We start from the raw sequence: 71,731 nt of genomic DNA, 5'->3' as shown, positions 1-71,731 counted from the left end.
TCAGTTAAGGACTCGTTTCCATTAATTCTGACTCTTCGTTGCACCAGAATGTGATTGTATGGCACCAGTAGTGAGTTTAGGACCTCCCAATACCTCCCCACAACCTCATCTCCGCATCCTCCCATCATCTCATGGAACAACAACAACTACAACCACAGCGGGGGCGGCGCGGCCGCGGTGCGGGGAGTGGGCGTCCTCACTCCGGCTCGGTTAGCCGCCATTGCCCATGTGCTCCAGGTTACCTCCAGGTTACCACGAAGGGGCTGGCTGTCAGCTCCTCGTCAAGGGCGGAGCCCGGTAACCCCCCCCCCCCCCCCCCCCGCACCCAATAAGAAGCAACGGGCCGATTCCATCTGGGGCGGAGCTAACGAGCCGAGGGCGTGTCACTCCCCGCCGGATATACGCAGCGACTTACGGGACGTGACGTCAGATGCGCCTCAGCCACGAAGGAGAAACAGACGCCACCTCCAGCGCGACGAGACCTCCCGCATCTCTGGACCGGACCGGGTCGATTCTGCCCCTGCGCCAAGGTGCACCTTGAGCCTCGACTACCTGCCCTTCCTTGCCATCAATCCCCGTGTGAGTCAGCCTTGTCCCGTTTATCTGTCGTCTGTCGGGGTTACTATAAGACCGTGATTAAGTGCCTACCTTCCTATGCTGTCTCTCTTGTCCTTGTAATCTAACGTTCCGAACTATTATAACCTCCTCCGGAGGTCTTGAGAACTGTACCCCTGGTGTCGTGCCATTTTAACCCAGCCGCTGTGTCCTTTCCTCAATTGATTTAGCGTAGCGCGACTCGGCCAACGTTCGAGTATAATCGGGTAAACTGTGCAGACGCGGTCATACCAAACCGCTCGGTAAACCAACATCCACTACCGCGTCTGTAACATTTGGTGTCGAGGAGTTGGATTCGGACCTGGGACTAAATTTGTTAGGCCCAAATTTTGGAACACCAATTGTACCATTAGGGTAACAATTGGTGTTGGGAAGTGGAATTCGATCCGGAGCGCGTTTCACGCGCTCGAAATTATAACGGCGAAATTTGATTTTGTTTGACGAAAATAAAAACCCGAATTTTGAAAGTCGCGCTATGGCAGACCAAGACGGCTGGGTTCCGGTAGTAGAGAGTGAGGCAGGGTCGATCCAGGACCAAAATGAGGGACACGAGGAGAGCGAAGCAGTGAGGGTAGCAGACGCACAGAATGGCGCCTCGCACATGGCCACGGCGACCGCGCCCGCGACCGTGGTAGCGCCGCTGGTGGATTCGAACCTTTTCCTCCTGCAAATGAGGGCCCTTATGGAACAAATGGGGAACCGGATGGATGCTCAGAGTGAGCGATTGGAGGGCCAAATGGGGGTAATGGGAAACCAAATGGGGGTAATGGGGAACCGGATGGTAGCTCAGGGTGAGCGATTGGAGGGCCAAATGGGGGTAATGAGGGACGAAGCGAGGGGTACCGGTGAGGGGTTAGACAAGAAATTTGGGAAGTTAGACAATAATTTTGAGGAGTTAGACAAGAAATTTGGGAAGTTAGACAATAATTTTGAGGGGTTAGACAACGGGATAAAAGAGGTGAGAAATGGGTTAATGGGGGTAGAAAACAGAATGGCCGCTCAAGAGAATCAAATGGAAGGGATGCAAAAGGGGTTAGAGGGGTTAGAAAACAGTATGGAAGGCAAATTGAGGGACATGAGGGACCAAGCGGAAAGGGAAGTTAAACAAATGGAGCAGCGGATAGAGGGGGTCAGAATGGGGGTAGAAACCAAACTGGATGCTCACAGGGAGGAAATGGAGCAGATGAGGGTGGCATCTGGGCAGGAGATGCAAGTGATGGGAGAGGAGATCAGAAGAGGTGTGAGTGAGGAGGTCGGAGGAGTGCGCGAGGAGGTGAGGCACTGTAAGGAGCACATGGAGAAGGAGGTGAGAAAGGGGACTATAAAATTGCAAGGGGGTATAGAGGACCTGACGCAGGAGGTGGAACAGCTGACGGAGGGACAAAAAGGACTAACGGAGCAGGTTCAAAGGAACACTGCGGTATTAGGAGGGTTAAAGGCGACACAGAAAGAACTAAAAGATGACTTGATAGCGACGAAGAGGGAATGTCAGATGGTACGTGAGGGATTGACAACGAGGTTGGACGAGGTGATAGAGGTAATGGAGACGAAGGACCGGCAGGTGAGGACGCACATGGAAACGGTCAAGGTAGCCTTGGAGGACGAGCTTGAGGAGACGTACCGGGGAATAAAAGAGGTGAAGCAGAAATTAGAAGAAGTGGAAGAAGGGATGAGCGAAATTAAGAAGCGATGGAGAGGGGATAAGAAAGAGATAAAAGAGGAGATAAAAGAATTGGTCCGAAGTCTGTGTTTGGATCGTGATGATGTGCTCATTAACCGGATGAGGGATTCGCAGGTGATGGAGGAGAAGCGAAGAGGAAGAGGACCCGGTGTAAGTGGTGACCAATATGGTCGTGCGTATGATGCGCCAGGTGATTTAAGAAGCTTGGGGGTCGAGATGGACCCGGGTGTTCGTGAGAGGCCGTTGGTGAAGTGTGCGACAGGTCTGGTGTGCGAAAGAGGAGGTGTGCGAGAAAGTCCGACTCTGGGGTGTGTGAGGAAAAAGTGCGTGCCAAGGAGTGAGGGTGCTGGCGAGAGTGAGTCGGTCGTAGCGCGTGTGCGAGGGAGCACATGGAAGCGTGGTGTGGTAAGTGTTACAGAGGGTGTGACAGGAGAGTGTGCGCAAGAGTGTGCGCGAGAAAGGTGTGTGACGGACAGGTGCATGGGGAAAGAGTGCGCTGTCAAAGGCAAGGAAGAATGCACGCCTGTGGTGAGTGTTACAGAGGGTGTGACGGGAGAGTGTGCGCGAGAGAGGTGTGTAACGGACGGGTGCATGAGGAAAGAGTGCGCTGTCAAAGGCAAGGAAGAATGCACGCCTGTGGTGAGTGTTACAGAGGGTGTGACGGGAGAGTGTGCGCAAGAGTGTGCGCGAGAGAGGTGTGTAACGGACGGGTGCATGAGGAAAGAGTGCGCTGTCAAGAGTAAGGGTGAGTGCGCTGTCAAGAATGGAGGTGAGAGTAGTGAGAGTGACAAGGAGCGTGAGTTGGTTGTGACAGGTGAGAAAGGAAGCACACCTGGAATGGTAGAGCGTGAGTGGGAATGCACGCTGGAATTGGTAGTGAGGCACGTGGTTGGGTGTGCGAATGAGAGCACACCTGTGATTGTCACAGAGGAGGTGACCGAGGAGGGGGCGCGAAGAGGTGTGTTGGTGAGGTGTGCGACCGACGAATGTGTGCCAAGGTGCTCGGTGGTCAGGTGTGTGACCAAGGCTGTGAGTGGAATGAGCGTACCGAGGTGTGTAAGGAAAGGTACGAGGAGCATGGAAACGGCTGGATGTGTGAGCAAGGAACGGGCTGCGGGGTGTAAGCATGCAGGTGAAGCATCGACGTTAAACGGGTTAGCGGTTAGAGCGACTTTTAGCCGAATCGGGCCCTCGGTGCGTGCTGGGCCTCGCTTTGAACGGCCGCGTCCGTGCTCCACTAGGCGGAGCGGGCGGCTGGATAGGAAGGGTCGTCATGGCGACCACATTTTGTTGAGGCATTCCGGCAGGTCGAGATCGAGCCATGGGATGGCTCCGTGCCGAGGTGCGTGGGATCTCGGGCCGGGTAAACCTCCTTCCCTGCACCGAGTGCCGGACGTATCCAGCCGCTGGCACCAAACAACCCGCATTCATTGCTCGGCTTTACGAAGCCGGGCTTTGGACAGAAATTGGCGCACCGAGAGGCATTAGTAAGTAGACGGGTGACGAGGATAGTGTTTTGGCCCCGAAATTAGAGAAAAACAAAATTTGATGATTGGCGAAGGATTGGCAGTAGTGATTGGCAGATGATGAGTAGTGATTGGCAAATTTTTGATTTGTTGAAATTTGATGTGCAAAATTGGTGATGAGCGATGGGCCCAGTGGGTAAGGGGGGCATCCCTGCCACCCTTCCCATAGTGGGGCAAATGCGCACTAGCTTATGGGGTGTATGGCAGTGAAAACTAGCCCGGGTGGGTTAGGTTATATTGATAGGGCCCTAGAAGATGACATTAGGTAACGTTAAGTTTAGTTAGTGACTGATACCTGAAGTGGGGACGCAGGTAGATTAGTATGGATGATAATGACGAGGGAGCGCAATAGTTTAAAGGGACGACTGGGAAGCGCAAGTTTCAGATGGGAGTAGTTAGATGAGATGATGCCGTGTGTGTGAGGATTGAACAGGTGTGATTGCACAGGTGTGCAACTGGACAGGTGTGTGGAGCAGTGTATGAGTAGTAAGTGTTGTGGATCAGCGCGAATGCGCTTGGGGAGAGAAGGGTGCAGGCGGCACCAAGAGTGAGAGCACAGGTGTGCAAGTAAAGGTGTGTGGGGAGAGTTGGAGTAAGTGGTACGGAGTGGTGTGCATGGTGCGAAGGTGTGGATGGGGGAAGAGTGGACCCCTTTCACGAGTACCCGGGGCGGGTAGTGTAAGTGTTAGGTAGAGGGTATAGGTAAATTGTGGTTGGATATTGGCATTTGTGGTGCGGTTGCAGAATGGTATTGCGGATGGGTGCATTAGTGTTGTGGAAATGGCTGGGCGTGTAGCCTGTTAGTGTGTGTAGTTGGTTTGGGCACTCCACCACTGTGAGGATGTCGGCCAGGTGAGGCCGCAGGTGGGCTCTGGGAGCCGGTAGTTGTGGATGGGGCCCGAGGATCCGGAGGACGGACCCGGGTAGCCCAGTGCCAGAGAGGGCACCGAGTGGGGAGAGCGCCAGAGGGCCTTCCCCAGGTAGAGAGGTTAGGGTAAGGAGCAGGTAAGCTCGGAGGCAACTGCAGTGGTGGAGGTGTGCAGGTGGGTAGACCCGCTGGGAGAGGTACACGCCACAGCCCAGAAATTGTGCGAGGGCACCGGGAGATGAATCGGGGGAGTGAGACCCCAAATTGAAAAGCACCACAGTTTGGTCAATGGGAATTGGTTTTTAGAACCCATAGTGTAAGAGGGCCAATGGTTTGGCAGGAGAAAGACCCCGGGTAATGTAAAGTTGTTAAAGTCATTTAGGAAATAGTTAGGATTGATGAACCTGTCGCACCATACGCAGCCACTTACCTGTGGTGATGATGATGAATCCACACCTGTGTTTTCTTTGTTCTGTGTGCAGGAAGTAAGGATTGCTGTTGGATTTGTGAGACGCATCACGACGTGGATGAGACATTGGGGTGATTCCATCTCTCCCTCCTTAGGAGGGACTGATGATGAATTGGTAATGGCAAATTTTGATGTTCAGTTGGAGATGGCAAATTTTGATGAGAGTTGAAAATGGCAAATTTGATTGGTTAGGAGGGAGAGAAGACGAATTTGGTATATGGGAGGAACGGGGAAGACAGTAGGGACGTTTGTTGATTTGTAAAGTAGATGTTTATGGGTAGTGTTGTGTTTTGTGGATACAGTAAGGGGTAAGGGAGGGGCAATGTAGGTTACCTGGTGGGGGGGGGGGCGTACGGTAGGAACGTACCTGTCTCACCTGGTTCCCATGTGCCCCCAGTGTGCATTACCTTACATTGCGTGCACTTTTGCGCCCTTACCACCTTACTCACTTGTCTGCTTCTTTTGTCTCCCACCTCCGAGGATCTGGCTTTGGGGCAGAGAGAGAGGAGAGAGAGGTGCTGGCTCCGCAGTTGTGGGCCTGCACTTTCGCTGCTTGCTGCCTGGATCGATACACCATATGGACCGCAATGTTTGTGGCCGCCCACCATGGACCGCAGTTCTTTTGCGGCCAAGCACCACCCGTGGATGGACCTCTGGGTCAACGTGGCACCGATGCCATACAGGTGAACCACTAATAGTTGGCACCCTGACGGCCACAATAAGGAAATGGACGCGGTTGGCGCCTTTCTTTATTTTCTAAGGAAGCAAGAAGGCCAAGTGCACCACATGAAGGCAAGACCAGCGGCAGAACATCGGCCGGCTGCGACACCACACCATGATTATTAAACATTTTATTGGTGCACCGGATGGTGCTGACTGTGTGATGGGGTGGTGCTTTTGGTGCTTGGAAGGGGTGCTCTGCACATTATTAAAGGCCGTAAGGCCACAGAGCACTCGTGGGTTGGTGTATCGATGCTGGCATGCGTGCTCTCTCTATGCATAACATCTGCATGTGTTCCTCCAAAAACAGGTCCTGGATCGTAGTGTAAATATCAGCGTAGTCTGGTGTAAATAATGCTCCCTACCGGCTGTATGTTTAGTTTGCGAATTCTTTCCGTGATTCGGTTATCCTGTGGGTGTGTTTCTGTGAGGAGAAGGGTGCAACGTCGCAGGGGGACATATTTACTCATTTGTGAATATCTGTAAAACTGTCGCACTCAGGGTAGAGTTAATAGTAGAGGGAACTACATCTGAGTGCCACACTAAAATAGGTAAAAATTTATCGGGTCGGGACGCCCCGAGGGTAGAGAAGGGTGCAATGTTGCGGATATGGGATTTGGCCTCCATATCCGCTTGTAAATATTCCCCTATTTCCCCAATACTCCCCAACTATCCCCAATCCCCCATTCCCTAGTCCCATTGTCTGTAAACAACACTCTGTAGAACCGACCTTCCCCTTCTTCCCCCATTAAATGTCGTGCCCAGGTCCACCGCATCTCACGTAGACAACTTTCGGACATCTTGCTAGTTATTCTTAGTCTATGTCAGTTAAGGACTCGTTTCCATTAATTCTGACTCTTCGTTGCACCAGAATGTGATTGTATGGCACCAGTAGTGAGTTTAGGACCTCCCAATACCTCCCCACAACCTCATCTCCGCATCCTCCCATCATCTCATGGAACAACAACAACTACAACCACAGCGGGGGCGGCGCGGCCGCGGTGCGCGGAGTGGGCGTCCTCACTCCGGCTCGGTTAGCCGCCATTGCCCATGTGCTCCAGGTTACCTCCAGGTTACGGGGTTACCACGAAGGGGCTGGCTGTCAGCTCCTCGTCAAGGGCGGAGCCCGGTAACCCCCCCCCCCCGCACCCAATAAGAAGCAACGGGCCGATTCCATCTGGGGCGGAGCTAACGAGCCGAGGGCGTGTCACTCCCCGCCGGATATACGCAGCGACTTACCGGACGTGACGTCAGATGCGCCTCAGCCACGAAGGAGAAACAGACGCCACCTCCAGCGCGACGAGACCTCCCGCATCTCTGGACCGGACCGGGTCCATTCTGCCCCTGCGCCAAGGTGCACCTTGAGCCTCGACTACCTGCCCTTTCTTGCCATCAATCCCCGTGTGAGTCAGCCTTGTCCCGTTTATCTGTCGTCTGTCGGGGTTACTATAAGACCGTGATTAAGTGCCTACCTTCCTATGCTGTCTCTCTTGTCCTTGTAATCTAACGTCCCGAACTATTATAACCTCCTCCGGAGGTCTTGAGAACTGTACCCCTGGTGTCGTGTCATTTTAACCCAGCCGCTGTGTCCTTTCCTCAATTAATTTAGCGTAGCGCGACTCGGCCAACGTTCGAGTATAATCGGGTAAACTGTGTAGACGCGGTCATACCAAACCGCTCGGTAAACCAACATCCACTACCGCGTCTGTAACAATATATAACCCATTTGGAAGATTGGAATATCCCGCGATGACGCTATCTCCGAGGGCCTTTCACTTACTCACCGCAGGCAGGTTGGTGGTCTTTCCATCTTCTACCGACTCCTCTCCGGCCTTGCTCCCCCAGCTCTCTCTGGGCTCTGTCCCCCAAATATTCCTACAGGTCGCACAAGATCTGCCTGCAACCCTCTTATGGTTAAACTGCCAAAATCAAGACTCTCTGCTCACCTTCACTCCTTCATTCCTCTTTTCTCCCGCCTCTGGAACAAACTCCCTCACTCTCTTCAATCCCACTCCTCCCTCCAGGTCTGTAAAACGGCTGTTCACCACCATCTCTTATCTTCCCCAATCCAAAACCTTGATCTTTTCTACCCCCGCTAATTTCACCCCAAATCCACTTTTTTGAGGTGCCGACTTCCTTCCTGGAAGTCCTTGGTGTCCTTGCGTTTTATACCTATCCTGCCTCCCCCCAGGCCCTCTCCCTCCCACACATCTCCCGATGTCCCTGCTCTCAAATGTTGTGTTTGTGTGCTTCCTCCCCTTCTTGTCGACCGCTCCCCTTTTTATATACTTTGTTTGTTTGATTTGTTTGTGTAGTGAAATCGTATTCGTACTGAACCCGGGGGTGATGCTCGCTGCTCGTTGACACCGCTAGGGGCGTGACTATAAGACCCGCTGCTGCGGACGGTGCTCCGAGACTTCTCCTGTGACACGTTACATCTGGTAGACTCGCTAACGGTACGCCAGCATAGAATATCCAGCTTGCTTGCATTGAATGTTACTAGGGCATTGCCCGTACGTGGGTGCCCGTTCCGTGGCCAAAAAAAAAAAAAAACGCTACCCGTACGCTCTACCCCGCCCGTACGCCCGTAAACAAAAAAAACAACGCTCTTCGCTTCCGCCCTTCGCTCTGACTGAATTGGGAGAAATAATGCGCATAAGAAATCGAATTACGTACCGTAATGGCGGTCAGCTCGTAACGCGCTCAGCTCCGCTCGTCTCACATCGGCCACGCCTACGCAACAGAGCGTTCTGTGATTGGCTGCCGGAAGATAAGTCGTCACTGTCCGGAAGTTCGCAAATCGCAGTTAGGATGAATCGTTTTAATTTAATCGCAGTTTGAATTCGTTTTAAAACATAGTTTAACGGCAACATAGTTTTCCAACGTGAAATAAATGAATACGCTGTCAAATGTGCCGTCCGAGGCAGAGTCTGATCGCCACGTTCGGCACACGTGATAGCTCGCTGCTCTCTGATTGGTTGCAGCGTTTTTTGGACATAGCTCGGTAAGTAATTGTCCGATTAATATGAAACCTTGAAAAGGCACATCCTCGGGTCCCCAGCAATATACCTGGCAAGTTTCAAGTATATCGGACCCGTGGTTGTCGAGAAACAGCGGTCACAGACACACAGACACACAGACACACAGACACACAGACACACAGACACACAGACACACAGACACACAGACACACAGAGATTGCTGGAATTATAGATAGATGAATGGTCCCATGTGATGTCACATCGTATACTTATTGTATTTCCTTCATTACAGGATGATGTTATGATCTAAATGGAATTAAACCACCAGTTGGACTAAAGTTGTGTGGACCTGATTGGTTTTCCACAACACTTAATTCCATTTATATCTACCGACATGGCTGGCAACAAGACGCTGGCGGTTGCCGTATTCTGCGCTGACCCGCAAGCCCCGGATGGTGGCTTGCAACTGAAGCACTGGCTCAGAACATTGGAGAATCATTTCGACGAGCCTGAGACCGCGCCGACGGCTGCTGCGAAGCTAGCAACACTTCATTCAAAAATCGACTACAAGGTGTACAATTCCATCGCTCAATTCGCGACGTATGACCTCTCGATCGCGGAGCTCTAACGGCTGTACATAAAGGAAAAAAGCCCGGTGTATGCACGATATTTGCTGCAAACGCGACGTCAGCAACCCAACGAGGCGATGGACCACTACGCCCAGGAGCTCCGGCAGCTCTTGCTGGACAGCACCAGGGAGCCACGGACTCCCGCGCAGTCTCAGGATGATCTTCTTTTAGATGCCTTCATTGCAGGGGTCTCCTCCCAGGAACTAAGGCTCAAGCTCTTAGAGAAGACCGACCTGACCTTCGCTACGGCACTCGAGCAAGGGAAAGTATACACCGAAGCGCGGATGCAATCGAACACCTATGATCGCACGCGCCTCTTGGCGGGCACTACACTACACGCCCGGCCGGAGAGTGCTACCGCCGAGGACGCGGACCTGCTCGCGGAACTCCGGGATGCTCCGGAGGAAGACCCAGTCCTGACGGCTGCCGTTACGACCAGACCCAAGGCCTTACGCGGGGCCGCATGCTTTTTCTGTGGGGGGCCACGCCATGCCCGGCCCGTGTGTCCGGCACGAGACGCTATATGCCATTTGTGCTCGCAAAAGGGACATTACGCGAAAGTGTGCAGGAAAACGGCACGCGGCCCGCGGCTCATTGAATCGCGCGGTCGCGATCGCGCGGGCGCGGCGACCTTTAATGGGCTCATTGCGGAGCCTGCGAGCCGAGCCCGAAACCCGGCGCCTTACCCGACTTCGAAGGGGAGGGCCCCTCTCTGCGGGCCCCTGGGCGCTCAGACGTCCTTGGCGGGCGTCACCGGACAGCCACCACCGTCTCATCCTCAATCGGGCACGAAGTACGTGTCCTTGACCAAACTCCGGGCCACGCAAGGGGCTTTGAAGCCTCGCCAAGCCCCAGCGGAACGTTCTCCTCGTGTCGTCCACGAGCTAACAGTGGCCCTCACCCCGGAAAAGGCGATTTCGAATACTACGGAGGCCTTTTTCTGCCAAAAGTGTCCAAAGGCGTTTTCAAATACTACGGAGGCCTTTTCCCGTCAGAATTGTCAGATTTTGAATCGCGAAACACCGGAATGCTTGGGAAAGCCCTCTGATGGCGTTAATGGATTCCCCATGGACAACGCAGACTCCGGCCACGACCGCAAAACTGCTGCTGGCATAGGATCCACCCGCGAGGCTTGTCCGACCCATTCGGGGGGCTCAGTCCCACTCCCAGCAGCCTCGTCTGGCCTGGCTCAAGCCCTTATTCCCCTCATGGTCGAAGGCCATTGTGTTCGGGCCTTGGTGGATACAGGGTCTACGGATAGTTTTATCGACCAGCGACTTGTGCTCAGGCATGGATGGCGGATCTGGAGGTCTACGAGATGGATCTTCATGGCTTCCCAGGGGCTTCGACTCAGCACGAAGGGGGAATGCCGATTGAAACTCGTGCTAAAGGGACGGGTTTTCCCTGATGTACACCTTATGGTTTTACCCGCATTATGTGCTGATATTCTGTTAGGACACGATTTTCTTAAGCTGCATGGACGTCTGGTAATGGAGTTTGGTGGGCCTGACACGCTTGTTGTGGGGGCGGACGACGCGCTTGCGGTGTGCGCCCTAGCGCAAATGGACATCCAGCCGCTTTCGCTGTTCCCCAATCTAACCTCCGACTGCACCCCTGTCGCGGTGAAATCACGGCGCTACTCTCGCGCAGACATGCAATTCATTGCGGACGAAACGGCTCAGCTCTTGAAAGACGGCATCATAGAACCTAGCAGGTCGCCGTGACGCGCCCAGGTCTTGGTGGTGCGCAGCGAGGCCCACCGCAGACGCATGGTAATCGACTATTCCCAAACGATTAACCGCTTTACACAGCTGGATGCCTACCCCCTTCCGGGGATGGACGCGCTGGTGCAACAGGTGTCCCAGTATTCGGTCTATAGCACTCTCGATCTCCGTAGCGCGTACCACCAGATCCCTATCTCTAGGGCGGATCGTATCTATACCGCATTTGAGTCGGGGCAGCGGTTGTACCAATTTACGTGATTGCCTTTTGGGGTAACGAACGGGGTCCCTTGTTTCCAGAGGGCCATGGATGACCTCATTGCGCGGGAGCACTTAACCGATGTTTTCGTCTACCTCGATAATCTTACGGTTTGTGGATATGACCAAGGGCACCATGATGCTAATCTGAAGCGCTTCCTTGAGGTCGCGCAGAGGTATCACTTAACTATGAACGAGGATAAGTGCCAATACTCCCTACGCACGATAGATCTTCTGGGGTACACCGTGACCCATGGCTCTGTCGCTCCGGATAAGGAGCGGCTGCGACCTTTGCTCGACATGGCCCCTCCCTGTGATCGGGCGTCCCTGAAGCGCGCCCTCGGGCTATTCGCCCATTACTCCAAATGGGTGCAAAGTTTCTCCGCGAAACTTCGCCCCCTCGTGGCCTGCGACACCTTCCCACTGAGTCCGGCCGCATTGGCGGCCTTTGAAGGCCTTAAGGCCGACATCGCCCGAGCCGCCGTGGCGACAATCGACGAGAGCGGCTCTTTCGTCCTCGAAAGTGACGCCTCGGATCAGGCCATCGCGGCGACCCTCTCCCAAGGGGGGCGTCCCGTGGCTTTCTTTTCACGAACTCTTACCACCGCTGAGCGGAGACACTCGTCCGTCGAAAAGGAAGCGTATGCGATCGTCGAGTCTATTCGGCGATGGCGCCCGTACTTACTCGGGCGGAGCTTCCAAATCATCACGGACCAGCAAAGCGTTGCGTTCATGTACGACACCTTACACGCCCAGCGCATTAAGAATGAGAAAATCACTCGCTGGCGTATCGAACTCGCCGACTTCTGTTACACCATCAAATATCGCCCGGGGAAGGATAACCGGGCCGCCGATGCCTTATCACGACCGGCTACATGCGCGGGTATCACCTCTTTGGAGGGCCTACGGGTGCTGCATGCCACTGCGGGCCATCCCGGCGTAACGCGTTTCGCTCATTTTGTGCGGTGTGGCAATCTCCCATACTCGATTGACGATATCCGCCGTATCTGTCGCGACTGCGCTATCTGCGCGGAAATCAAACCGCGTTTCTATAACCCTCCCATGGGGACTCTGGTTAAGGCTACGCGACCGTGGGAACGCTTGGCGATGGATTTCAAGGGCCCATTGCCGGTGTCGAGCGGCTCTCGCTATCTGCTCACTATCGTCGATGAGTACTCGCGATTCCCCTTTGCTTATACGTGCGCGGACATGACTGCTGCCACGGTGATGCGATGCTTACAGAACTTGTTCTCAATGTTCGGTTACCCGGCCTATGTCCATACTGACCGGGGTGCGGTCTTCTTGTCTCAGGAGGTGCGCGGCTATCTGCTCCAAAATAACATTGCTTCTAGTTACACCACGCCGTACAGACCCCAGGCTAATGGGCAGATCGAACGCTTCAACGGGATTATCTGGCGGGCCGTCATGCTCAACCTCCGGACCCTCGGCCGGGGCCTCGATAAATGGGCTTGGTCGCTACCTGCGGCGTTGAACTCGATCAGGGCTCTCCCGAGTACGGCAACCAACCAAACTCCCCACGAGCGACTTTTCCACCACCCCAGGAGCACGGGGTGTATACGGTCTTTGCCCAGTTGGCTCGCTGGGCCCGGGCCGGCCTACCTTAAACGGGCGGTTCGCACGAGCAAGTACGACCCCCTAGTGGACAAAGTGCAGATTCTCCAGGCTAATCCTGAGCATGCTCGTGTGATGACGACTGATGGCCGTGAGACTACTGTCTCCGTCCGTCACCTTGCCCCTTTCGGGGTCGCCGACCTGAGTAGGGAATCGGACGGACCGACCGAACCCATCTATGAGACTATGGCCTCTCCCGACGCTCCCATCGCCGAAAGTCTACCGACTCTCCCCTCGCCGGGTCTACCTGGGCCCGACGACTTGGAGTTACCCCCTTCGTCACCCGACCCTGATGGCGCCTCCGACGCCGGGGACACAGGGATGCGTGATGCCGTACCCGGGGAATTTCGGACGCGTGCTGGCAGAGAAATTCGCCGCCCGGCCCGATACGGTTGGGTCGACTGACGTTCCGTACCCTGTTCGTGCTGACGCTCGCTCGCTTCTAGCCGCACCGCCGTATAATTCTGACGGGGGGGGGGGGGGGGAGAATGTAGTGAAATCGTATTCGTACTGAACCCGGGGGTGATGCTCGCTGCTCGTTGACACCGCTAGGGGCGTGACTATAAGACCCACTGCTGCGGACGGTGCTCCGAGACTTCTCCTGTGACACGTTACATCTGGTAGACTCGGTAACGGTACGCCAGCATAGAATATCCAGCTTGCTTGCATTGAATGTTACTAGGGCATGCCCGTACTATATATATATCTAAAATTATATCCCCCCCCTCTATTTACATGAAATGGTTTGGTCCATTCGCAAAGCCAAAGCGAACGGCTTGCGAGTACGGTGACAATCCCCCCCCCCCCCCCTCTATTTACATGAAATGGTTTGGTCCAAAGCGAACGGCTTGCGAGTACGGTGACAATCCCCCCCCCCCCCCCCCCCCCTCTATTTACATGAAATGGTTTGGTCCAAAGCGAACGGCTTGCGGAGTTTGGTAAAGAAATCGCCATAGCGTGCACAAACGCGCAGGAAAGCGAAAGAATCGCAAATTAGTTTTAATTAGTTTTAAAACATAGTTTAACGCCAACATAGCGGCAACATAGTTTGCCAACGTGAAATAAATGAATACGCTCTCAAATGTGCCGTCCGAGGCAGAGTCTGTTCGCCACGTTCGGCACACGTGATAACTCGCTGCTCTCTGATTGGTTGAATCGTTTTTTGGACATAGCTCGCTAACTACTTGTCCGATTAATATGAAACCTTGAAAAGGCACATCCTCGGGTCCCCAGCAATATACCTGGCAAGTTTAAAGTATATCGGACCCGTGGTTGTCGAGAAACAGTGGTCACAGACATACAGACATACATACATACATACACAGAGATTACTGGAATTATAGATAGACTAGGGCATGCCCGTACTATATATATATCTAAAATTATATCCCCCCCCTCTATTTACATGAAATGGTTTGGTCCATTCGCAAAGCCAAAGCGAACGGCTTGCGAGTACGGTGACAATCCCCCCCCTCTATTTACATGAAATGGTTTGGTCCATTCGCAAAGCCAAAGCGAACGGCTTGCGAGTACGGTGACAATCCCCCCCCTCTATTTACATGAAATGGTTTGGTCCAAAGCGAACGGCTTGCGGAGTTTGGTAAAGAAATCGCCATAGCTCGGTAACTACTTCTCCGATTAATATGAAACCTTGAAAAGGCACATCCTCAGGTCCCCAGCAATATACCTGGCAAGTTTCAAGTATATCGGACCCGTGGTTGTCGAGAAACAGCGGTCACAGACAAACACACACACACACACACACACACACACACACAGACACACACACAGAGATTACTGGAATTATAGATAGATGAATGGTCCCATGTGATGTCACATCGTATACTTATTGTATTTCCTTCATTACAGGATGATGTTATCTATCTATAATTCCATTAATCTCTGTGTGTATGTGTGTATGTGTGTATGTTTGTCTGTGACCGCTGTTTCTCAACAACTACCGGTCCGATATACTTTAAACTTGCCAGGTATATTGCTGGGGACCCGAGGATGTGCCTTTTCAAGGTTTCATATTAATCGGACAATTACTTACCGAGCTATGGCGATTTCTTTACCAAACACTGCAAGCCGTTCGCTTTGGACCAAACCATTGCATGTAAATAGAGGGGGGGGGTTCTGTGGTCGTTGCGAATGGACCAAACCATTCATGTAAATAGAGGGGGGGGGGGGTTCTGTGGTCGTTACTGCCACGTGGTTTCAAAGTTTTTTTTTGTTGTTGTTGTTTGCACGCATGTTTTTTTGCACCCACGTACGGGCACGCCCTAGGATGTTTACACACACACACCCCTACACAAATTTTTTTTTTTTTTTTTTTTTGGCAAGGAACGGGCACCCACGTACGGGCACGTCCTAGCTTATATATAGTACGGGCATGCCCTAGTGATCTAAATGGAATTAAACCACCAGTTGGACTAAAGTTGTGTGGACCTGATTGGTTTTCCACAACAGTTTGTTTGATAAATGTTAGCTCTTTGACGAGCCTCGACTCTGTATACAAAAACAAACAAACAAAAAATTAGAATAAAAAGTAACATCATTACTGGATTCTTCACATCTTACAGGCCAAATGTAAGTGGTGTTCCAGTCCTGAAACCAACTCGTTTCAGAAACTTAGAAAACATCCGTGTGAATGATGACTGCAACTGGATTAGAATCCACAAACTTTGGTATACATTTGAATGGCCATACCACATTGCGCCACCATAATTGGTGTTAAGAGTAATGCCCATTCCCAAACATCAACATGCCACTGCATAAGCAAACAGCCATAGATCATGCAAGTTCCAAGCATCATTTACACATGAAATGAAACATTTGTCCTGAGAATTACATCAGTGGTTAATTGGTCCTGTTGTTAACTTGGAGGTCAACAATACTAACCTTACAAAAAAGAATAATAACAGCATGATGTGATGGGAATAAAAATAAAGTATGGAGACTTTTAGCTCAGAGATCCCATATTTTAAGTATCAAGTCTTGACGACTGTTCTTGGCTTGTAATAAGTGAACAGAATCTAATAAGAAATGAGTTTTACCCAGATGCTCGTTTGCTCTCTGTGAATAAAAGGGAGGTATCGAGACGATCAAAAAATCCCTGTAATTAAAGTACGAAGGGGTATGCAGACTGGAGGACTGATATTCCTGGTAATGGCAATGCAGCCAGACCCCAGGAAGGAGTGGATGCATGATCCCAGCCTGTACATGGTGGTGGAAGTAATGATGGTGGAAGTTCAGCCAATGGGGGGAGACCTTCAGGTAGAGTAACTGCATCTCTAGTGAAACTCCTGAGGACAAAGGGAAAGTCAAAAGGAATTGTACACCAATTAGGTTTTTTTCTATCTTAAACAGCATGCGCACACACACGATTTTTTTCACTTAGAAAAGTAAAAGCAACACCTAAAATAAATGGCCCCAGTGATAAAACTCATTTGTTCCTCTTGTTTTCCTTCAATATCAACTTCAATATGGTATCAACTTCCACATTCTGTTCAATCTCATTCTTCCTTACAGGTCTTCAAGACAGCTGTTCACCACAATCTCAGATCATTCTCCATCCAAAACCATGATCTTTTCTACCCTCACTAACCCCCAAACCCCCCCCCTCCCCCCCAACTCATTCCAAATTTCCAGTTCTTCCTTCCTGAATGTTTCCTTCTGTATCCACCTTGTCCACCCCATACATCCTACCCTACCCCTCATTCCTCCCCCACACCTATTGCTTGTCCATCAACCAGCTGTTGGTGTTTTCCCCTTTCTCTGGTGTTGCATTTGTACTGTTGTGTCCTGATCCCTTCAGTGTTCTAGCTCTTCTATGAGGCTCAACCTTGTAAACAAAACAAAAAAAGTTTACAAAAGATGAATGGGGGGAGGGGTAGGGTGGAGGGGGAAGGGGAGGGGGAGGGGGAGGGGGAGGGGGAGGGGGAGGGGGAGGGGGAAAGGGAGGGGGAGGGGGAAAAGGAGGGGGAGTGGGAGGGGGAGGGGGAGGGGAGGGGGAGGGGAGGGGGAGGGGAGGGGGTAGGGTGGAGGAGGAAGGGAGGGGGAAAGGGAGGGGGGAAGGGGAGGGGGAAGGGGAGGGGGGAAGGGGAGGGGGAGGGGGGAGGGGAAGGGGAGGGGAAGGGGAGGGGGGAGGGGAAGGGGAGGACAGAGGGGAAGGGGAGGACAGAGGGGGGAGGTGGAGGGGAGGGAAGGGGAGGTGGAGGGAAGGGGAGGGAGAGGAGGGCGGGGGAAGGGGAGGGGAGGAAGGGGAGGGCCAGTCAACAATGACGTTGCAGTTCTCATGGGAGGAGAGCAGCACAACAATCGCGACAACAGCACGAAGCGGCTTTTGGAGACTCACCGATCCTGTGACGCCCTCCAGTACCAGCGTTGCCGGGCGGGGGAAGGGAGACCCGTACATTCCCAACCCGTACATTCGCCCTCTCGACTCAAGCTCACTCGAACAAAAGCCTCGCACAAATTACACCGTGAAGGCCCAATGGCTATGTCTATGCTACAAATCAAGTATGTGAGCGAGTCTGGTGCACTGAATTGAAAATATATAAAACGCTCATACTCCGTGAAAAGTGTAGCCGTCGTGTCGCCATCTTGGTTAACACGACTCAACCAACTCGCTTCGCGGATCTCGTTTGTTTTGAACGTGTCCCAGATTTTAAAAGCCAGACAAATGTTAAAATGCCATTTTGTGCGGCAATAAACTGCTCCAATCGGTTATGGAAGGGTTGTGGAAAGACGTTTCACAGCTGTTTCAAAGACGTTTAATTCATATCGCACAAAATCGACACAAAACACGATCGCACAAAAGGTGAAAAAACGCAATCGCTTTTCGCTCTGAATTACGTGCAAACGCATGACGGAAATCACAATCGCCCAGCATCAAATGCCAACCAAGATGGCGCCCGGTAGCTGCATCTCCACCTATGTGGTGTGAATGGCAATGGTCATTCTATATATTTTCCATTCAGTGGTCTGACAGCGAGGATGGAACATCACGTGATCGCTCTGAGCGAATCAGTGAGCTGCTCTGGCACAGGCTGAGATTCCGTGTATAATGTTCCTCGCTGAAATGCGCTGAGGTAAATATGAATAAAAAATATGGATCTCGTCAAATATTTTGAGGTAGGCCATGTCCTTCCCAGGCTCAATGGCCATGTCTATGCCAAATATCAAGTACGTGAGCCTCTCCGTTTAGGAGTCTATCGGTAACACACACACACACACACACACACACACACACACACACACACACACACACACACACACACACACACACACACACACACACACAAACTGTGTTTTATTTATATAGATAAATATTGTTACGTCTGTGGGGGGTTAGGTAAAAAGATCCCATAGGAAAGGTAGGATTGTATAATTATAGCATGGACCATGGATGCGTGGGAAAAATCTCGATGTACTTAAGTAGGGATTCTGTAGCTTAAGATTGGGTATGTGTCTTCACACGAGGGGTGAAGCAGTGATAATTAGTTAGGGATTAAGGTTAGTTTTCCCCAGTATGTGATTTTCCCTGATGTTTCACATTTACAAGGCCGACCATGATAATCCCCAATAAACAACATTTACAACCAGCGCCGACCCTTGAACACTCACGGCAACTAAGCGCCGACCACATGAACACTTACGGCAAAAGGCCACGCCCCCAGAGTGGTACGATGGGCGAGGAAGAAAGAGCCGGCAGGCCACTGCCCTGAAGGTCGTGATTGGCCGAGAGGGCCGGGGGGTGACGTCAGAGTGAGAAGCTTCTAGAGACGTTGGTGAAGAAGTTGATCTCTCTCTTGGTTTTTGATGAGAAGGCTTGGCCATTTTGTGTGGGTTGAGGAGAGGGTTTCTGCTGCGGTGATTGAAAAGGAGTTTTGATTATTGTTGGCTCGCAAGGAAGCTGAAAGCCGCGTGTGCTTCACCAGACGGTGGAGGAGAAAGGAGGCCGTCTCGTCTGCTCAACTCACCACCCTTGGCGCCTTCGGCACCATCTTGTGAGCTCAGGTGCAAGAGAACTTAACCATCGCCCCACTCTCCACGAAGAGGGGAACTTGAGGCCAAAGCTGAGTGCCGGCCGGCTAAAGCGATTTTATTTTATCATTCCCCTGTTGTGTATTGTGAATCTGAGTGGAGGATCCTCACGTTAGGAAATTAATTTACCTCCTTTTTTATTTCGATATTTTCGTTCTTTGCTTTATTTACATTAAAATCATTATTGTTGAATTGACTGTCCTGCTTACTTGTTTGTGGTTTCGGAATAAACCGGTGTGTTCAGATCAGATAAACACTTCGCATCACTTCATTCCAAGCGTGACAAAAATACCACCATTTTTTGGGCTGCCGCCTTGGGAGTAAAACTGTCTCGGCTATTCGTCCAAGGCTGGTCTTAACTAGCTACGGACAAGACAATATATAATAGAGGAGTGGTCATATTGAGAACTCGTTTAAATATTAAAACCTGGGGATTGAACGAATATCTCACATTAAAAAAAAAATCATATCTGTCACTGGTGTCGAGTTACGAGTTTTTGTTTCATTAACCTTTTTTATGGCCTACCAGCACAAAAACTTAAACTTATTTCACTTACAATATCAAAGCCACCATCTTCAGTAACCAGATCACAACTCGCCCAAGATGAATACGCTTGCTAATAGATAACTCGGTACTTGCCCACCTACCTACATTCTCTCACCGACAACAAACCACCCAAATGTCCAAACCACCCAAATCCTACATTCTCTCACCTACAACAAACCACCCAAATGTCCAAACCACCCAAATCCTACATTCTCTCACCTACAACAAACCACCCAAATGTCATCCTGCACTTTGTCCTTACCTGTTTTCCCTCTTTCTCAGCCAAGCTTCAAGTGTTGGGGGAGGTTGTCCATCTTTATTGAGATCTTCTTTGCCTCCTAAAAACATACAAAACCTTTGCAATTAGTCATTCAAATACAAAATATAACAAAATCGAAAGTTATATCAAAAATTATATATACATTCCTACACCAAATAAAATATTGTTTTTTCCATTTTGTTTGGGGAAGCTGGGGAAGGGAGGTGATGGGGGGTCGGATGAGGGGAGGCGGAGTGGGAGTGTAGCAGCATAATCTTCCTTTGATGAGATAACATGCAAATATGCTTGAGTTCTGGTTGATTGAGGGACTTCCGGTACCAGGATAACCGGAAGAAGGACAAGTGGGTGATACGGTTTCTTTTTGAATAAACAGAATTGACCTGGAATCTGAATGCCTCGGACGTCTTTTCTTCCACGTTAAAGGAGGATTAGGGGATAGGAGAGAGGAGGAGGGGAAGGAGAATGGGAGGGAATGGAAGAGGGATGGAGAGAGGAGGAGGGGAAGGAGAATGGGAGGGAATGGAGGAGGGATGGAGAGAGGAGGAGGGGAAGGAGAATGGGAGGGAATGGAGAGAGGAGGAGGGGAAGGAGAATGGGAGGGAATGGGAGGGAATGGAGGGAGAGAGGGGGAGAGGGAGAGAGGGAGAGAGGGAGAGAGGGAGAGAGGGAGAGAGGAGTGGGTTGTGGTGCAGCTTTTTTTTGTAGGTTGCATTTTAGTGCCATTCCAAGTTGCCATGAAACCATATAGGGCCGAATTTCTGAAAGGCATTGAGCGTGGGACTTGCCAACACATGCCTAACCCTTAAACGCTGACAAAACATTTTTGTACGCACACAGCAAAACACACATCCAAACAGCAATTTAAGAAGGGAGATAAACAGCCGTTTAGTTGTGTGCTTCTAAACAGCTGATTAGCCTGTGAAACATTACTCATATCTCCAACATCCAATTGAAATGATGCACTGGCATCGAATCGCACGCAGCACCATGGATAATTGTTGGAGGCGATTTAGCACATTCTTGGGTAAAATGCCAGCGGCATAGGAAAGGCCCCTTTATATAAGGGTATATGTCATGTAGCAAAGTAGAGAAAAGAAGGGACATTCCATAGCTTGTAGAAATTGCCGAACAATAGAAAAGAAGGGACATTCAAAAAAATCTTGTGCATGCTGTACTACCCTTGTGTTCTTAGGAGAAACCAAGTAATGTTCTAGAAAAGTTCATAAAAAGGGGTGCCAATTTGATTCATACACCTGCATGAAGAAGTAAATGTATTTTATTTGCCAGATGCCCTTTCTTCTTTTTATTTGCCCTTATTTTCTGTAGTTTGCCACATGGCACATCCCATCGCATTTTTCACAAGATACATTTTAAATACAAAAAAATGCATTTGTTCATCGTACAAGACTTTATTCAAGACGATATAAAATACTTGGAAAAAGTAATGGGAAAAAACATTCAACCCAGACAGGATTCGAACCCACAATCCCCAGCTTGGGAGTCTGATAGGACGTCTGACGATCCATTAGGCCATTAAGCCAGCACATTAAATTTGGGTAATAACATTTATACTTTTTTTTATTTATTTTATTTATTTATTTAACAGAGTTATAAAGTACGAGCAGGAGTACCCGACGTTGCCCTGCAGGGGGGGGGGGGGGTAAGTTATCTACTACATATATGTCTTTTGGGGGGTGGGGTGGCTTTGACAGGCCCCTCCGTTTTGGGTGAGGGGAGGAAAGGGAAGGAGGAAAACAAAATTCCCCATGGAAAGAGTGCTTCATAACCTCAGTGTTGCACAGGTAAAAAAGTAAAATATAATACCCTCTGCCACCATCACCAGGTGGCGCTACATGGTACACATTTACATAGAGAATTTACACCCTCTCCCGGTCCTCTCCCGGCCACATAGCCTATGTTACCCCCCCAGACAAAGTTGTATTTGTACCCCGAGTAAAGTATATAGGTATTTATAGCTTGAGTACCCGGCGTTGCTCAAGCGAAAAAAGAAACATTAACATATTTGAAATGAGCAAATATAATGGAAACGCAATTGCATCCAAATCAGAATTCATCGCAAATGTCAAATCATCATTTTACCTTTTCATTCAATATATGCTGGTGAATGTGCCGTTCATCACGTTTCTGAGTTAATTATGATGACGTTCAGGAAGAAGAAGAAGACTTAACATCAACTTTGACCGCTTCTGGAATTATTTCATTATTTGTGTTTGAATGTCTGGTGATTGTTTTGTATTTATTTATGCAATGTGAACTCGTATAAAACTGTCATTAATCAAAAAGGCTTAGGCACGATAGAGCGATTTTTTTTTAAATCAAAAAAAACCTACGGCTTTCTTATATAGTAGATGTATATATTTTTATATATTTATTTATGTATATATATTTAATTTTAAAGCAAAAGCTATAGCACTTAGGTGGAATTTGTTTTGAAAGCCATTAACTAGATGGCTATTGGCTAGACCTATTGGCCGATGTATATTCCAAGTTTCAGCTAGTTTCAATGTATAGCCCTTGAGATATGAGCGCCAACACATTTTTGGTGGACGGACGGACGGACGAACGTGATTTTGAGGGTTTTATCTTACTATAATTCACCAAATGTCTGTCTGTCTGTTCGAAGGTACCATAAAAACTGCTGAACCGATCGCAACGATATTTTGTGTGGGTAATCCTGGGGTCTCCAGGAGTAAAATAGGCTATTTAGTTTTTCCAATTTTTCCAATTCTCAGGTTTGGACTCCCGCATAACATTCACATTCGCATAACATTTGTGTACTTTGTACGACAAAACCTTCGACAAAACATCCCTCCTGCGACTCATCCATCCCTCCTTCGACTCATCCATCCCTCCTTCGACTCATCCATCCCTCCTTCGACTCATCCATCCCTCCTTCGACTCGTACATCCATCCATCCCTCTAACCATTCATCACAGAAAAGACAATCTGTGAATGTGTACAATCTCTGTAGCAGAGCTATGGTTCCCACATATGCCGCTCTGGGTAACCTGGATTGAAGTGATCGATGATAGTTTTTGAAATATTTATCATGTTTTATGTTTGGGTTGTACACTACAGTATAAAATTAATTCGTGGCTATGTATTTATTATGTATGCAGGTCTGGTTTACGTTTTGCCACTCCTTCCATACCCTTATAGTGAGTCTAAAGTTAACTTAAACTGCCAGGAAGTATATGAGAGTATAATATGAGAGTACAACGGTAGTTCTAAGTATAACATTTTTGCCTATTTCTTGCATCAAAGCCTTAAACGCACTCTTAAACATGCCCTTGCTGATGTGTAAAAGTTTATTTGTTATTTAAACAATTGTGATTATGTTATGATCGCATATTAGGTAACCACTCTTCAAGGAATGGCAATTAACTTTCAACAGGTGATCATCACACCAATAGTGATTCTACACGCGTCGCATTTTGTAAATTTGGCCCTTAATCAACCATTACATGTGCACCAGCGTTTTGCACTGAGAACACCAAGGGAGGAATAATATCCCCCCCATTTATTTTATGAATAAAAATTAGTGTCCGTCTAACCATAAACATCCCTGTCTTAAGGAGGAAAAGGTCTTTCCAGAAGGAAAAGGGAAGAAATGGGATCTGAAGCTTAATACAGCGGTTCCAGCTTTCCAATGGTACAATGTATATTATTCTACGACAGCAGGAATCCATTAGAATAAATCATGACGGACGTGGAAGGAGCACACAAAATTATACACAGTAATACTTCTTGAAACAATAGAAAAAATATATAAGAGTAAACAGAAGGAGAACACAACCAACAACCACAGCCACAATGACAACAGCAACAAAGAAAAAGAACGGCACTCAGTAGAGAGCATATGTCTGCCAGGATGAGCAGTTTACGTTTTGTACCTCGTTGAAAGGCCGGATCTGCATCTGGACCTGAACCAAAATATAATTGGCTTGTTCTTGATACTTACAAAACTCATCCAGCTAGTTTTGTTTCAACTCATCCACAACCTTTGTGCTGTATATCACTTTTGTCCCCATCTCTTAAAGGTGAAGAATCACTTTTAAAATCCTCATAACCGGATCTTCATCAAATCAAATCAATTCTTCCCTGTCACACAGCCAACCTATCCACCAAATTTTGTCTGGATCCATCCATAACTTTTTGGGATATCATGCTATGCAGGTATATTCCGCCGACATAATATGTTGGCAATATCGCAGGAGGGATATTGTTTTTGGTCCTATTTCTCAATGTTGAAAAATCACTTTTGAAATTCCAGTATCTGGATCCGGATGTTCACTGAAATCGAATAGCTCCATCCTTGTGACACACCCAACCTCTCCACCAAAGTTTGGCCAAATCCATTCACAACTTATTGAGCTATCCTGCTCACAGACAAACAAACAGACAGGGGAGAAAACATAGCCTCCATCCACATTCCATGACGGAGGTAATAACTTGCGAGTTAATCATGGGATCAATCCAACTCCATGTGTTCATAATACAATCTATTCGGCCTTGGGAGCAAACTGCATATCATGTAATCGAAAGGCCATTTGTTTGGTGAATGGGAGGGGGGGGGGGGGGTGTTTAAGTAAAGGATAATTGAGATAAATAGTGAAAGTACAGGAGTATAACTTGGAAAAATTAAGGAGTGTGGAATTGAGGAGGACGATAGGACAAAGAGGAGGTTTGGTGGAGATAGGAATATGAAAACAAGATAACACTAGAGAGCAGTCGATGACACGCTGTCAAAAATCCCCACGCTTTCCACCTAAAGCAAAGTTGAAAGATGGCAAAAAGTTCTACCAGGAATGACCCAATATCAAATTTGAGTTTTAAAGTCTTTAGTTTTTACCCCGTGACTCCAAGTCCCAATCCCCTGGGGGTGTGAACCCAGGAGTCAAATCCAACAAAAATCGTTACCGATTTAATGCGTCCCCCAATGTTGATTGCATATACAAGGTTTCATGAAAAATGTGCCTGTAATTTCATTTTTGGGTATTTTACCTTTTGACCCCAGGAGTTCAGGGGGCGGGGGCAAAATGATACTGCTCTTGCATGTTCATGCCATGTGGTGATCATAACTACCAAGTTTGATGAATTTCTGCACAACCATTTAGGAGGAGACAGCGTGACGGACAGACAGAGACAGAGATGGAGCAGATTACAATATCACCCTCTTTTTTTTTTTTTACCATGGGGGTAATAGCCAGCGAAGCCGGTGTTGTCAATAAACGCGTACGTATTATGTCGCAAACCTGATTATGCCTTGGCTTGAGAATTCCGAAGCTCAATGGAGGCCGCCATCTTGCGGATGCGGAAGTATGCATAACAAATTAAAAAACGTTCAATAGGAGTTTCTTTCACCCGTCTTTGTTTGATTCACAATCTTATGCACCTCCAATTTATTATTAAAATACTTTAAGACCAACCTTGGGTCGCACGGGCCTGGTTATCTTCAACGAAACGCGTCACCAAACACCGGAACCAATGAGATTCGAGCATTTGAAAAAATATTTCTAAAACCAAATCACTCAATGGAGGCCGCCATCGTCCGGATGCAGAAGTTTGCATAAAACAATTGCGAAAAAGTTCAATAGGAGTTTGTTTCACCCGTCTTTGTTTGATTCACAATCTAATGCACCTCTAATGTGTAATTAAAATACTTTAAGACCAACCTCGTTATCTTCAACGAAAATCGTCACCAAACACCAGAACCAATGAGATTCGAGCATTTCAAATTATTTCAAAAAAGCTTATTACGCGTTTCGGACGCTGAAAACGGCGTCAAATATTCTAAAATTGACGAAGAATTATTTTTTAGAAATCTCGCGGTCGTCGGGGATAGTTTTTCACGGCCGGAAATATCCGAAGTTGAGACGGAATTCACCGAATTAATCAAGAAGGAAATTTTATAAATTTTAATCTCATCCAGAATGCAAATGGTGTCATTTTGAACTAGGTACGGTACCTACTACACCTACCTACTACCAACTACCTAACCTACTGATGCCATAGTGATGGGTAAAATAGTGGCAAGAGGCTTTGGCTTCGCCGGCTCATTGCGGCTTTGCAGTCGGGTACTAGTAAGAAAATATGTGGAGCATTACATAAGAGGAAAGAGAGAGCTCGGATCAAGATGTCTGCCATTTTATATTCCTTAACATATAATGGTAATTTGCACAATAACATCCTGTTCTCTGGTGATGATGAAAACGCCATGTTCTCAAGCAATGTCATACTGCAATGAATTCAATCAAGTGAGCCGATCTGATCCGATATCATTCAAGGGTCGTTGTGAGGCCGTCAAGGTGATAATACATCAGGAACAAGTGGATCTTTACCTTGGGTTTCCTGCCGCAGCATTTCCAGCTGTTCAGGTGCATAGTGGCTGAAGCGGCATGACGAGCCAAACTCACAGCGGCCTGCAGGAAGACGAGTGGGTGAGAGATCGCACAACAAATGGGAGGATGGTATTCGGGTGTAATGGAGACAGCAACAAAGGATATGTGGAGAAAGTGACATTTGAAAATTGAGGGGGTAAAGGATGAGTGATAGGGAGGAAGGAGAATCCCATTGGACAAATGAAATGAAGTGATAACTTCATACAAGATTTAGTGAGGCAATGGTTTGAGTGCTCGCTCTGAGTCTGGGAGATCGGAGGATTGACCAACGTCCGAGGAATACCAAAGACATTAAAAATGGTCCAGGCTACTTCCTTGCTCAGCATTTACAATGGATAGAACCACCTTTAGAGGTCATTTTTCACGGCAGAGCAGGGGTTGGCCTTTTTCGGGCACCGTGGACCCCTTTTTTGAAGCAATGTTTTATGGCCGGATGCCCTTCCTTCCGCCAACCCTGTTGGTCGCCTCTTGCGACACACAGGGAATTATCAGTGAACTGGTACTCAATTTGCCGACCTCGGAAGGATGACAGGCTGAGGGAACCCCCCTGGCGTTAATTCAGCGATCGACCGGGATTCGAACACAGGATCCTAGGATCCCAAGCCGGCACCCTAACCGCTAAGCCAACACCAGGCTTATTTACAATGGATAGTGCATGCCTAAATAATATGTTGGCAACCATAGCATAATCTTGTTGGTCCTGTTGAAGTTCCTTGTAATGCATTTCATATTATTATTAGAAGGAGCTAAAAAGATGGAGGAAGGTTGAGTGGTAGGGCAGAGGAGTTAGAATGAGGGATTTGAGGAAAAATGAAAAATGGGAAGAGGATAGTTCAGAACACGATATTGATCAATTAAGGATGGTGAAGATCCGAAGTTCGATGTACCCGTGATTAAGAACTGACGACAAGCACGTTTCTGCGATTCCTCCGCCAGTAGAGTAGCTGTGTCTGAATTGGAATAAATAAATAAAAATTAAGGGGTAAATCAAGTGGTCAAAGGTTTGATATAGAAAATGGAGGATTGTTAATGGAAGAGCAAGAAGGAACTCAAATTTCGGTAAAATGAGAGTTTGACAAGATTTATAAAATAAAATACATTTAATGTGGTTTGGTATGTGGGTATACAATCCTGGTACCTTACCTCTGTTCGCTTCGTACCAGGCACGGCGGAGCCGCTGGTGCTGGGCACCCCCTATGTGGCGTCGCCGGCTGGGAAGGTTATCCTGGAAAGACCTTCGTGGGACAAAATAAGGGAAAAAAAAGGATTCCAAGAAGGAAAAGGGGAAAAAAATAAATCAAAGGAGTGTATAATTATTCTTGGTTCGTATACAGCCCAAGGGATACTGCTGGGATAGCATGCTGCTGATGCAATACCCTCTGCTGGTTAGGGCAGGAATTTGGAATTAGGCCATGGTGCCGATGATAGCTCGCCTACTCTTCGTAAAAGCCACCGTGGGATCTTTGATGTCCACCAACAAATGCTGACAGACGGGATTCCTGTTTGACGTCCATCCGAGGGACGGCACACATTGATGAATCACCCTGCCTGCGAAACACCAGGATGGCAGTTTATAGCTGGGTCGGGATGTGGACCCAGGCTAAGAGCTTGGAGGCGAGTGTGCGTACCTCGAGTACATCCTGCCAGCCACAGCAGTCCATGTGATTCAACATGAAATAACAACTTCGATAAATGATGAAGATGGATGTGCAAGTGGCAATGATGAAGAAAACAAATGATGAGATGGTTGTGCACAGCCCTGAACATGACTGTCAATGCAAAAACCACAACCCTGGATGTGACCATCAACGCAACAACCACAACCCTGGACGTGACCCTCAACGCAACAACCACGACCCTGGACATGACCATCAACGCAACAACCACAACCCTGCACGTGACCATCAACACAACAACCACAACCCTGGACGTGACCATCAACGCAACAACCACGACCCTGGACGTGACCATCAACACAACAACCACAACCCTGGACGTGACCATCAACACAACCACGACCCTGGATGTGACCATCAACGCAACAACCACAACCCTGCACGTGACCATCAACACAACAACCACGACCCTGGACGTGACCATCAACACAACAACCACAACCCTGGACGTGACCATCAACGCAACAACCACGACCCTGGACGTGACCATCAACGGAACAGCATCTTTCTGAACACCCGTATCTTGGACTATCAGAGAGTTAAATGTATGCTAAATTAAAAAGGCAATGTAGGGATGACAAACTACAGTCTAAAAAAGGTCCTAAACAAGATAGGGATGATGTTGGTTTAGAGAGTAGCTAACAGTATTGCCATCACATAACAATCCCTACCGTGAAATGGGGTGAATAAGGACAGCAAGGTGAATAGGGACAGCAAGGTGAATAGGGACAGTCACTAATACAAAAAAATAATAATCAAGAAACAATCCTGAGTTTCCAACTTATTGCTAAATTGATAGCTCAGATGGATGCACATAATATGCCCCCATAATATAAACCATGGTGCCAGTGAAAAAAAAAACGGGATAAAAAGTTTCTCCAAACTGTCCCTATTGTCCCAAAGTTTCTCCAAACCGTCCGTAAAACGGGGTGAATTGGGACAGCCATAAAAATCCTATTTATTCCTATTTAACCCATATATGGGGTTAATAGGGACTATAAGTTGCTTTAAAAAAAAACAAGAACACTTTCAACCCAAATATCAACAAATCAGTATGGTTATCAATTTTCAGCGAAAAAAGTTCCCGAACTTTTTTCAGTTTGTGTCCCTATTCACCTTGCTGTCCCTATTCACCTTGCTGTCCCTATTCACCTTGCTGTCCCTAATCTCCCCATTTTACAGTACCCTACATTGCCTTTTTAATTCAGCATAATTTTTTTTATTCACTAGTATGTATTTCGTTCATACATCTTTCTGAACACCCATAGTACTCCAGAGAGTACCTGGTAATAAATATTACATAACGTTTTCTTTATGGGAATTTTTTGTTTTCGTAGAAAATATACAATTAATTGGGAGAGGAGTGAACTTACGCAGATATCTTATTATAATAGAGCAAACTGTTGTACTTGTGTGCTTCCCCCTCTCTCCCCATCTTGTCTCCCTCCCCCTTTATTTCGTCTTATGTGTCCGTTTTTTTTGGTTGTTTTTTTTTGTCATTAATGTTAGCTCCTTACACGAGCCTCGATCTTGTATACAAAATAAAGAAAAGAAAAAAAAAACCCAATATGGTTGCTTGTTTGTTTATATGCGACCAAAACGTCTTCTTCTTCAAATGAAATTAAACCCCAAAACACAGTCCGTGAACTCTTAATTACGTTTAGACTGCTGAGACCCCTCAGACCTTTGACGACCCTTTAAATCCCCCAAGATCCTTAAGACCACCAAGACCCCTGAAGACCCAAAATACCCTTAAAGACCAAAAAGACACTGAAGACCCAAGATACCCTGAAGACCCAAAACACCCAAAAGACCCAAGATACCCTGAAGACCCAAAACACCCCAAAGACCCAAATAGCCCCAAAGACCCGGAAGACACAAAAGACCCCGAAGACCCAAAATACCGTTAAAGGCCCAGAGGATCAAAAAGACGCTGAAGACCCAAATGGCCCCAAAGACCCAAAAGACCCAGAAGACCCAAAACAAAGATTCTTAAATACTCAGAGAAACCATAAGACCCTTAAGACCCAAGACACCCCAAAGGCACAGATAATCCCAAACACCCCAAAAACCCAAGACACCCCAAAGACCCAAAAATACCCCGAAGACCCAAAACATCCTGAATACCCAAAACACCCTGAAGACCCAAAAGACCCTTAAATACCCTGAAGAACCAAAATACCACAAAGACCCAGTGGAACCAAAAGACCCTGAAGACCCAAAACACCCCAAAGCCCCCAAATATCCTTAAAGGCCCAGAGGATCCAAAAGACCCTGAAGACCCAAAACACCATAAAGACCCAAAAGACCCTGAAATGGTCATAGATGCCTATCCCTGTCACACTAGTGTTCACAACGAACAAGATCCACACAGATCTACAAGGATTAGAACATGCAAATATCCATAAACACATCCACATCGCACCAAACAGACCCAGCTAAAGATATACAAGTCGAACATCGCTGTACTCTAACGCCCCCACCCCAATAAACACAGTGCGTACATCAACCATTGGCAATTACCTTCCACAAAAATCACAGAAATATCGGCGGCCCATACTCCAACACCTAAAAATATCTGAATATTAATGATATTGTAACGACTGTGAGAAATACGATTACAAAGCCTCTTTCACATCCACTTCCGCCTTTACGTCTTGACAACGGAAACTGAGGAGAAGTTCAGGTTTTCGGAAGCTCGCCAACGCCGTTTTCCGTGATACAAATTCGATTTATTTTTCATCATAACCGTAAAATATTTCCTTTCGAAAACGAATTCACGAATTTTATTTTAAATCTCTTGAGATCCACCGATATCAAGAGAATAGAGGATGGCTCAACGTCATTTCCTCTGGTAATACATGACGTCACGCGTTCAGTTAAGATTTAATTTCTACTTTTATTTCGAATGTTTTAGCTTTATAAACTTTATCTTCCATGACATATTTAATATTTTGTGTGAAGGTGAACGAATAAGGCAATTCACACATATTTGTATGCAACGAGGGCTACTTCCGGCTAAGGTGACCGGAAGTTGATGCCGTGACGAAAAAGCGGTTTGTTTTTTGTGATGAAGGATAAGGATGGATGAGACGCTTAACACACGGGGAGGCTAAATGACAATGAAGAGTCTTGGTTGAGTGTCTTATTTAATGGTCGTGTATCATCCATTCACCGTGTGCAGCTCGAGATGGACGGTGAGTGAACGGAACAGGTTTATTTAGCCTAATACATCTGTACAGTACGTACAGTAAGCCAAGAGTGCTCATGCGGGTGCTTCTGTGCAGAGAGCACGGGGAGACAGCGGGCCGCAGCCTGTGCGTTCGTGGCCGTGGCCCTGCTTGTCGGGTTGCCCGTGTGGTTGAAGACCACGCAGGTGTACCGGGCCACCTTACCACTGTGGGACATAGAGCGGCTGGCAAGCTCCACGGTTGGTAAACATGCATCCATTCAATCAAACGCGTCTTCTTTGTAAATGATTTCACCTTTCTTGTGTGCTCCATGTTTGTTGTTGTTTTGAAAGGTGTGCAAGTGTCCTGCATCGTCACGGTGGACGGAGGTTTAATGTTATGTTTCCATCCATGTCTGTCTGTTTGTGAGAAGGATATCTCAAAAGGTTGTGGACGGATTTGGACGAAACTTGTTGGACAGGTTGGGTGTCTGACAATGACAAAGAGATTCGATTTTGGTGAAGATCTGAATATGGATTCGGATGTGATAATTATTTAATTTTTAAAGTGATTCTTCACCATTGGGAGATCGGGACAAAAACGATACATAGCAGGATATCTCAAAAAGTTATCGACGGATTTGGACAAAACTTTGTGGACAGGTTGGGTGTCTGACAAGGACGATTTGATTTTGGTGAAGATCTGAATATGGATTCGGATATGAGAATTATTTAATGTTTAAGTGATTCTTCACCATTGGGAGATAGGGCCAAAAACGATACATAGCATGATATCTCAAAAAGTTATGGACGGATTGGACGAAACTTGGCGGACAGGTTGTGTGTGTGACAAGGAAGAATCGATTCAATTTTGGTGAAGATCCGGATCCGCATCCAGTTAGTATAACTTTTTAAGTGATTCTTCACCATTGAGTGATATGGCCAACCAGGCAGAGGTTTGCTCTCTACTGAGTGCCGTTCTAGTTAATACTGTACTAAAAATTAATGGATCCTCAAGGAACTGCCACAGTTGTTTTGACCAAAGGCTCCGATGAGATAGTCAACCTGTCTTCTACGACTACCACCAATGGCTCCCACTTCGCACCTTCGTGCGTGATCAGCCAGAAATTTTGGGCCAATTATGATGATTGGTCGGCCAGGCCTGACATTCGCCTGAAGGTGATGTCTCTAGGTGCTGGCGATAATTCGCCGACTCTTCGTGAAAGACAATGCAATCTTTAAGGTCCACCAAGTGATACCAGCAGAAGGGACAAACTTAACGTTCATCCCAGGGACAACGCATTTCCGTGCCTGTGAAGCTGCAATCTGACAGTTTATCGTCTGGTCAGGAATTTGCTCCTGTTGGACTTTATATCCATGATATTCAAATCCACACAGGTGAGGTACAGCACCGGTTGATCAACCTGGTAATCAGGTCACCTGTGCAAAACATTAACGATTTTAAATCGTAAATTTAAATTCGTAATCGTAAATCGTAATCGTAAATCGTAAATTTAAATCTCTTCTGGACTTGGTTATGACTAACTTCTCTGAAAATGTCTGCTGCTCTTCTTCTGCTCCAATTGGCTCTTCTGATCATGTGCTTGTTAAAGTGGACATCTCTCTGACCATTCTCAGAGAGCCTCCTCAGCGTCGACGAGTCTGGCATTTCACTCAGGCCAACTGGCACGGTCTTCAAGCAGCCATCAATCATCTGGACTGGTCTCCCATCTCTACTGCCTCTGACATAAATTCTTCCTGAATTCTTCCAAAGCAAACTGCTCTCTCTCATGCACAGATTTATCCCATCTCGTCTTCTGTTGTCATACCCTTCCTCCCGTCCATGGTACACGGAATCTTGTGGTGAGGCTATTGCCCAGAAACAACTTGCTTTCGTCTCCTGGAAAGCAAATCCAACGGAAGGAAATCTCATTTCCTTTCACAAAGCCCGAAACAAGTGTGTGTCCACCCTCAGGAGAGCCAGGAAACAATATCTCTCCGTTCTCAGGACCGAACTCTCTTATCTGTCTCCCTCTTCCAAATCCTGGTGGCATCTGGTCAAATCTGTTTCTGGTGTTTGTTCCCCCTCCATCCCCTCCCTCACCTCAAATGGCCACACGGCTGACTCCGCACGTGAAAAAGCTGAATGCCTCAACTCTGTGTTTGCCTCTAAATCTTGTGTCCCAAACCCATCCCTCTCTGTACCCAGCTGCTCCTGGACTCTGTGTCCTTTCCTCCTGACAAGGTGGAAAAGTTTCTGTCAACCCTCGACTCGGATTCTGCAACTGGACCTGACGGCATCAGCCCACGGGTCCTAAAATCCTGTTCTTCCGCTCTTTCACTCCCTCTCTCTTCACCCTCTCTTTTGCTCAAGGTCATCTTCCATCTGCTTGGAAATCTGCCAACATCACCGCTTTGCACAAAAAAGGTATAAAAACAGATCCCAGCAACTACAGACCAATCAGCCCGAAATCTCCCAATTATCAGCAAAGTCATGGAATCTATCATTGCTTCAGATATGAAATCTTTCCTCTTCTCCAATGGCTTGATCTCTGATCATCAATTTGGTTTCAGACCTGGACACTCTACTCTGGACATGCTGCTTCTGCTTTTTCAACAATGGATGGACGTCCTCAATGCCAAACAGGAAATTAGAGCAGTCTCCCTTGACATATCACGTGCCTTCGATACGGTCTGGCACCCCGCTCTGCTCACCAAACTCTCCTCTTTTGTTATCCATGGAAATCTCCACGCATGGCTGGCGGACTTCCTCTCTAGTCGTAGTCAAAGTGTGGCCCTGAATGGGTTTCTCTCATCTCCACTTCCTGTTCAGGCTGGAGTTCCACAAGGCAGTGTTCTGGGCCCTGTGCTTTTTCTGGTCTTCATCAATGATCTCTCTGACTCTTGAAAATCCTCTATCTCTTTGCTGATGACTCTACTCTCTGTCGCTCCATTCTTCATCCCTCAGATCGGCAGTCTGCAGCCTCCTAACTCTCTGCAGACCTGGACAAAATCACAGACTGGGCAAACAAGTGGAACATGTCTTTCAATCCTGACAAATCTCACACTCTTACGATGTCTCTCCGAAAAGACCGACTGGACAACCCTCCCATCCACTTTCTGAATAATCCTCTCCAAGAAGTTCTGTCACTCAAGCTTTTGGGTCTCACTATCTGCCATGATCTTTCCTGGGAAAACCACGTTTCAAATCTGGCCTCCAAAGCCAGTCGCCGACTGGGCATCCTCCGTCGTGCGAAGTCCTTCCTTGGCACACCTGAGCTCCTCACCACATACAAGGCTTTCATCCGCAGCTCAATGGAATACTGCGCTCCCCTCTGGGCTGGTGCTCCTGCCTCACACCTAGCTCGTCTTCACGCTGTTGAAACCAAAGCATTCAGAATCATTGGAATCTCCCGCGATGAAGCTAACTCCAAGGGCCTCTCACTCACTCACCGCAGGCAGGTTGGTGGTCTTTCCGTCTTCTACCGACTCCTCTCTGGCCTTGCCCCCCCAGCTCTCTCTGGGCTCTGTCCCGCAAATATTCCTACAGGTCGCACAAGATCTGCCTGCAACCCTCTTATGGTCAAACTGCCAAAATCAAGACTCTCTGCTCACCTTCACTCCTTCATTCCTCTTTTCTCCCGCCTCTGGAACAAACTCCCTCACTCACTTCAATCCCACTCCACCCTCCAGGTCTTTAAAACAGCTGTTCACCACCATCTCTTATCTTCCCCCATCCAAAACCATGATCTTTTCTACCCCCGCTAATTTCACCCCAATTCCACTTTTTTGAAATACCAACTTCTGTCCTCGAAGTCCTTGGTGTCCTTGTGTTTTATACTTCTCCCTCCCCCCCCCCCCCCCTTCCCACGCCTCCTCCCCCCAAGCCCTCTCCCTTCCACACATCTCCCTGCTCTCAAATGATGTGTTTGTGCTTCCCCTTCTCTCCCCATCTTGTTTTCCGCTCCCTCTTTTTATATATTTTGTTTGTCTGGTTGATTTGTTTGTGAAGTAAATGTTAGCTCTTTCACGAGCCTCGATTCAGTATACAAAAAAAATAAAAAATAAAAATAAAGTATTTATTTGACTATTGTATAAGGTTCTGAGGGTTTGAACACCTACTAATCCCATTAACCCCTTTCTTTGTTGGTGTGCGGATGTCGAAGAATCCTCATACCGAACAAATAAACACCATGCAGCATTAATCCGAGCTATCAGGATGACTCAGAGGTGCACACACTCCCCTCTAAGTTTCACACGTAGGGTGATTTTTATTTATCTAAGTTTCACATCAATGTAATGTGCGCACCGTCCCTCAAATGAACATTAAAGTCAAGTGTTCCATTTGCGAGCATTATGAAGAGCATTATAAAGAGCAGAAGATCCCACGATGTCCTTCATGAAGAGTAGGCGAGTTATCACCGGCAACCTCAACAAATTACAAATTCCTCCCCTAACCATTGCTGCGAAGGCAATGGCACACCAGGTATCGAATCAGATAGCATTATTACAATTCTTGATTCGTACATTACATGATTACAATTCTTGATTCGCACATTACATTACAATTCTTGATTCGCACATTACATTACATTATTACAATTCTTGATTCGCACATTACATTACATTATTACAATTCTTGATTCGCACATTACATTACATTATTACAATTCTTGATTCGCACATTACATTACATTATTACAATTCTTGATTCGCACATTACATTACATTATTACAATTCTTGATTCGCACATTACATTACATTATTACAATTCTTGATTCGCACATTACATTACATTATTACAATTCTTGATTCGCACATTACATTACATTATTACAATTCTTGATTCGCATGTTACATTATTACAATTCTTGATTCGTCCATTATATTACATTATTACAATTCTTGATTCGCACATTACATTATTACAATTCTTGATTCGTCCATTATATTACATTATATTATTACAATTCTGGATTCGTCCATTACATTATATTATTACAATTCTTGATTGGTCCATGTCTTACCTGGCACTTCATTATCAGATTGACACCCTCAAGCAACTGATCAAATGGACAGTTCCGGTAGTTCACGATTGTAACGTTACTGTGGTATGTGATATGCAGGTAAAAGTGAAAGTACCTCTTCACGTGGCTGTTTCTTCACAAGTTGGAGATTACAGAGTCAGCACAACCTTACAAGGTAATACATTTCAATCTGGAGGTCATTTATATTCAAAATTGTGCTATTTTATGTAAAAAAAGAAAATATTTTATTTCATATCAAAAAAAAAAAAATTCCTCCTATTTTCTTGCGCTTCTGCCCCTCTCCATCACCCCTCCCCCTCCCCCATCAGAAGTTTAATGTTAAAGTATTTAATTTAATGTATACCTATTCCCTGCATGTTTTTCTGTTTCTTTTTTTGTATAAGTAGTTGAGGCTCATGGAAGGGCTAGGGTGAGAGTTTTGACAAGTACATGTGATAGACTGAAAACTATTCGCAACATTTTTGGTTTGTACAGTGTTGTTGTCTTTGTTAGTTTGTTTATGCAAGTAACATGAACATTTGTTGTAAAAGTGCAGTCGTTGCAATAGGAAAATAAGGGTGTTGTTAACCTGGAAATGTTACTCGCATTTTATTGGTAATCTTGGAGGTGATGCAGATTCTCTTTCCTTAAGGTGATGCTTAACATGTCTTGAACTAGAACGACACTTGGCGCATACCTCCGCCAGGCTGAATAGTTTGTTTTGTATCCACTGATGGGCCAGATCTGGATCCGGATCAGAACCAAAATCGAATCCTTGTTTTTATCACCTAACCAACTCATCCACGTGGTTTTGACAAAACTCGTCTACGTTTTGAAATATCGTGTTAGGCACCATCTGTCAATGATGAAAAATCAATTTAAAATTAACCTATCTGGATCTTCACTATAGTTGAATTGATTTGTCTTTCTTACACACCAAACCTGTCCACGATTTGGATACGAGAATTTTTTTTTTTTGAAGTGTTTCTTCACCATTGATAGGGCCAAAAACGATATATGCACAGTATAGCACAATATCTCAGTTATGGATGGGTTACAACAAAACGTGGTGGATGATTTTGATAGATGACAAAGAACAAGCTGATTAGATTTAGCTGAAGGTCTGGATGCAGATCCGGCCTATTATTGGGATACTAAAGGTAAGCTATTCAGCCTGGTGGAGGTATGTGCTCTACCGAGTGCCGTTTTAGTTGCTTTGAAATATATTGTTGTTTGTAAGAGGTCCATCGAATCTTCTCTGCAACTGTGCATACTCCACATGTGTAAACATGAAATTGAAGCCATTTACCTTGAAGGTTACCCCAAACTTCTGAGCCACTTTTGGATTGAACCAGGGAGTGCTTGAAGGCAGGTATTGCAAACCATTTGCTCTATCTCAACCTGTAATTACCATGCCTCACTATACTGATTGTGCACAGGGCTCACTTTGGAGAACAGGGAAAAATGGGAAGAATGGGAGATAAATGTCAGAGAAATGAGAGAAGAGGAGGAAGAAGTTGTGAAAAAGCATTCCGAGTTAAAAGGTATACGTGCATCGCTTCCGTACCTGAACCCAACCCAGTAGTCAAAATGGCTGGGCTGTTGAATTTCAAATCGTTTTCCCTTCCCTTTTCTGTTCTTCGCTGTAGACTTGACAGCTGCACTTACCATGCTCATTGCATCTCCACCCGGTGAAATTACTGTGTTCGTGTGCCCTCGGCCACACACCGGTTCTCAATCTCAAACCCGCGCTTACTTGGGAACCGGAAGGGGGGCGGTCGTCTGGGTTCAAAGTGCAGAAGGTATCGAGGAGGCTGTGACTGAGGCAGCATTTGCCATGACGAGCGGTGAAGGAGAGCCCCTGCTCGCACCCAGCTTAGGTAAAGTTTGCTTTCATCATCATGCCATCTTGTATTGCATTCATCTTATAAATCTGTTACATTCCCTCTTTATCATCTCGATCTCACGTTCGCTTTCCGTCTTCGCTCCAGGCTATGACCTCAGCCTCACACTGCTGGTTCCAGATCCCCTGGGTTTCAATGTGTCCTGGAATATAGAACAGGGAGTTGAAGCATTTTTGCTTCCCTTCCTCTCGTCTCTCTCTCCTTATATTTTATTCAACGTCACCTCACAGGTACGTTCTTGTCAAATCTCAGAATCGTTCCTTTTCTCCACCTAATTAAATGACAACATGAACAACGAAGTGTTATTGTAATGCAACTCAAAAGTTGCCCGTGCCTGCACGGGATTCTAAATGGGGTATGAATGGAGCTGGCAAAAATGCAAATGGTGTCTTCTGCTATTGAGCTGGCAAGCTGGGAGCAACAATTCCCATTTATTGCCACATCTGATGCAATTTATATGCTCTAATGGTGGTGAGGTGCTCTATTTAAAACTGTTTGTTCGATATATGGAGCTTTTTGATGGCTCGGGTCCAGAATATAAGTTTGTATTGGTGTCAAAGCCAGTGGCCAATTGCAAATTAATAGGATTATCCACACTCAAAGATGAGGTGTAAATTAGATGCCAATTGGAATACACGATAGCTTTGCGAAGGTAAAATACATGCCCTTCCAGGTGGTGTATTGTGTTGGATTGGGGGTGCGGGCAAGATACGATTCGGAGTCCGGATATCACGTGATCAACGAGCAACAACTTTCTCACGCAATATCTCCTCTCGAGGCAAAGCTGGGTAAGGCTCACGTTGGCAGAATGTGGAAACGCTTACCAAGCTCCGTGCAATATTCACCGTCCTTTTTAAGATAGGTTTAAACCCAATCCCAATTGTGGCTTTTTTAATCTTGTTTTGAACAGGAAGGATATCTGGTCCTGAGGGATGTTGCCTCCGCTAAGCTTGGCAATCACAATACAATTGTGTCCCAAAGTGCTGCCCCACTGTCAGTTCATACCCTCCGTTACCTTTTTCTTCCAAGATTCCCCGATGTTGGAGACAAAAATCTTTTTGTGGTTGTACTCATGGGGTATGGGGTTAATTATTGTTGAGAATGCTTACATTGTAAATTAAACATGATTCGCTGGAGAGGTCATAAAATAATACTTTTGACGAGTTGAAATGTTTCTGCGGTATTGTTACAAGTATGTTAAACCTCCATGCGGTGTCTAGGTGCACCGGCTTCTCTGCAGCCCCAGGTGCATCTGGTTGTGTACATCCCCGAGAGAGAAACCTGGCCCATCTCCCTTGGTCGTCCTTCGTCTCATTCTTTGCTGTCCCTGACACGGCCCAGTGCTAAGATACAAAACACCGCTGCACTGCTACCAGGCTGGGGAGGTCTCCAGGTCTCTAATTACTCTCTCTTCTGTGTCAGTGTCTGGTGATATATGATAACATGTTAAGATTGAGATAAATGCCTCACCAAGAAACATCCAAGAAACGCTGCAATGCCTGATCGAGTGACCTTTGGACACTGAGGTTGTTGATCCGGACTAAAAGGGTCAAAATCTCATTGATGAACATAGAACAGCTGACGACAGGTCATTAAATTAAATAAACCAGTTAATTGCTTTCAATACACCATCTGTATATAGGTAGAGGGCAAGTATGGTTGTTAAATTGTAGTACAAGCCAAAATTCATTATTCAGTTATTGTCTTTTGTGTGTGCACGTGCACACACACAAACACACACAGTCTTTTTCTCTCTGCAGGTGTACAACGGGGAGCTAAGCTTGTACAATCACACATCATTGCCTGTGAACATCACCATCGAGATGAAACCTGTCGTGGAAGTTTTCATTTCACAACTTCGGTAAATCTCCATCACAATCTTCCTCCTCGATTAAAACTTTCCAATCTTCTAAACCTTTCTATCACCCGTACCCACAGATCTCTTCTCGGTCTTTGGCCGGCCCCACTGCCACAAGGAATGGCGATTTCCCCATTGCCTGCTCCTCAGCTCTTGGCCGACTGGGAGAAAGACACGTGGCTGCGCAGACGGACGATTTCCACCATAACCATGGCTACGGGAACACTATCCTCTTTAGCAAATACCCTGAATACAATCAGCAACATCGTCATTGACGAAGATATTGGGAAACAGGTGTGCTTACGAGTTTGGTACATTTCAGTTTTGTAATATCACACATATTTTGTGTAGTTTCAATGAGTTTCCGAGAATGCAACTTTACATAAATACAGATCTATCGTGGACAGGTGGTAGCCGATCTGTTGTTAGTAAAAGGAGCCACCGTTTAGAAGTTTTGCGGAAAAATAAACGGTGGCAAATGCCATCAATAGCTGAACACACAAACATTTTTAAAAATCAAAGCTCCGAATTTGTATAAACAGTAGGGCAGTAAAGAGGAATTCCAGCAATAGCACTGCCATGCCCCCAACCACTACACAGAATAAAAACCTAATTAAACTAGACATCTCTAAGCATGTGCTTAATAATGCACAAACACAACCCAAGTTGAAAGATAGTGGTTAGACTCGTTAGAGCATCTGCTCTTAGTCTGGGAGGTCGATTCGATTCCAACTCTGTCAAAGTCATACCAGACTTCAACTAGAACGGCACTCTTGGACGTCACGACATCGAACGATAGGCCTCCGTCCACATTATTACATCATTATAATACTTGTACCAAGTTTGATTTAAATACCTTCAGCTGTTCTCAAGTATCACATTTTTATCTGATATGACCTCTGACCTTTGCCAAAATCGAATCAGGTCATCTTTTCATCTTAATATATACTTGCACCAAGTTTGGTCAAAATCCCATCACTGGTTCACAAGTTAGCGCAGTAACAGAATTTTTACCTAACGGGACCTCTGACCATGTACCTCTTTACCCCATAATGTAATTCATCTTTTCTAATGTAATTTACCATTTATCTTTTCATCATTATACATATTTGTACCAATTTTGACTTATTTCCCTTCAGCCATTAAGTTATCGCAGTAACAAAATAATTTTTACTTAACATGACCTCTGACCTTTGACCTTGACCCCGAAATCTCAGTTCATGTTTACATCATGATACATGTACCAACTTTGATTTAAATCCCTTCAGCTGTGCTAAAGTTATCACATTTTTACCTCACATGACCTCTGACGTCTTGATGTCATAATCCAATGAGTTCATCTTTGCATCATATATACTTATACCAAGTTTGTTAAAAAGCCCATCAATGGCTCACAAGTTGGCCTAGTAACATATTTTTTACTTAACATGAACTTTGACCTCATGACTGCAAAATCCAATCATTACATCTTTACATCATCAATCTTTACATCATTATACATACCTGTACCAAGTTTGGCATGGATCCCTTCAGCTGTTCTTAAGTGATCGTGGTAATGAAATAATTGTAACTTAACAATACATTTGACCTCTTGACCTCAAAATCTAATCAGTTCATCTTTGCATCATAATATATAATTATACCAAGTTTGGTAAAAATCCCGTGACTGGTTCACAAGTAGCCCGGTAACAGAATTTTTACGTAATGGGACGTCTGACATTTTACCTTTGACCTCTTGACCCCAAAATCTAATCAGTTCATCTTTACATCATTACTCACTATCTGCCATGATCTTTCCTGGGAAAACCACATTTCCAAGCTGGCCTCCAAAGCCAGTCGCCGACTGGACATCCTCCGTCGTGTGAAGTCCTTTCTGGGCACACCTGAGCTCCTCACCACACACAAGGCTTTCATCCACAGCTCAATGGAATACTGCTCTCCCCTCTGGGCTGGTGCTCCTGCCTCACACCTACAGTCACGTGAAAAAGTAAGTACACCCCATGTAAAGTTTTGACTTTTTCAACATATTTCAACATACAGCTATTTGATCTTCATTTCAACGATATTGATAGATAAAGGTGATATAATATAACAAATATCATGAAACATTTACATTTTGTAGTCCATTGTATAATTTAAATAAACATTCATGCAAATTTTGCATGTGGAAAAAGTAAGTACACCCCTACATTTATCACTACTTCAAATACCTAAAATTAGAATCAGGTGCACCAGCTCAGGTGCAAATCATTACAACATCGTAGAGAGGATCTTGGAGGAACCTGTCTTATTTAAACCTCAGACATTTAGTTTGGTTTGCTCTTTGTTGTTGAAGTGTGCGGCGTCACCGTGCCTAGATCAAAAGAGCTCTCTGATGCCTTCAGAAAGAAGGTTATAGATGCCTACGAGTCTGGGAAGGGATTTAAAAAGATCTCCAAACAATTTGAAATGAATCATTCGACTGTCCGGGAGATCATCTACAAGTGGAGAAGATTCCAAACAACTGCCAACTTGTTCAGGCCAGGCCGCTCCAGCAAGTTCAGCCCGAGAGCAGACCGCAAGATGCTGAAAGAAGTCTCGAAGAACCCCAGAATGTCATCACGGGACCTACAGGTAACTCTTGCCACTGTTGATGTCAAAGTGCACGAGTCTACCATTAGAAAGAGGCTGCACAAATTTGATCTACATGGGAGGTGTGCCAGGATGAAACCTTTCCTGTCCAGAAAGAACATCAGGGCAAGACTAAAGTTTGCCAATGAACACCTAGGCAAAGACCAGCACTTCTGGAACAATGTGCTCTTGACAGTTGAGTCAAAGGTAGAGCTATTTGGCCACAGTACCAGAAGACATGTTTAGGGAAAACCAACGACAACATTTGACCACAAGAACCTGATACCAACTGTAAAGCATGGTGGTGGAAATATTATGGTTTGGGGCAGCTTTGCTGCATCAGGGCCTGGGCAGCTCACCATCATATAATCCACTAAGAATTCTTCATGGTACCAGAGGGTGCTTGAGGATAATCTGAGGCCATCTGTCGGAGAGTTGAAGCTCAACCGAAGGTGGACATTGCAACATGACAATGACCCTAAACATACCAGTAAATCCACCAATGAATGGCTGAAAAGAAAGAAATGGAGGGTTCTGGAATGGCCAAGTCAAAGCCCGGATCTAAATCCCATCGAGATGTTGTGGGGGGATTTGATACGAGCTGTGCATGCAAGAAACCCCTCAAACATCACACAGCTGAAAGAATTCTGCATGGAGGAGTGGGCAAAAATTTCTCCCAGTCGATGTCAGAGACTGGTAGACAGTTATAAGAAACGACTACTTGAGGTTGTTTCTGCCAAAGGGGGCAATACCACCTATTAGAGCCAAGGGTGTACCTACTTTTTCCACATGCGAAATTTGCATTTATGTTTATTTAAATTATACAATGGACGACAAAATGTAGATGTTTCATGACATTTGTTATATTATATCACCTTTATCTATCAATATTGTTGAAATGAAGATCAAATAGCTGTATGTTGAAAAAGTCAAAACTTTGCATGGGGTGTACTTACTTTTTCACGTGACTGTAGCTCGGCTTCACGCTGTTGAAACCAAAGCATTCAGAATCGATGGAATCTCCCGTGATGAAGCTGATTCTCAGGGCCTCTCTCTCTCTCATCGCATGCAGGTTGGTGGTCTTTCTGTCTTCTACCGACTCCTCTCCGGTCTTGCTCCCCCAGCTCTGTCTGTGCTCTGTCCCCGAAATATTCCTGCAGGACGCAAGATCCGTCAGCAACCTTCTTCTGGTGAAACTGCCAAAATCAAGACTCTCTGCTCACCTTCACTCCTCTTTTCTCCCACCTCTGGAAACTTCATTCCTCTTTTCTCCCTCTGGAAACTCCCACACTCTCTTGAATCCCTCTCCTCCCTCCAGATCTTTAAAACAGCTGTTCACCACCATCTCTTATCTTCCCCCATCCAAAACCTTGATCTTTTCTACCCCCATTAAAACACCCCAAATCCGCCTCTTTCAATCCCCAACTTCTTTCCTGAAATTCCTAGAAGTGTTCATTTGCTTTTCCGTGTACCCCTTGATCCTCCCCCAGCCCTCCCCCTTCCACAGATCTACTGACGTCCCTGTTCTCTACTGTTGTTGTTCTTGTGTGCTTCCCTCTCTCCCCCTCTTGCCTCCCGCTCCCTTCATTGCATGTTTTATGTGTTTGTGCACGTTTTCATGTGCAATGTGTTCGCTCTTACACAAGCCTCGATTCTGTGTACAAAAAAAAAAAAATGCCTGTACCAAGTTTGACTTTGATCCATTCAGCCGTTCTCAAGTTAAAAATCCATTACAGAGTCTGACCTTTGACCTCTTAACCCCAAAATCGAATCAGTTCATCTTTACATCATAATACATACTTGTACCAACTTTGGTCAGAATCCCATCAATGGTTCACAAGTTATCGCGGCAACAGGATTTTTACCTAACATGACCTCTGACCTTTGACGTCACAAACCCAAAATCTAATCAGTTCATCTTTACCTTATTATACAATACCTGCACCGAGTTTGACTTAGGTTTTTGTTGCCATGGTAACTTGAGAGTGGCTGAAGGAATCTATCATGGACGGAGGAACAGCCCGAAAACATAATGCCTTCACGCGACTTTGTCGGCAGAGGCATAAAAATAGTATTCGCTGCTTCTTTGCTTCATGCTCATTTGATAGAGGATGGATAAACTCTATGGGTTGGCATCCCATCTAGGGGGTGGGGGCTGTTTTTTGTTTGCAGGCACCATGACAGTTGTAATGAATCTGTTTACTTCTGCAGATATCGGAATCGACTGGAGCAACGAGTGAGGCTTTGAATCTGTTGGCCAGTGGCGAGCTCAGCAAGGCTTGGGTTGGAGCGGCGGATGGGTTTGCAGCCGCAGAATCGGCCTTCTTCAACCCATCATTGCTCGCACTGTTGTCTTTTCCTGACGATCAGAAATTTGCCATTTACATCCCATTGTTCCTTCCTGCTGCCATTCCACTCTTGGTATCATTGAAACACCTGGTACTATGGTGTAGGAAACGATAAGTGACTGCCACACTAGTGTGATGAAATAATGTAAAGCTAATCATTGTTGGTGTGAGTGCCGAGATGGCAAATTATCCTAAAGGGGGTAGTATAGGTAATTGACACGTTGAAGGAAAAGGAAGAGTGAGGAATGTAAATGTTTCACTTCTGTAAAACAAACTGGCATGTGGAAAAATGTCAGCCTGGTTTCACTTTGGAGGTTCTTCTGCTCTTCGAGCTTTTGGAACTGGATTTTTGTCTTTGAGCTGTTTTTTTCTTTTCCTGAATAACAACAGCATAAGATGGTGAATGGAGAGTGAAATATGTGACTTGTTTTCTTTTTCTTTTTTTTAATAAGGCCACAATTATATGGTCCATGAACTTCATTGAGCTCCAGTTGCTTTTCCTTGACAAATATCTCGGTATTCAAGTTTTTCAGGTCAGGATTTGACTCCCAACAGTGGCAATTTATTAATCTTCTTGGTGCTTTGTAAACTGAAGGGGTAAAGGAGGGGGGTAAAGGTGGAAGGAGTTGGGTGTTGCACGGATAAAGGACACTGTTCAATAGAGGGGACATAAAGCTGACTGTCTAATTGCTTGCACGAGCTTAAGGATACTGAATACCTCAAGCATAGGCCTTTTCATCAAAATATTGCCTTATAATCTGCAGTGGCAGTCACTAATGTTAAATTATGTTAAACTAGCAATGGTACCCGCCCTATGGGCGGGGCTTCAATTGGGAAGCCCAAATAAAAAGGCTAAATATCAGGAATTGAAGGCTTTTTTTTATTTTAAACGATTCATATAAACATCCGTTAAATCATATCACACGCAAATCATCAAAATCTAAACAGTACATGGCGCCCAATTTGAAAAAAAGATTGAATTCTGCAAAACGGAAGCGGCCACGACACGTCTTTCTCAGTCGCACGTTTATGTGTGAAGAGTGCGCGCCGAATCTGTAACACGGAAGCGGCCGCTACACCTGTTTCTCAGTCGCTTTGCACACGCTGCCGTGTTACTTCGGAGCCGCACGTTTATATAGGAAGAGTTCGTCAGGAGTCGATCTACTCTCTCCTGGTACGTAGAATAAACAGTATTTGTAGAATTTCAACAAAAGCCACATTCGGTAAATCATATCGTAAGTTCATATCGGTTCGGAAAAACTGGAAAATTGGAAAAACAATGTAGCCTATTTTACTCCAGGGGGTCCTAGGGTTACCCACCCAAAATATCGTTGCGATCAGTTCAGCCGTTTTTGCGGTACCTTCGAACACAGACGGACAGACTTTTGGTGAATTATAGTAATATTACAGGACAGTACGGAACTGCGATGCACCCAACGTTCGGATCAGAAGGGACAGAGGGTCGAGGGTGAAGGAAGGCGTGAGGGCAGGAGCGAACGAGGTCCAGTTACCAAGGTCTCCAACAACGAGAAGGAACGAGAAGGGAAAATGTCGGTCTCCTCGAACCTTTTAATGTCAGCTCCTGACGTCACCGGCCTTCTCCTCCAATCAGCACGTCGCTTCTTGCTCGCCCCTCATGTCCTCCAATCCGAGGGAAGCTTCTTGCCCCTCCCCTGGCCAATCACCAGTCCTTCCTTACTCTGCCAATCGGCGGCCTTCGTCCTGCCTCGTGTCTTCCTTCCACCAATCAGTGGCCAGCTTCTTGCCCCTACCTTGACCAATTACAAGCTTCAGACTGCCTCGTCTCCCTATTGGCGGTGTCTTGTCCAATGGTGTGATCTCCCCCATCAAACCCTTCGACCAATCCTTCATGAGGTGGGCGTGGCGTCAACTTGCCTGAGCAATGTGTGTCTGCCAAGTCGGGGTTGTCAGGCCAAGTGCGACATCTGGGTTTCGGTTCGTTTCATTGTTGGGGGGGGGGGGGGGGGGTTAATTAGTGTGTGCGCTAATGGGGATGGATTCCTAACTAATGTCTATGGTGCGTTGCCATACGGGACACAGGGATGATGACAGGTTTCACACACAGGGGAATTAGCATAATCCCTATTCGACTTATCACAAGGCCATCCTTGTATGACCACAAATATACACTTAATCCGACATCCTGTCTAGACAGGTCCCTGCTTATGTACATCGAGATGGTTCTTCTTCACGACAGTCGAAGCATGATACCGACACAGATCTACCTGGTCTATATACCACTCTACCCCAAAATTCACAACAACTTGTAATAACGGCTTCCACCAGGTGGCACTATTCAATGCACATTTACATAGGGAATGGGGTATTACCCTCAGCCTGTACCCCAGGGGACTATCTTTTTTAACCCTTTAAAACCTTCCAGAGCATGTCCCCAGTACAACCTCAAGATGTTCAGGAGTGCCTACCAGTCAAACAGACACTTTTCAAATTATATATGCATAACAACTGTCACCTGATCAGGATTGGGTTATTTAGACTTTAGTAAAACGTCAAGAGGATTGCTGTTTGCAGCTGTAGCAGAAATTAACCCTTGAGTTCACCACGATAATGTTGGGCTAAATGACCCCACGTCCTTATTTGAACTCACACAGGATGTGTGTTTACGACTTGCACTCAGTGCAGTCCTGTGGACCCCTTTACATTATATATACTAGGGCATGCCCGTACTATATATATATCTAAAATTATATCCCCCCCCTCTATTTACATGAAATGGTTTGGTCCATTCGCAAAGCCAAAGCGAACGGCTTGCGAGTACGGTGACAATCCCCCCCCTCTATTTACATGAAATGGTTTGGTCCAAAGCGAACGGCTTGCGGAGTTTGGTAAAGAAATCGCCATAGCGTGCCCAAACGCGCAGGAAAGCAAAAGAATCGCAAATTAGTTTTAATTAGTTTTAAAACATAGTTTAACGCCAACATAGCGGCAACATAGTTTTCCAACGTGAAATAAATGAATACGCTCTCAAATGTGCCGTCCGAGGCAGAGTCTGTTCGGCACGTTCGGCACACGTGATAGCTCGCTGCTCTCTGATTGGTTGAATCGTTTTTTGGACATAGCTCGCTAACTACTTGTCCGATTAATATGAAACCTTGAAAAGGCACATCCTCGGGTCCCCAGCAATATACCTGGCAAGTTTAAAGTATATCGGACCCGTGGTTGTCGAGAAACAGCGGTCACAGACATACATACATACATACATACATACATACATACATACATACATACATACATACATACATACATACACACAGAGATTACTGGAATTATAGATAGATTTCCGTTCTGCATACGGAATATAAATAGTTAATTGCAATTGGTTCGATCACCGACAGAATTAGTCTTTGAACTCGACATGGGAAGGCCAAGGCATAAGCCAAGCTCCGCGGGGAGGGGATGCTCGATCACCCAGGGTGGCGTTATTTCTTGTTTTATCATTGATTTGATCATTGATTTGATTTGAGTTGAAAGTTGTTTTTTTTTTGTGACATTCACCTAGCACTTGTTAGAACTAGATGGTATTCATAGAATACTTACCCTGCACAGTCAACTTGTTGCGAGCCAACTCTTCTGTTTTTGAACATTTTCTTTCTTTGATCCAATATGGCTGCCAGAGCACGTGAGCAATGACATCATACATTTATATTCTCTAATATAATTATTGCATAGATCACGCTCAATACATTTCAAACTGATCAGACTAAGCGTTGTCCCTGTCGAATTATGACATCATAATTATGGCACCAATGATGTCATTGTTAACAACACCTATTCCCTATGTGGCGTTCTTTACAATGAGCCATGTTTCAATTTTTTTCATGCAACGGTTTTGGAGATATGGAGGTGCAACATTTTTCGGTTTTTCCAAGATGGCACCTGTACCACATGACCTGTGACGTTATGATTACCATTAAAATATTCTGCATGAGGAGGCATTCCTTTGGTGAAAATTTCGTGCCCATCAGAACATCAGAACAACTCAGTGGTTGGCGATGACGTTCGCTCATTAGGTTGGAGCACCAAATTACAGATACTAATTAGTTACTCCCAACCGCATCCAAGTCGACTCCATATAGTGAGTGGATACCAGAGATAATGCTACCATGTGGCAGGCGGTGCTTATCGCTTCCAATAAGGTGCAGCAGCAGCTGCATGGGACACCTTCCTGGCGGTTCACCACTGATGGCATGAAGTCGCATTATGAATGATACATAACCGAAATGTTTTCAGAGTCACAAGTGTATGGAAGGCTCACTGCGTTGCCCTGATGAAGCCCCAACAAGGGCGAAACCAGGTCGGTAACTGAGTTTTGCATACACTTGTGACGGTATCTGAACTAACATATAAAAAATGACGCACTATGAGATGGCTCCTCCGGAGCTTGGCAGGCAATGTGGACATACGTGGCGATGACGTTTGCTCATTAGGTTGGAGCACCAAATTACAGATACGAATATATACATATATATATATATATATATATATATATATATATATATATATATGAACCCTGGGTAATGAATGTAGAGCAGCAACAAAGGATGGAAATGCGAATGATTCGGTGGATGTGTGGAGTATCGTTGAGAGAGAGGAAGACAAATGATGAATTGCGAAAGATGATGGGAATAGAGCCTGTGATGGATGCTGTGAAGAGAAACAGGTTGAGATGGTTTGGTCATGTGTTGAGGAAGGATGAAAGTGACTGGTTGAGAAGAGTGATGGAAATGAATGTAGAAGGAAGTAGAGGACGGGGAAGACCGAGAAAGACTTGGCTGAAGATGGTGGAAGAAGAAATGCGGGCAAGGGGGTTAACAAGGGGAGATGCAGAAAATAGGTCAAAATGGAGAAGATTGTCATGGGGACCGCAAGGCTAACCCCCACTCTAGCAGGGGAAATGGCCTTAAAATGCATGTTGTTGTTGTTGTGTGTATGTATATGTATATGTTAAGTTAAGTGGCTTAAGTTAAGTTAAAGTTAAAGTGGTTAAGTTAAGTTAAGTTAAATTAAGTATACGTTATATACGTGTGTGTGTGTGTGTGTGTGTGTGTGTGTGTGTGTGTGTGTGTGTGTGTATATATATATATATAGTGAAACCTTGACTTACGAGTTTAATTCCTTCTGTGACCGAGCTCGTAACTCAATTTGCTCGTTTCTCAAATTAAATTTCCCCATTAAAATGAATTGAAATGCTATTAATCCGTTCCAGCCCCCCAAAAACCACACCAATTTTTTTTGAAATATATATATATAAATATCTCGCGCTTTATATTTCACCTGTATGCAGCATACAAGTTGGCAGGATGGCCTGGACTGGAGGTACGCACACTTGACTCTAAACTGTCCAGCCTGGGTTTGAATCCCGACCCAGCCATAATCTGTCATGTCGGTGTTTCACAGGCAGGGTGATTCATCAATGTGTGTACCGCTAAACTGGGCGCCTCGTTTGCGTCCCATTAGTTGTTGGATGTTAAGGATCTCACCGTGTCTTCCACAAAGAGAAGGCGAGCTATCGCCGGCACTCTGAACAAGTTGTGGCCTGGCATGCTCTTCTCCTCTGCCGTTATATACGTCCTCCTCGGCATCTTTTTCCAGAAGAGCCCTGTCTCGTCACAGTTGAAGATTTGCTGGGGGATGTATCCTTCGGCTTCTATCAGTTCGGCAAAAGTTATAATAAAATCTTCAGCTGCCTTCACATCCGAGCTTGCTGCCTCACCATGCCTGACGACGGAGTGAATGCCGGTCCTCTTCTTAAAATTATCAAACCATCCCCGACTGGCTTTGAATGACTTCCGATGCCTCGTCCGTTGATGTTCCCGCCGCCTGCTGCACCAAATCCCCGTAAATGTCTCGGGCCTTCTCCAGATGATGCTCTCGGTCACGGTGTCTCCTGCGAGCTGCTTCTCCGTCAACCACACAAACAACAACTTCTCCATCTCTTCATGGACAGAGGTCCGAGCTTTGAAATAATCGTAACGCCCTTGGCTGGCGTTATAGCCTTTATCGACTCCTTCTGCTTCAAAATCGTACATATCGTAGAAGTACTACGATCGTACTGCCTCGCCAAGTCGACAACACGCACACCTCGCTCATGTTTTTCGACGATTACGTGTTTTATATCCAAGCTCGCTCGCTCGTAACTCAGATCTCGGCTCGCATCACAAAGCAAAAAATCGACCGAGCGACGGCTCGTATCTCGGAAAACTCGTAAGTTGGTGCACTCGTAAGTCAAGGTTTCACTGTATATATATATATATATATATATATATATATATATATATATATATATATATATATATATTGTTGCGGATTCGGGGGTCGGCTCTCCCCTTATCAAGGGGGGGGGGGGGGGGGTTAATCCCCTTGTCATTTAAGCTGGCCGTCCCGAGTCCCTTAGAAGTTATGACGACCGGAAGTGCCGTTGGTAAGTTGGGTTGTAAGCCTAATTAGTCTTAGTACCGAAGTACTACCACCGGCCATAAAGCAAGGAGATAACTCCCACCCGAGCCGCAGCGTTAATGGATACGCCAAGCGAAGCGAGCCGCGACTCGAGCCGTTAACAAAGACTCACCTGATTCTGAGCGGTTTCCAAATCGTGCCACAGGTACTCAATCGAGAAAAGACAGACGATCGGATAAGAGGAAACCAGAGTAAGGGAAGAACAAAGAGTGGGTTTATTAATTATTTACAAGCAAAAGAAGAGGAAACGAAAGGACTATACAGGAGGAAGAAGAAGAAGCAGGACACAGGGCAGGCTTACCTATACAGTCTTAACTTAACGACCCCAGGACAACAGACACACTCACACGGGATGGTAGCTGGTAGGGGAGGAAAGTCCAAGCAGATGTCCAGGCTCCTCGTCCGGTCCCGACTCGTGCCGTGGTGGTGGGCCGGCAGCGCATCGTTGTCGTTGACCGTGAGCGGACCTTACAGATATCGGGGGAACTGGGATGCGGCGTACGTAATACGTATTTCATGCCAACGCTCTCTCTCTCCCGATCAATGTTCTTATCAAAGGCCGTTCGTATCAAAGGGCAGTTCGTATCAAAGGCAGTTCGTATCAAACGAGCTCCCTCACGCAGTTCCTCAAGTCCCCAAGTCCGTGGTAATCGTGCTCTCTCCGCGCAGTCCTATACAATAAGCAGTCTGTGGCGCAGTCCTTCAAAGGGCTTGGCGCATGCGCTTATATAATGCGCTCACAGATCAATGCGCGCTTCATCAAACCACGCCCGCCAGTGAGCTCACCTCAGCCCTGGTTGGTTGGCGAGGGCTCACCGGCTCCGCCCTTGATGGTGAGTTGACGTGGCCACACCTCGTTCTTGTGTCCCGCCCCCTTTTTCCTCGGCCTGAGACCGCATGTTCAATGGCGTTTGGAGCGAGCACTAAGGCGACGAAGGCTCAATGCAGCGAACGCTGCTAATCAAACCACGTGACAATTTGGGGAGACAAGCCCCGACTGTAGGGGCGCATAATGGCGTAGCTTGGAGAGAGCGGCTGCAAAATGAACGGAAGGGCCTACTATCTATCTATAATTCCAGTAATCTCTGTGTGTCTGTGTGTTTGTTTGTCTGTGACCGCTGTTTCTCGACAACCACGGGTCCGATATACTTGAAACTTGCCAGGTATATTGCTGGGGACCCGAGGATGTGCCTTTTCAAGGTTTCATATTAATCGGAGAAGTAGTTACCGAGCTATGTCCAAAAAACGATTCAACCAATCAGAGAGCAGCGAGCTATCACTTGTGCCGAACGTGGCGAACAGACTCTGCCTCGGACGGCACATTTGAGAGCGTATTCATTTATTTCACGTTGGCAAACTATGTTGGCGTTAAACTATGTTTTAAAACTAATTAAAACTAATTTGCGATTCATCGTAACTGCGATATGCGACCTTCCGGACAGTCAAATGAGGACGTCACTTCCGGACTTACGGATAGTCATAGTGACGACGTACTGATGCTGAACGTGGCGAGCAGACGCTGTAAGGTACGATCGATTGTAGTACACGTTTATAATAACTCTGCCGATACAGGCCCGATTAACTGCAGCGCCATCCGAGCTGCGGCGTCGGGACGATACATTCATTGTACGGTCACATCACGCACTTACGGGCACGCCCATGGGCCCATGGGCACGCCCATGCATGCATGGGCGAAGACATTTTTTTTTTTTTTTTTGGCAAGGAACGGGCACCCACGTACGGGCACGTCCTAGTTTAATTGATGCAACGTAGATTCAACTATTGGGAACACGGCCTTATCTAAAACACATACTAATGAAATAACTAAAGTTCCTATGGTGGTCTACGTGTTGCATGTGGACTAATTAAGGGTGCGACCTTTAACCTTTTAATAATGGAATATTTACAAGTATTATTTACAAAGTGAGGGTTCTAAAACCGCAACAATATATATATATATATATATATATATATATATATATATATATATATATATATATATATATATATATATATATAAATGATACCAACAGGGGTACCCGGCGTTGCCCAGTCTATTTTTTTGTGGGAGCCTAAAACACCTCCATACACCCATGATGGAGCGATTAAAAGGGGAAAAAAATCCTCAAACATTCGAAAAAAAAATTTCTTTGTGTGAAACACTCCCTGGCACTCACTGTTTGATGAAGATCCATTCAGCCATCTCTGAGAAAGATGGCAACACACAGACGCACATACAGCTCTCTTCTAACGATGAGGAATTTGCTCAAAGTACCTGCAAAGGTGTCCAGACAGGATGGTGGAGTGGTTGTTAATTTAATATAGTGCTGTCTAGTCTGGATTCAATTCCCGATTCAAATATAAACTCTGATCGATGCTTCAGTTATGACGCTGCATCACACGGGATGCCGTCTCTCGGATCGACGTCAAGCCATCCGTCTCATCTGTAATAGCTGGTGGACATCTAAGTTCCCATGATGGTGTCTGAGGCTGGGAGGTCGGCGGTATGAACTCGGGCCAACTACTTTCCTTTCTTCTTCCCTCTTGCCACGCTCCGCAAAATCTTAATGCTCGACGCTTATCCTCTTTTGTTTTACCCCCCCCCCCCCCTCCCATTCCCAATGCATGAAACAGACAGCCCCCAACGCAACATATTCCCAAGTGGTCTGATAAAGCAAATGGAAAACCTTTAGACATAATGCCAGTACACAATGGCCTACTCTTTTCAAAAGATGGGGATTTTTTTAAATATCCAAAACCTAACTGCATGTCATGGAGCACCTTTCCCAACGCAACATAGACTTTCCCTTTCTGTCATCCACCTTTCCCTCTTACCCACACAATTAACTAAGAGCATGCTCAGAGGTGTAGCCCCTCTTCTCTTGACCAGTTTGCAGTTGATAAGCTTCACTCGATCCTTTTCTCATCACAATTAAGTGAAGGAAATTAAACAACATGAGAGTTTGAGGACCAAAGGTTTGGGAAGAGACCGTTTACTAGATAAAAATACACTACCAGGGAACATGGCTCATAAGAAGAATGACAGGGAAACAAAAATAACTTGAATATAAACGACGACGAGACCAAGATGTATAATGAAAGAGGCAAAGAGGAGACTAAAGCAAAAAAATTAAAAAAAGAAGATAAGAGGATGGCTGATAGCATTCTATGAGGAATGAGGAAATAATGGTAGATCAAGGGGGTGAGAGTCTAACAGGGTGATAAGATGGGGTTTGTACCGGAGAACGGGCACCAAGACCACAGTAGCGTTGGCACCGACAAGCGTTTAAAAACCCGAAGGGGGTATAAGGTGGAAGGGAGAAGGATCGAACAAGAGAATTATATATTTATATATTTATATATTTATAGGCAGTATGTATAGGAAGAGTTCTGAACATTGCAGTACAATGGGTTATGAGGATTATGATGTCGATTGAAGAGCACGTAATGGTTATTTACAGTACTGCGGTTTAAGTACACAGCGTCCTCTTACCAACTATTTACAATGCACAATTCTCATTTTGAATGCGAAGCTTTCCAAATTGTCATGGCACATGGGGGGCGGGGGAGTTTGTGTTCATAAAATGGAAGTCGTCATCATGATCATGGAGAAGTCGGGGAGGAGGTAAATGGGATGGGTACAATGTGGCCATTAACTGTCAGGTCAAGCAGCTGCCAATATTAGCTTTATAGAAAGCCATTTGTTAATAATCCCCATAAATAGAGATTCGGAGGAAGTGGGTGCAAGACGAAGCACATGGAGTGTCACAGGAGGTGTATGGTGAAACCAGATCACTAAATCCAAATGTCCAAACAACAACCTAGGAGTGGTAAGGCCAAGCCAGTGGTGAGCAGGAGGGCCTGCAAGTCGATCTCACCCAAATCAACTTCCCTTCTTGCAGTCGTGTCGTCGTATGCTTTCCGTGCTTCGCTGCTTTTGTATGGGTTTAGACAAGGAGTGTTGGCTTGTGTGTTCACCCCCGACTGCCCCCGCAGCACCAGTAGGACTGCTGGGTTCTGGTTGGGACAAACAAAAAGGTTTTCAGAACAAAGACATTTGAAATTGCAGGTTTCCTTTTTAGATAAATAATATTGAAGTTCAGGGCTAGCGTATGATAGCAAATGGGAACGATTGAATGTATAAAAAAAAAAGAAGGAATAAAAATATTTTTTCCCCAGCTGGGAGTCATTCCGAGAACTTCCCAGACTTGCATAGAGTAGCAGGGAATGGGCTCTCAACAGACATCGAATCTCAACAACAACTGGAGTAGAACAGAACACATTAAGACCTACCGGCTGGTACTTGTGTGGGTGACAGTGAGGAGAGAGAGGTTGAGAGATGAGATGGAACTGGAGAAAGAGTCGATGCTCTGGTAACCGGATGAGGATGTGTGTGAGGAGAGAGGGAAGGAACCGGGGCCTCGAGGAGCCCTTCCTCTTCACCATCTCCGCTCGGCAGATATGTTGCGATCAAAGACTCCAGGAACTTGACGATGAGTTCAGTGTAGTCTGTAATCTGGGACTGCTGTGGTCCAGGACAACGTCATTTAATATCATCCCCTTATGTTCTGAATAATGTTCAATAGGTCTCTAAGTCCCCTAGACATTACAAAGCTTTTCCACGAGTTCTTATCGTGCTTCATCTTGCTCATTCTCCTCCTCATAACCTCCTTTCCCACCTGCTCAACTTCTCCTTTCACCCTTCTCTCAAAGTCCCCAAATTCACAATCTCAAGAGATATGTCCTGTGGGATTGCCACTCTCAAGTGATTGTGAATGGCCTAATTGTATCAATAAATTATCCTAAAATAATCTTCTTCTTCGTGATGCATAAATACAACGTTAAAATTAAATAACGATGAAACAACGTTGAATTCACAATCTCAATATTTGACGTGGCAGCCGGACAGACGTGGCGAGCATATTATATAAAAAGAAGAAAATTTCTACATTCCACGGGGATAGCCTGAAATACAAAATATCTGTTCATTGCTTGGGGATTGAAGCAAGTTGAACTGGAATGGCACTCGGTAGAGCGCATACCTCCACCAGGCTAAACAGTTTACATTTTGTATCCCAATGATAGGCCGAGGATGGACAAATAGGATGATGGGACAAATGGGACAAATGATAGGATGGACAAAAGGACCACCGAGGCACTCGGAAACATGGTGGTGGGATGATGAAGTTGGAAAGAGGATTGACGAGAAGAGGAAGAAGTTCAAGGAGTGGCAGAAGGCGAAGGGTACGGGGGCAGAAACAGCAGAGCATGAAAGTTATAAGGCAGCCAAGAAGGCTGCAAAGAAAGAGGTAGCAAAGGCGCAGGAGGCATGTAGGAAAATGTTCGGAGAACGCTTGGATTCGGAAGAGGGTCAGAGAGCGGTATTCAGGATTGCATAGCAGATAGCGAAAGAGAGGTGTGATGTGATGGGGGTGAGCTGCTTGAAGGATGAAGTGGGACAAATCGTTGTCGACCCAGATGGAATTAAAGGAAGATGGAAGAGATATATGGAAATGCTGTTGAATACAGAGAATGAATGGGATGGCAACATAGAGAGTAACCCAGTTTTCGGACCGGCAGAGAAGATAACTGAGAAGGAAGTTGAGGAAGCGATAAAAGCAATAAAAAACCAAACCACCGTTTAGAGGCCATTTTTCCCCGCAAAGCGGGGGTTGGCCTTTTCGGGGACCGTGGTAGTTGTTGTTTTTTGGTCCCCTTTTTGAAGCAATGTTTTACGGCCGGATGCCCTTCCTGACGCCAACCCTTTTTGCCGCCTTCAACGACAAACAGGGAATTACCAGTGAACTGGTACTCAATTAGCCGACCTCGGGAGGATGACAGGCTGAGTCAACCCCCCTGGCGTTAATTCGGCGATCGACCGAGATTCGAACCCAGGATCCTAGGATCCTAAGCCGGCACCCTAGCCGCTAGCCCAACACCAGGGATAAAATGAAGCAATGAAGCAATGAAGGGTAGAAAAGCGGGAGGGCCGACGGGAGTTGTGGGAGATATGTTGAAGGCAGCAGGAAGTTGGGGTGTGAAGAGAATGACAGAGATCTGTAATCTGGTGGTGAAAGAAGGCCGCATTCCAGTGGATTGGGAACTGAGTACCCTCGTCCCTCTATACAAGGGGAAAGGTGACCCTCTGGAGTGTGGCTCGTACCGAGCGATAAAGTTATTGGAGCATGGAATGAAGGTATTGGAAAGGGTGTTGGAGAGGAGGATAAGGAAGAAAGTGAAGATCGACGAAATGCAGTTTGGATTTATGCCAGGAAGACGAACGACAGACACGCTTTTCATTGTGAGGCAGTTGCAGGAGAAGTACATGGAGAAGAGGAAGAAGTTGTTTCTTGGGTTTGTTGATCTGGAGAAAGCATTCAATCGGGTTCCACGCAAAGTATTGACATGGGCATTGAGGAAGTTAGGAGTGGAGGAATGGTTGATCAGAGTAGTGATGGCAATGTACAAAAGAGCGCGCACAGCTGTAAGGACGAAGGACGGTAACCGTGGTGAGTTTGAGGTGAAGGTGGGAGTGCATCAAGGGTCGGTACTAAGTCCACTACTATTTGTAGCTGTGATGGAGGTGCTGGCTCAGAACGTAAAGGAGGGTTTACCGTGGGAGTTGTTGTATGCAGATGATCTGGTGTTGATTGCGGAAAGTATGGATGGACTGAAGGAAAAGATGAACACGTGGAAGGAATGTATGGAGACAAAAGGTCTGAAGGTGAATATCGGAAAGACGAAGGTGATGGCAAGTGGTAAAGCATGTGGTGAGGTGGAAAGAACTGGGAAGTGGCCCTGTGCTGTGTGTAGGAAGGGTGTCGGAGTGAACTCCATTCAGTGTACAATGTGTGCTGAGTGGGTTCATCAAAAATGTAGTGGTCCGAGAGGGTCATTAACCAGTGTGGCAGCTACATTCAAATGTAAGGTGTGCACAGAGGGAGCTGCAGATGGAGGAAATGTTGAGTTGGATCTTGGAGACGGTGTGAAGCTGGAAGGTGTGAAAACATTTTGCTACCTCGGAGACATGCTGAATGGAGAAGGTGGATCAGACTCGGCAACGGTTGCTCGAGTGAGATGTGCATGGAAGAAGTTTCGGGAATTGAGTGGCGTGCTGATGATGAGGGGAGTGTCGTTGAAGCTGAAGGGAAAGGTGTATGCTGCATGTGTGAGAAGTGTTATGATTTATGGGAGCGAGACATGGGTAATGAACGTAGAGCAGCAACGAAGGTTGGAAAGGGTGGAAATGCGAATGGTTCGACGGATGTGCGGAGTATCGTTGAGAGAGAGGAAGACAAATGATGAATTGCGAAAGATGATGGGAATAGAGCCTGTGATTGATGCTGTGAAGAGGAACAGGTTGAGATGGTTTGGTCATGTGTTGAGGAAGGATGAAAGTGACTGGTTGGACTGGACTGGTTGACTGGTTGAGAAGAGTGATGGAAATGAATGTAGAAGGAAGTAGAAGACGGGGAAGACCGAGAAAGACTTGGCTAAAGATGGTGGAAGAAGAAATGCGGGCAAGGGGGTTAACAAGGAGAGATGCAGAAAATAGGGCAAAATGGAGAAGATTGTCATGGGGACCGCAAGGCTAACCCCCGCTCTAGCAGGGAAAATGGCCTTTTAAAATGCATGTTGTTGTGTTGTTTGTATCCCAATGATAGGCCGGATCTGGATTCAGACCTGAACCAAAATCCAATCGTCTTGTTCTTGTCACCTGACCAACTCATCCACGTAGTTTTGTCACAAGTCATCCCAACGTTTTGAAATATAATGTTATTTATCGTTTTTGGCCTTATCTCTCAATGGTAAAGAATCACTTGGAAAATTTAAAATCTCGGATCCGGATTCGGATCTTCACCAAAATCGAAGCGATTCGTCCTGGTCACACACCCAACCTGTCCACCAAATTTCGTCCGAATCCGTCTACAGCTTTTTGAGATATTGTGCTATATTTTGGTTTTAGCCCAATCACTCAATGGTGAACAATCACTTTAAAAATATTGGATGCAGATCTGGATCCGGATATTCCACCAAAATCGAAACATTTCGTCCTGGTCACACACCCAACCTCTCCACCAAATTTCGTCCGAATCCGTCCACAACCTTTTGAGGTATCCTGTTCGCAAACAGACAGGAGGTGAAAACACAACCTCCATCCACCTTCGGTGGTGGAGGTAAAAAGTATAGGTTTACTATTTTGAAAGTCATCATATTTGTAGTGGCTGAGGTGTGGTCCAATGACCTCTCTGGGGTTCAATTTATCTTCAGGGAAGGAACAATCTTGACTCAAGGTACTTCAAGTGAATAAAGAGATTGGGGAAAAGCTAAATCACAGGTACAGTATAGTCTCTTGATAAGTGCATTTATCATTGAACAAGTTTTCCATTTTAGGCGTGATTGAGGATTTGAGGTCACTTGCCTTGGAAAAAGGACCAGCTATTCTCCAGAGACCCCCAAAGCCAAAACCTAGGGGATAATAAAAAAAGGAAAATGTGTATGGAATGCCAAAAGAGGTTTAATGTTGGTCTCTTGTCCTGTGATAGATGAGAGTAGAGTGAAGGTAACTCACTTTGCAGGAAGGAGGGTGTATATGGAGGTGCGGTATCATCATGGCAGACAACACTCTGGAGGATATTGTGAATAGGACTCAAAAGCACGGGATCTGGACAGAGCGCCAGCAAAGTAATGAGCTTTCCATCGAGGAGGTTGTGTCTGAAGGGAGGAGGAAGGGACATTGAAACAAGTTGTACAATATTCTGGAGTTTGTGAGGGAAAAATATCAGCAATAAATGAGGGGGGAAAAGATGGAAAAATAAAGAAACACTCACACAACGGGAAAGACTCTTGAGAAGACCCGGCTAGCTTCAGCCAAGTATTCGTACAGGATTTTCTGTTCCAATTCATCAGGCGTGTACTTTACCAAAGTAGCCTAAGGACATGGGGAGGGGGGTGTGCATTTAATTTAATGGTGATGAATTTAACATTCATCACAATGAAGACAAATCTAAACAATAAGGAGCATTTAACAAGGCAAAGTCTCACCAGGATATGTAGATAACAGTAGATCTGAGAGTGATTCATCTATAAGTAAATTAGATCTACATGTGGACTCCAACACTCACAGATATACAATTTATAACAGCCTCTCCCATCCCTTCGGGGACGAGCGAGACTAACACGACAAATAGATAATATTGGCTTAGTTTTGGCATGCACGGAAAACATTCCAGATGTGCTAACTCTCCTGAACTCGGCGGGAACACCAAGCTGACGTGACCATTCTTTTCCGAATAATATGAATTGATGCTGTGTATCAGTTACGCACACCGATGCCATATGTGGAGGATGGATGGCTTAATCAATTATATCTGAATGGTAAATTGTGAGATGTTTTTTCTGGATAAATGAAGACAGTTGGCAGGTAACTCCAATGTGCCTCAGAGACTCGCAAATGGAGATTTATGATTGGTTAACTCGGTCACATGAAAATGAATAAACAAACAAGAAGACGTCATGCGGAGCATAATACTTGCAAATTCCAGACCCTCCCCTTTTTCAGATGAAAATTGATATTAGAAGTTTGACCTTGAGTTGACCTTTGACCTCAAAAATAATTGGGTTCCCAATTTAGTGATGCACTATGTAATTGCTGTTTAATCTTTCAAGTCAATCTGATGAAAATTGATTTTACAGATGAAAATTGATGATTTTGGAAGTTTGATCTTGAGTTGACCTTTGACCTTTTGACCTCAAAAATAGTTGGTTTCCCAATTTAGGACCCAATATGCAAATGCTGTTAAATTTTCAAGTCAATCGGATGAAAAATGACAATTTTAGAAATCTGACCTCAGGATGACCTTTGACCTCAAAATCAATAGGCTTCTTCCTTATGACAAACTCTACCATCTGGTGAAATTTTGTGAAGGTCGGTTTAAAATTGTGACTTGGAGACGATTGACAGACAAACAGACAGAATAACGCCCAAGACCAACCAATATACTTGAAAAATCACCAGCCGGCCAGGCCTGGCCTTTAACTGACGGTGATGGGAAATTGTAATTTCTTCAGAATGCCGGCTACACTCCCCTAGTCTTTGTGAAGGACATCGTGGGATCTCGATCATCCACCAACAAAAGCCGGTAGATGAGACATCCCGTTTAATAACTTACATCCTAGGGAAGGCACAAGCTTCGATAAATCGCCCTGTATGCAAAACACCAGGATGGCAGTTTTATAGTTGGGCTGACATTTGAACCCAGGTTCAACGACTCAGGCGAGTGCACGTACGTCTAGGCCATCCTGCCATCCGAGTCGAACCACATATACAAGATTCGTTTAAAAGGAACACATGTGTATGAAGACAACAAAATGAAGTTGACGTCGGATGGTCAACATCTCCATTTGATACGACTGGTTTACCGTCAATATTTAAACCACATGTGACACTCCAGATGGACAGTGAGGAGCAACAAGTAGTACTCCTTTTACCAGCACGGTGAGCAGCAAGGCTTGCGTCCTCGCGTTTGGTAGGGTCTGTTCGTCAAACAGCACACTCGTGTCAGCAGCAGACACCTTCCGCAAGTGTGCCTGTCCTGTTTGGCATTGTATGTCTGAAGGGGGGGGGGGGGGGGAATAAAAATCGAAAACAATCATACGAAAACACGCAATTTTGTGTCTGTCTGTATTTTGACTGCGATACATTTTGTCGTTACTTATCCAATCTCAACCAAACATAACAGGAGGACTAAGGGTCACATGATGGAGGTTGGAGCAACGTCATTTACCCACCTCCACAAGGGGGTTTCGTGCTTTGGTCGTTATCTGTGTCAAGGTGTATATCCATGTTAAGTTAGCTAATTGTGGCGTTTTTCCAAAGCAGCTTCTAATAAAAAAAGTAACAAGAAAGAGCAATCAGAGATTGCAGACCCTCGCCAGGACGTGTTTTTAGTGGTTTTAAAGACTTTTTGTGTTAAAACAAATATGGCGGCCAAACCACATGACCGATGATGTCATTATTATTATTATTTTTCTCTACCAATTTGTCCCAAGATGACGCTCAAGATATTTCATCTTGAACGGATGAAGTTTTGTACTTGTCTAATTATGACGTCATAATGGAGGCACCCAGGACATCATTAACATATGATATTCCCTGGTGTTGATATTTTACCTGGTATGATTCCCTGGTATGATATTCCCTGGTATCTATATAATAATAGCGTAAGGACTCGACTTTGTTATCCCTTTTACGCCGCACCCAGGGACCCGATGCCCACGGCACTAATGGATTTACGATCTACGAGCCGCGCTCTTTGTTTATCACGTACAGCCATACTCGAAAAATCTGAATTAGCCGACGTTGGGGCCCAAAAGCATCCGATTAACTGCCGATATGACGCCATCTTATTGGCGTCTGTTGGGTGAAGGCGAAGCAAGCCGTCCGCTGATTGGACAGTCGAAGGCGACAGCAAGCCGTCCACTGAGTGGACAATCCTGAGCATGCATTTGTGCCGGTGTCGTCGATCGCGGTGTACGCTAACCTCATCAGGTGGGTTTACCATAATTTCTTCCAACCGCGCTCTTTGTTTATCACGTACAGCCATACTCGAAAAATCTGAATTAGTCGACTTTGGGGCCCAAAAGCATCCGATTAACTGCCGATACGACGCCATCGTATTGGTGTCTGCTGGGTGAAGGCGAAGCAAGCCGTCCGCTGATTGGACAGGCGAAGGCGAAAGCAAGCCGTCCACCGAGTGGACAATCCAGAGCATGCATTTGTGCCGGTGTCGTCGATCGCGGTGTACGCTAACCTCATCATAAAATGTCAACCTCTGATACTGCGTTCATTGCATTATATTCCTACTGCTCTGCCTTGACATTGACGCTTACCAATGCGCCAGTATGGGGCTAATTCCAGTCGATTTACTAATCCGTTCAATTTTTTAAAGTCTATGGTTCTACTGCTGTTCCTTTCCATTGACACATACCACTGCGCCAGTGTGGCCAGAGTGGTGCTATGCCGATTCCTATTACGAATCCATTCATTTTTCAAAAGTATATCGTAGCGTTGTCATTTAAGTAGATTTCAATAAATACGTTGTTCATATACGCACTCTTCATTCTCATCTTTCTTCCTAACTCTTACTCGGACAAGCAAATCCCCTATGCCATCCATAATGGTACACTCTATCCATACACCACATCCTCCCTTCCGTGGATGTTCCACGGGTTTCGGCTAGTATTAATATATTAGCCTGGTGTTGGCTTAGCGGTTAGGTTGCTGGCTTGGTATCCTAGGATCCTGAGTTCGAATCCCGGTCGATCGCTAAATTAACACCAGGGGGGTTGACTCAGCCTGTCATCCTTCCGAGGTCGGCAATTTGAGTACCAGCTTGCTGGGATGAATGATCCCCGTGTGTACCCAGGTTTAGAATAGGTACACCGTATCCCTGCGCATCGTAGGAGGCGACCAAGGGTTGGCGTCAGGAAGGGCATCCGGCCATAAAAACATTGCCTCAAAACAGGGAACCATGATTGTCATGGGGCCCGCAAGGCTAACCCCTGCTCTAGCGGGGAAAATGGCCTTAAAACGATCATTCATTCATTCATTCATTCCCCATGGAGAGTTATTTACAATGAGCCATGTCTCAATTTTTTCTATGTAGCGATTTTGGAGATATGGAGGTGAAAGGTTTTTCGGTTTTTCCAAGATGGCGCCCGTACCACGTGACCTATGATGTCATCATTGTCATAAAATTATACTGGTGGAAGTGCACCTATGGTGAAAATTTCCTGTCAATCAGACCAACGGTTGCAGAGGAAATCATATTTACTAGCCGAAACCCGTGGAACATCCACGGAAGGGAGGATGTGGTGTATGGATAGAGTGTACCATTATGGATGGCATAGGGGATTTGCTTGTCCGAGTAAGAGTTAGGAAGAAAGATGAGAATGAAGAGTGCGTATATGAACAACGTATTTATTGCAATCTACTTAAATGACAACGCTACGATATACTTTTGAAAAATGAATGGATTCGTAATAGGAATCGGCATAGCACCACTCTGGCCACACTGGCGCAGTGGTATTTGTCAATGGAAAGGAACAGCAGTAGAACCAAAGACTTTAAAAAAGTGAACGGATTAGTAAACCGACTGGAATTAGCCCCATACTGGCGCATTGGTAAGCGTCAATGTCAAGGCAGAGCAGTAGGAATATAATACAATGAACGCAGTATCAGAGGTTGACATTATTTGATGAGGTTAGCATACACCGCGATCGACGACATCGGCACAAATGCATGCTCTGGATTGTCCACTCAGTGGACGGCTTGCTTTCGCCTTCGACTGTCCAATCAGCGGACGGCTTGCTTCGCCTTCACCCAGCAGACGCCAATACGATGGCGTCGTATCGGCAGTTAATCGGATGCTTTTGGGCCCCAAAGTCGACTAATTCAGATTTTTCGAGTATGGCTGTACGTGATAAACAAAGAGTGCGGTTCGTAGATCGTAAATCCATTGGTGCCGTGGGCATCGGGTCACTGGGTGCGGCGTAAAAGGGATAAAAAGGTTGAGTCCTTACGCTATTATTATATAGACGAGCCGAAACCCGTGGAACATCCACGGAAGGGAGGATGTGGTGTATGGATAGAGTGTACCATTATGGATGGCATAGGGGATTTGCTTGTCCGAGTAAGAGTTAGGAAGAAAGATGAGAATGAAGAGTGCGTATATGAACAACGATCGCCGACACCGGCACAAATGCATGCTCTGGATTGTCCACTCAGTGGACGGCTTGCTTTCGCCTTCACCTGTCCAATCAGCGGACGGCTTGCTTCGCCTTCGCCCAGCAGACGCCAATACGATGGCGTCGTAAGATGGCGTCGTATCGGCAGTTAATCGGATGCTTTTGGGCCCCAACGTCGGCTAATTCAGATTTTTCGAGTATGGCTGTACGTGATAAACAAAGAGCGCGGTTCGTAGATCATAAATCCATTAGTGCCGTGGGCATCGGGTCACTGGGTGCGGCGTAAAAGGGATAACAAAGTCGAGTCCTTACGCTATTATTATATAGATTCTGTGCAGACAAACAGACAGACTGACAAACGGATTCAAATGCAATACACTCTCCTCTGGCGACGGTAATAACGCTAATGGTAATAGCAAAATATTAAAGATATTAAAAAACAAAATTACTAATAATATCTCCCCTCCACAAGGTCCGAGTTCTTGAGGTCGGAGTCGATCTACTGTAATCTATATACCCCAGAGAAAATAATAGCATGACCCTTCCTGCCACTCCCGTAGAGAGTGGGTGTACTATTTGGGACAATGTGGATTAGGAAAAAACAGATTCAGATACAAGGAGGAATGAAAGAAGTCGGATGGTAATGTACGATGGTCTACAAGAGCAGCAGCAGCAGCAGCAAAGCAATGGAAAGTGGATACTCGTGGAAGGTGGTGAGAAATGACGTCACCTATTGCCTTCATGCATCACGGTTTCTTAGGCATTTCCGGTTATTCAGTTTGATTGCAGATTTTGTCGCCCTTTAAAAGTTCAAACTAACAGAATGAAACGTTGACAGTCAGTGGCGTCATGAGGTGTACCTGTTTCCCCAACTTTGCGCATCTTTGGTGGTGTAGTAATAGCGGCCTCCCCCTCTGGACGCCTTGTGGTGCGCACATCACCGAGTAAGTGGTCAAAACTCTTCCGTGTCCCTGTGGCAGCAGCAGCATGCAACCAGAACTAAGTGGATAAACGATCCACCGAGGGCGATACGTGTGCTCACAGCCATATTTCCATGGAAAGCTGGCCACGCAGGTTTCAAGAAAGTTTCCGAAAGAATTATGGTGCCCAACTATGGCGGCGAAAAATGCAGAATGCAGTTCAGCTCTAATGGTAGAAATATAAGCCGTTAGGTCACATTAAATCCATGAATTTCATCCAACGATGCCACATTTCTACAAGACGGTTAGGCCGTCCACTCTGAGCCTGGGACGTCGGTGGTTCGAACTTTAAGACTTCAAAAATGGTATGCGCTGCTTCTTTGCTTGACGTTCAACATTTAAAAGGATAGATCATGGGCAAACAACCATAGGTTGGCATCCATGTGGAGGAGGAAATTCCTCCTTAGGAAATTCCCCGGTGATTGTGGTGAGGAAGGTGGCGTCATTGTTGAAGCATCTGTGCATTGTCATACATATATACATATACATACATGCATATTACATCTGTACATTGTTGAAGGATAATGTACATACAACATACCTTTCTTCCATCATAGAGATTCCCCTTCCCCTCCAAACCCACCCCGTTCCACACACGCACATATACACTTAATAAATATCCCCGAGTGGGCTGACGCGATTTGGGGGCACCCCCCCCCCCCCCCCGCCCACCTCCCCCCTCCCCCCCTCGCGATCTGATTTCGAAAGACCTAAGACTAAGCGATCCTCTGGGTCATCGAGTAGAAGGGCTGTGTCAGGTTTCAGAGCAATCGGTTGGTAAATAAGGGATGCGTAGGGGGTCCAAAGTTTCAGGGAATAAGCCCCCGGGAATCCCCATGATCCGAATACGGACGGACAGACGGACGGACAGACATCCGGACATCACGACCCATTTTATAAGTTAATCTCTTCGAGAAACAAATAAAAACTGTAAGAGTGTCAAAAATGAGTTTGTAGTAAATCCCAAACAGATTGAAGGCCATTGAACTTTGGGTGGGATAACCACAAGGTATTTATTTTGTTTTTGTTTATTTAAATCCATCCTTCAGTGATTCGTTATTCAGATTTAACACTTTACAATAATCTTCCAATTTCTCCAAATGTTACCTCAAATCTCAGGTATCTTTTCAACTTACCAAACAGCTTTTTGTTGGTGACCGGGCAGGGCTGACCCAAGTCAACACTCATGGACTTGCGGTTGCGGAGGCTGGACTGGTATACAGGAGCCGTGGGTGGCTGTAGGGACCAGGGCTGAGGTTCACCGGGTCGTTGCGGCCTAATAAAGGCAAGGAATTGGATAAGTCTGTGGAACTCGTTAATGATTAGTTCTACAAATACGCTTCAAATCACATATCTCAATCCTGCAATGAAATCCTTACAATCATTTTTAGTTGACAAGTTATGCCATGTCAACAACCAAAAGGTGATACATTTCATAACTGTGGGAATCGAGGTGCAGCTGAGGTTTCTCACATTAACCCTTCGGAGGGACAAAAACAAAAACAACAACAACAACAACAACAACAACAACAAAGAGCAATCAGATATTCCAGACCCTCAGCAGGATGTGTGTGCCAGACCCTCACCAGGATGTGTGTGCCAGACCCTCACCAGGATATGTGTGCCAGACCCTCACCAGGATGAGTGTGCCAGACCCTCACCAGGATGTGTGTGCCAGACCCTCACCAGGATGTGTGTGCCAGACCCTCACCAGGATATGTGTGCCAGACCCTCACCAGGATATGTGTGCCAGACCCTCACCAGGATGAGTGTGCCAGACCCTCACCAGGATGTGTGTGCCAGACCCTCACCAGGATGTGTGTGCCAGACCCTTACCAGGTTGTGTGTGGTTTTGTGCTTTGGGTCCTCTGGATATTTTGGGTCTTCGGGTTATTTTAGGTCTTCTTGGTCTTTTGGGTCTTTGGGATCTTTTGGGTCATCAAGGGTCTTTTGTGTCCTCAAAAGTCTTTTGGTTCCTCTGGGTCTATAAGAATCTTCAGGGTCTTTGGGGTATTTTGTGTCTTAAAGGATTTTAGGGTTCTAAAGGGTCTTACAGTTTGAAAGTGTCTTTTAATGTTGAAGGGTCCAGTCACAGACTATATAGTCCTCATCGAGGCCAGACCTTAAATAAAAGAGCTGCAATGATAGAAAAGCGAAGAAAGAGAGAATAGTGTAATAGTTTTTGAGGAAGTAAAAAAAGAGAGAATGTAAAGGTGAGGAGTGAAAATGTGGAAGAAAAGTGTATGATGTTTGTAGTTTGAGTGAGACAGAAAGTAAGACCAGCAATCCTGACACGGAGTGTGCAAGATGGTTCCGGGCACAACTTTAACAAAAGGGTCTAATGGTTTTAAAGGCTCTAAAGTGTTTTAGGTGTCTTATAGTGTCTTAGGGAGTCCCTGGTGTTGGGCTAGCGGCGAGGGTGCCAGCTTAGGATCCTAGGATCCTGGGTTCGAATCCCGGTCGATCGCTGAATTAATGCCAGGGGGGTTGACTCAGCCTGTCATCCTTCCGAGGTCGGCTAATTGAGTACCAGTTCACTGGTAATTCCCTGCTTGTCGTAAAAAGGCGACAAAAAGGGTTGGCGTCAGGAAGGGCATCCGGCCGTAAAACATTGCTTCAAAAAGGGGACCAAAAAACAACAACAACCACGGTCCCCGAAAAGGCCAACCCCCGCTTTGCGGGGAAAAATGGCCTCTAAACGGTGCTTTATAGTGTCTTAGGGGTCATAAGAGTTTTAAGGGTCTTTGTGGGTCTTCATGGTGTTTGGGTCTTTGTGGCCTTAATGGGTCTGTTTCAAGGGTTGTAAGGGTCTTAGAGGTCGTAAGGGGTCTTGGGGTTCTAAAGGGTCTAATGTAATTAATACACATACTCACGTTTTGTGCGGACAAACAAACAAACAAGAAACTGTAATCAGAGATTGCAGACCCTCGCCATGATGTGTGTGGTTTTGTCCTTTTGGTCCTTGGGGTTTTTTGTGTCTTTTGAGTTCTCAGGGTCTTATGGATCCTCGGGGTCTTTTAGAACTCTGGGTCTTTAAGGGTCTTTTGGGTCCTTTGGATCTTCGGGGTCTTGTGGGTCTTCAGTGTTTTAAAGGGTCCTCTGGGTTAAGAGTCTTAAGGATCTTCGGGATATTTTGGGTGTTCTGGGATGTAAAGGGTTTTAGGGTTGTAATGGGGCTCAAAGGATCTTTGGGTTCTAAAGGTTCTAATGTAATTAATGCACATACTCACATTTTGTGCAAACAAAAAACAGACCCAAATGCAATACGCTCTCCTCTGGCGAGGATCATGATAACATCACAAAGCTTCTCCACACAAACGACGGGCTAACACTCAAAACGTCTACCGCTCCTCATTTTCCATGACTGAGAAAAATACGCTCATCAACTTTTAGTGAACAAGATCCTTTGCTTAGTTTGTCCTCAGACGCAGACAGACAATGGCCTTCACAGAGACCAGCATCTCGTAGGATGCCGCGTCGAGAAGCTTCTTTTTTTTTTCCTTTTCTTTTTTGTATACAAGATCGAGGCTCGAGTAAGAGCTAACATTGATCACAAAAAGACAAACTGACACATAAAACATAATATGATAAAGGGAGCGGGAGAAAAGATGGAGAGCAGGGACATCGGGAGATCTGTGGGACGGAGAGGGCTGGGGGGGAGGAGGCATGGGTAGAGGGGTGGGGGAAGGTGGGAGAGGTATAAAACACAAGGACACCAAGGACTTCCAGGAAAGAAGTCGGTATTTCAAAAAAGTGGATCTGGGGTGAATTAACGGGGGTAGAAAAGATCAAGGTTTTGGATAGGGGAAGATAAGAGATGGAGGTGAACAGCTGTTTTAAAGACCTGGAGGGAGGAGTGGGATTGAAGAGTCTCACTCTCTTTGTTCCAGAGTTTGTTCCAGAGGCGGGAGAAAAGAGGAATGAAGGAGTGAAGGTGAGCAGAGAGTCTTGATTTTGGCAGTTTAACCAGAAGAGGGTTGCTGGCAGATCTTGTGTGACCTGTAGGAATATTTGGGGGACAGAGCCCAGAGAGAGCTGGGGGGGCAAGGCCGGAGAGGAGTCGGTAGAAGACAGAAAGACCACCAACCTGCCTGGGGTGAGTGAGTGAAAGGCCCTCGGAGTTAGCTTCATCGCGGCAGATTCCAATGATTCTGAAAACTTTGGTTTCTACAGCGTGAAGCCGAGCTTGGTGTGAGGCAGGAGCACCAGCACAGAGGGGAGAGCAGTATTCCATTGAGCTGCGGATAAAAGCCTTGTATGTGGTGAGGAGCTCAGGTGCGCCAAGGAAGGACTTCGCACGACGAAGGATGCCCAGTCGGCGGCTGGCTTTGGAGGCCAGCTTGGAAATGTGGTTTTCCCAGGAAAGATCATGGCAGATAGTGAGACCCAAAAGCTTGAATGACAGAACTTCTTGGAGAGGATTGTTGTGAAAGTGGATGGGAGGGTTGTCCAGTCTAAATCATAACCATTATCGACCATTATTGACATAAAAACCTGACAGATACATCAAAATACATCATCATCCAACAAACCAACAGATGCAGAAACCAACCAACCAACAACAACAACAACAACACCAACAACAACAACAGACCAACAGATACAACAGAGCAACAGATAAATCGACAGAAAGCATAAAACCATTATCGACATACGTGGAAGGATCGGAGATGAGCTGCAGAGAGAAAAACTCCAACGAGTCTCCGACCATCAGTGCTTTGCGATGACGCAGCCCACATCGACCTCTGACCTCCTCAGACGCTGTAACGAGTGCTGGGGGGGGGGGGGGGGGGGAGGTGGAGGGAAGAGAAAGAAAGCAAAGAGAAAGAAAGCAAAGAGAAAGAAAGCAAAGAGAAAGTCAATGGCGAAGAGTCAATTCAATGTCAAAGTCAAGAAAGTCAATGTCAAATGTTTTTGACAATTTGGGACGATCAGGACATCTCCTGCACAATGGGATACTGGGTTTTGCAATTACTTTTGTGTGTCTGTCCAGGCCATAACTTTTTTAACCATTTGAGTTTTGTCATCAAATTTTCAACAAAGCTCTATTATGAGAATCTGGAGAAGACAAATTAATAATCTGGTCAAAATATCAAAGGTCAGCGTCACATTAAATCGTCAATTTCCATCCGATTGACCTGAATTTTTTTAAATTTGCATATTGGGTCACTGAATTGGTTCACCAATCAAAAGCTGGAAGCTGATGGGTTTTTTTTTTAAGATCAAAAGGTCAAAGGTCAATATTGTATAAAATCATCCATTTTCGTCCGATTGACTTGAAATTTGAGGAGGGTTTGGACATTGGGTCAATGAAACCTATAGCTTTAGAGGTCCAAAAGGTCAAGGTAACCTAAAACTGTCAATTGTTTTTTTGTTTTCTTACCTCTGCCACTGAAGGTGGGCAGAGGTTATATTTTCACCCTTGTCTGTCTGTCTGTGAACAGGATATCTCAAAGAGTTGTGGACGGATACAGCCAAAATATGGTGGAGACGTTGGGTATGTGAAAAGGATGA

General features: G+C 46.0%; 3 protein-coding genes across 5 annotated transcripts in view; 1 reads left to right on the top strand and 2 right to left on the bottom strand.

The window, feature by feature from the left end:
• Positions 1–15,649: 15,649 nt before the first annotated feature.
• ZMAT5 (zinc finger matrin-type 5) lies at positions 15,650–30,925 on the bottom strand. Of its 2 annotated transcripts, none has more exons than XM_068124295.2 (6): positions 30,597–30,925; positions 27,541–27,632; positions 27,285–27,347; positions 26,338–26,418; positions 19,958–20,033; positions 15,650–16,405 (listed from the first exon to the last, which is right to left on the bottom strand). In XM_068124295.2, exons 1-6 carry the CDS (start codon positions 30,629–30,631, stop codon positions 16,222–16,224), a joined length of 531 nt encoding a protein of 176 aa, XP_067980396.1. In that variant the 5' UTR covers positions 30,632–30,925; the 3' UTR covers positions 15,650–16,221. The 2 variants fall into 2 exon arrangements, with proteins under 2 accessions (XP_067980396.1, XP_067980395.1); XM_068124294.2 differs by lacking the exon at positions 30,597–30,925 and adding an exon at positions 27,835–28,052.
• A 164-nt stretch (positions 30,926–31,089) lies between these two features.
• On the top strand, positions 31,090–45,470 carry PIGS (phosphatidylinositol glycan anchor biosynthesis class S). 2 transcript variants are annotated; one of them, XM_068124293.2, is made up of 11 exons: positions 31,090–31,270; positions 31,361–31,503; positions 36,370–36,445; positions 37,710–37,814; positions 37,920–38,150; positions 38,262–38,404; positions 38,848–38,962; positions 39,395–39,567; positions 39,935–40,035; positions 40,113–40,326; positions 44,854–45,470. In XM_068124293.2, exons 1-11 carry the CDS (start codon positions 31,264–31,266, stop codon positions 45,103–45,105), a joined length of 1,560 nt encoding a protein of 519 aa, XP_067980394.1. In that variant the 5' UTR covers positions 31,090–31,263; the 3' UTR covers positions 45,106–45,470. The 2 variants fall into 2 exon arrangements, with proteins under 2 accessions (XP_067980394.1, XP_067980393.1); XM_068124292.2 differs by having other exon boundaries at positions 39,395–39,591.
• Positions 45,471–54,465: 8,995 nt separating this feature from the next.
• The window catches only part of NF1 (neurofibromin 1), a 157,358-nt gene continuing 140,092 nt past the window's right edge, over positions 54,466–71,731 (bottom strand). Inside the window, exons 52-60 of the mRNA XM_068124291.2 lie at positions 70,873–70,990; positions 67,354–67,493; positions 66,098–66,208; positions 61,980–62,101; positions 60,320–60,420; positions 60,061–60,203; positions 59,911–59,957; positions 55,782–56,013; positions 54,466–55,505 (exon numbers count right to left, since the gene is read on the bottom strand). Coding sequence (XP_067980392.2) covers positions 55,372–55,505; positions 55,782–56,013; positions 59,911–59,957; positions 60,061–60,203; positions 60,320–60,420; positions 61,980–62,101; positions 66,098–66,208; positions 67,354–67,493; positions 70,873–70,990 — 1,148 coding nt within the window. The 3' untranslated portion in view covers positions 54,466–55,371. The remainder of the gene's footprint in view (positions 55,506–55,781; positions 56,014–59,910; positions 59,958–60,060; positions 60,204–60,319; positions 60,421–61,979; positions 62,102–66,097; positions 66,209–67,353; positions 67,494–70,872; positions 70,991–71,731) is intronic.

Source organism: Myxine glutinosa, chromosome 8 (genome assembly GCF_964187855.1).
Source record: "Myxine glutinosa chromosome 8, kmMyxGlut1.1, whole genome shotgun sequence".
Lineage (NCBI taxonomy): Eukaryota > Metazoa > Chordata > Myxini > Myxiniformes > Myxinidae > Myxine > Myxine glutinosa.
The sequence above is the reverse complement of the archived record's forward strand: the minus strand, read 5'-3'. Positions and strand labels throughout refer to the sequence as shown.

Bases quoted from the DNA above. Each gene is read 5' to 3' on its own strand.
- ZMAT5 (XM_068124294.2), bottom strand. From the start codon at position 27,929: ATGTGTGCCGTCCCTCGGATGGACGTCAAACAGGAATCCCGTCTGTCA. The intron at 27,633-27,834 runs GTAGGCGAGCTA...TGTCCCACGAAG, and splicing joins CACGGTGGCTTTTACGAAGA to GTCTTTCCAGGATAACCTTC. The intron at 26,419-27,284 runs GTACATCGAACT...GTCTTCCTGCAG, and splicing joins TCGTCAGTTCTTAATCACGG to GCCGCTGTGAGTTTGGCTCG.
- PIGS (XM_068124292.2), top strand. The intron at 31,504-36,369 runs GTTGGTAAACAT...TGTGATATGCAG, and splicing joins AGCGGCTGGCAAGCTCCACG to GTAAAAGTGAAAGTACCTCT. The intron at 38,963-39,394 runs GTAAGGCTCACG...TGCGGTGTCTAG, and splicing joins TCCTCTCGAGGCAAAGCTGG to GTGCACCGGCTTCTCTGCAG.